This window comes from Catharus ustulatus, chromosome 13, assembly GCF_009819885.2.
Source record: "Catharus ustulatus isolate bCatUst1 chromosome 13, bCatUst1.pri.v2, whole genome shotgun sequence".
NCBI lineage: Eukaryota > Metazoa > Chordata > Aves > Passeriformes > Turdidae > Catharus > Catharus ustulatus.
Window position 1 is genome coordinate 1,506,074 of NC_046233.1, and position 71,316 is coordinate 1,577,389.

At 47.5% G+C, this 71,316-nt stretch overlaps 1 protein-coding gene and 1 long non-coding RNA gene across 2 annotated transcripts; one reads left to right on the plus strand and one right to left on the minus strand.

Annotated features, from left to right (window-relative positions):
- The first annotated feature begins 11,186 nt into the window (after positions 1-11,186).
- LOC117002516 lies at positions 11,187-15,612 on the plus strand. Its single transcript, XR_004419305.2, has 2 exons — positions 11,187-13,806; positions 13,840-15,612. It is a non-coding gene; the product is annotated as an uncharacterized LOC117002516 (long non-coding RNA).
- LRRN1 (leucine rich repeat neuronal 1) lies at positions 14,826-35,007 on the minus strand. The gene is given in 3 exon segments (XM_033071696.2): positions 14,826-16,682; positions 16,685-18,591; positions 34,905-35,007. Coding segments are annotated over 2 exon segments (2,151 nt in total). The 5' UTR covers positions 18,359-18,591; positions 34,905-35,007; the 3' UTR covers positions 14,826-16,205.
- Between the last annotated feature and the right edge of the window lie 36,309 nt (positions 35,008-71,316).

Sequence of the window (71,316 nt, forward strand, 5' to 3'; positions counted from 1 at the left end):
ATCCACATCCCTCTGCTCCAGAGAGAATTCTAGCATGGTTTTACCAGCACTCTTCTTGCTGTTTAGCATATCATTTTCTGTAGCTCAGAAAGGGAAGTCTGAAGGTGGCAGACAGAGAGGTTGAAGCATATGGTATCTAAATAAAATACTATTTAAGGGTGGTGTGAAAGAGAGGACAGACAGCTGTCCTGGCATTCCAGCTCTTTTCTGTGCTGCAAATGCTATGAAACCCTCTCCTTTGGAGGAATCTAAAATGCAGATTGATGACATAGGAATTCCTTTGTCTATTTTTAGATATAATTTATGCATGTGAATGCCTTATTGACTATAAAAATATGGATTGGTAGGATATTGTCATGTCTTACTGCTGATCTGCACTAGTACAAAAAAGGTGCATTAATGGAATGGAAGCACTGGAACTGAAAATATTTTTAGTCTGTTTATAATCACACATTAAAATTTGTCCATTTTTATTTCTAATCATTCTTAATAAACCTTGAAAAGTTCTCCACTGTAGCACTGGGGAAAATATGAAAAGGGGATCCACAGGCTCTTTCCTTACTAAGCTCTGTCAAGATATTTTTGCTGTAGGTGCCTCATTTGGCCTTCAGCCCCTGACATTTTGTAATTAATAAATAGCAAAGTAGTTACTGGTTATTATTTAATAGTTAAATTGAGTGGAGCCGTGAGAAGTCCCAGGCAGATCCCAGAGCTGGCCTGAGCTGAGCTGTGGTGCTGTTGCACAGACAAGTGCTCAGCTCTGTGTGATGGGAAATTATTCCAGGTGCCCCCAGGGAGCACCAAGGAGAGGATGAGCGGCTGCTCATGCAGATAATACCGAAATTATGGAAATATTAAAATGCATGTGATAAAATCTTGGTGCCTTCTCTGTGACATAAAAGCAGCCAGTACAATGCTGAGCCTGTTCAGCTTCTCCATAACTCATTTTAATTGTCACAAAGGAGAGGCAATAGTAGAACTTGGATTGCACTTGTGTTTGTTTAGAAATGGCACATTGTTCCATCCTTTCCTTCTAATATTTTGTCTGCTCATTCAAGAGCTCTTCTCTGATGTGGAGTAACCTGTTTCTCAGCTTCATTAACTGTATTCCACATAGAATCTTAAGAGAAAGAATTCTCTTTATTTCAGATTGTTCTGTGATTTCTTTATACTTGAAATTTGCTGTAACTTGTTACAATCTAAAATATTTCCAGATTGCTCCATGTAGGAGATGCTATTCCAATAACTATTTCCAACCTGTTTCAGCTGCTCTTTTATGAGGATGATGCTGAAGTTAAACTCCAGGCTGGACAGGGCTTGGAACAACCTGGAATAGTGGAGGGGTGGAACAAGAGGAGCTTCAGGGTCATTCCCAACCCAAACCAGTCTGGGATCCTGTGATTTCCAGAATAACTTTGCTTCATTCCATTGGTTTAACCCATTGCAAAACAGTCTCATCTCTGAATAAATCTCAATTAACTGGAAGCCTTATAGTATTTGATCAAGATCTCAATCTCTCTTAATTTGCAGGAATATTTTTGATGCAAATTTCTTTTTGGACTCATTTTTTGATTAAATATACATTTTTCCCTTCTTTTTGCTGCTCTGCTGTATTGTGGAGGAAGATTAAGCTTCCAGTCATCATCCTGACATTTGACCTTTACTTATCTCTTGCTAATTCTGTCAGCTTTAACAAAATTGTCTTATTTCCCCCCATGCTGATAGACAGTGGAGGTCCTCCAAATTATTTAAAAAAGGGTGGGGGATGAAGAGGAAAAACCAATGACCTTTAATTAACTTTCTCTAAATTTTCCATTGAAATGATTCATGTGTGTCACAGGATTTCACTGGCTAGAGGTGTGGGAACTGGCTGTGTTGAATGTATTTCTGCATCATCAAACAAAGCAAGTGAAACAGATAAAACAGAGCAGAGGTTTGGGGTGGGTGTCACAGTGCTATAATGAAAATACAGGTGGTATTTACTGGTTCACCTTCTGTGAGTATTGAGTATTATGAAATGCATTCATAACTTATTAAAAATATGCAAGGTTATTAAAAGATAAAAATGCTGCTGTTCCACCAGCAGAGGAACATTTTTATGGGAGATGGAAGAGCAACCAAGAGCTATAAGATGCATTTTACCAATGGAAATGGTTTTTGTGCTGAGATGGGAAGGGAGCAGCAGGGAATTGTGCAGGGCTGGTGTGCAGCTCTGCCTGGGAATATTGTGCACCATTAACTTGAGCAAAGGAACAGCTCCTGTAAAAACACTGGGTTTGCTAATGAAGTGCTTAGCACCCCAGAGTGGGGAGTCATCAGCTGCTCTGTTCCCCAAGGACACAGCTGTTGGGATGCTGGGCACCAGGGGCTGCTTGTTTGCAGGGTTAGGTTCATCCAATAGAAATAAAAAAGATTAAACCATCAGGAACAAGCTCTGAAGTTGAATAGAAAATGGAAGTCTGTGGTAAAGAGAAGGATTAAATGTGCACAGAGCCTTCCCTGGGTTTCACTGTGAGCATGGCCAGATGTTGTGGTGTTGGGGGCTTGGGCAGGAGCAGAGGCAGAGGTGCTGTACCAGGGCTAGGAGTGCTGTACCAGGGCTAGGAGTGCTGTACCTGGGCTGATAATGGACTTGGAGCGATCCTTGGAGCTCGTCTGCAAACCTGAGAGCACAGCCTGGTAAACACTGAACTGCTTCCTTTCACACTCCACTGCTCCCAGGCACCAACTGCTCATTTTCATCTGCCTTTCCTTTGTTCTGTGGTTGCTGTGGATTGGGAGTGACTTTGGTATCGACCACATCAGCTCGGGTGAATTTTTACTTTAAATTCCGACTAAAAGTCTAAGATGACTTCACTGTTTTTTAATGGGATTCTTGTCAATTATACTGAATTATTTATAGAACTGCTCAGACTAGCAGGAATTCCCTGTGGGAATTTCTAGTGTTTTCAGCAGATTTCCACTCTGCTGTTTTATTAAGGCACAGATCCAGTGGACAAACAAAAGGCTGTTGCTCCTTCATTAGGAAGTCCTTGCTTAATGAAGCTTTGCCTTCATTTCCCATGGCCTGTTTTGTGAGGCTCAAACTCCACAAGTCAGTGAGTGAACATCAAGTTCTGTCTTCTGTTCTCTTCTAGGCCTTTAACCACTGAACATCACCTGATCTGAGCATAATTCTCCCTTAATCTCATTTGGTCTGAAAACACATGTTCCAAAGTCCTGATCCCGTAATGTTGTGAGCTAAAGAAAAAGTGATAAATCTGTGATAAAAAATACCCAAATGGTGCAAAATCTTCCATGGCAGCACATCCCAGAGCTGTCCTCAGCACTCACTGGTGTCTCCCCACTCCCAGCTTTTCCTGACAATGACAGAATAAAATCACAAATTATTCAGGCTGACCAAGGAACCCAAGCTGTGCCCGGTCCCCACCTTGTCCCCAGCTCAGAGCCCTCAGTGCCACCTCCAGGAATTCCTTGGACACTCCAGGAGTGGGGATCCAACCCTCCCTGGGCAGTTCCAATCCCTGAGCACCCTTTCCATGGGGAAATTCCTGCTCTGCCCACCCTGAGCCTCCCCTGCCCACCCTGAACTCTCCCCTCTCCTCCTGTCCCTGTCCCCAAATCCCCCCAGCTGTCCCCTCCTGTCAGGGAGTTCTGCAGAGCCACAAGGGCCCCCCTGAGCCTCCTTTTCTCCAGACTGAGCCCCTTTCCAGCTCCCTCAGCTGCTCCTTATGGACTTAGGAGTGTTATTTCAGAACCATTTTCCATCTCTGTTCCTGAACTCGCACTTCTTGGCTGTGAGGAATAATAATAATATAAGGATGTGCAAATGGAGCGATGAAAGCGAACAGATGAAGTCAGTGACAGCACACGGTGCAAGGTTGTGTCTCTGAGGTGTGAGATAATGGGGAGAGATCTGAAATACGAAAGGATTTGGAGGCTGGAGGAGAGAGAAAACGTCAGCCCTTGTTAATGGGCAGACTCAGAGCACAGGGACAAAACCCATATTGGGAGGATCCATAAACTGGAGATGTTTTATTCTGGGTTCCAGCAGCCTCTCTGAACCAGTCCCAGCATCTCTCCAGAACCAAAGCAGAGGTTTTATTCGGGGCTGCAGGATCAAATATTTGAGCTAAGGGTGGTCTGACCTCAGGCAGGGCTCCTGCTCAGCCTGGCTGAAGGATAATTCTTGTGCACACCATTGGAGCTGACTTTGAGTGATTCTCAGGGACCTCTGAGCTTCATTTATCTCACACTGGGTTTTGAACTCTTATGACTCTTTATGCAACTTCTATAAATTACTAATGATATTTTGTTTAGCACAAGAATGTCAATGAACTAATTAATCAAAAGAATAATGTTTAGGAATAAGGTTTTTTCAGAAAGTATTGGCTGCAAGAAATGCCATGTCTCTGGCTGCATGGAATTGATGAATAGTCAGAATTTGTTATTAATTTGGATATTGCAGGAATGTGATACAAAAGTGAAGCTGTACATTGAAACAATGAAAACACAATGTTGTGTATTTGTGAATATACAGATTAAGCCCCCTGTTCTAAAGGGCTGTTTTTCTTATGCAGATGATCTTCTGCTGTGCTAGGTCTGGATGATTTTTCCAGTATTATTCCTGACTTTAAAATGTCTTGGCCAACAAACAGTGGGATTTGCACAGCTTTTCCTCTATGCATTATTGCTTCACTGGCCACACCTGACACACTGCATGCACAGCTCAGCAGCACTGAGCCCCTTCAATCAGCCTGAATTATCCCTGCAGTGTCCCAGGGCAGGCTGGATGGGGCTGGAGCAGCCTGGGATGGTGGGAGGTGTCCCTGCTGTGGCAGGGATGGGATTTAAGGTCCTCCAACCCAATCCTTGCCAGGGTTTATTGCAGAATTTTCTCTGTGCTGGGAGCAGAGGCAGGCAGAGCTCAGCCAGGGCTGGGTCCCTCTGTGTGCAGCACTGGGGTTTGTTTTGTCACAAATCCCTGGCACCTCTGCACTGCTCTGTGCTGCACCCAGGGACACCTGGAGCTGAACCACACACCTGGGCTGTTTGTGCCCTGTTTGTACCTGCTGTCTTGGTGGCACAGATGAAAGCTTTCATCTCCCCTCCTACAGAGCTGGGCTGACCCCAGTGCTGCAGGAAATGAGAGCAAGGGTAAAAATTCTCCCCTGGAGCTTTTACAGAAAGTGCTGGAAAAGTTTGCTTTCCTCCCCAGCTCTCCCCCCCTGCATGGGGACACACAGCAACTGTGCTTTGCTAATTAATGCCTTGCTTCTTTTATACTTTTTATCGAATTGATGCAGAAAATGGAGGTGGTTCACCATGAAAAAGCATCAAGTGTTTTTTGAGCTGCTCCTGACAGTGCCTGTTCTGGTTCTGATGACAGGTCCTTGTTCTCTGACACTCTTCCCAGGAGAGGATGCCAGGGGGTGGATAATTGGACATACTGGAACCACCTAGAAACTTTTATATCATTTTATATTGAAAAGATAATGACTATTTCTGTGTTGAAGTGACCCAAAACCTGTAGAGAGGCAATGTGCCAAAGCCTATGGAAGTTGGGTCCTGTCTGTTTCCTGACAGACATTTGTCAGAGGATTCCATATCAATTTGGGATAAATTTAAATGTTCTCCTAACTGCATACTAATTCTGGGTATTAGTGCCTGCGACAGCCTGGCTTGCATGCAGAATGAAAGCTTGTGCTTTATATCTGAACAGCAACGTTGTATTTCATCAAAAATGGAATTAAGAAATTAAAGATTTTTAAAAGTTGGGATCTGGAGCTGCTCAGGAGAGATCACTGCAAGCCTCACTCTCTGTGGGCACTGGGACATGGGACAGAGGAATGTCCTGGCTGTCACTGGGTTGTGTTGAACACTCAGCCCTTTTCTCCCAGCTGTGCTCATGTGAGACACAGAACTCCAGAATGTTTTGGGTTGGCAGGGTCCTCACAGCCCACCCTGCTCCATCCTGGCAGGGGCACCTTCCCCAGCCCAGGCTGCTCCTTCTCCTCTCTTGTGGCTGCAGGTACTGACCAGGAGTTGTTTCCATCTGTTATGTTTTCCTTGTACCATTGAGATTTTTAGCAGCCAAAAGCAGAATGATTTTTCTTTTGTCAATGGGAAATGAAGGGAAGAAGAAGGGGCTGCAGGAGAGGGGGATGCTGAGGAAATGGGAGTGGAGAAGATCCCAGTGGATAAAGTGCTTTGTTTTGTTTTGTCTGCAGATTTTTGGACAGGTGGAAGTGGAACCTTGCAGGGGCAGGGGGTTGGAGCTGGGTGTCCCTCAAGGTCCACTACACCCCAAACCCTGCTGTGATTCCATGGAATGCCACTGAGGCAGCAGCAGGTGCTCTGGCACTGCCCCAGCCCCAGGGATGCTTTTTCTGTCCCTCCACAGTGCCATTTCCTTGGCAGGAGCTGGTGCAGGAGGGGCTGTGACACCAGGGCAGCTCCACACAGCCCAGTCAGGTCACTGGGTGCCCTTGGATCACTCTGGCATTTTGGGAGGGAGCAGAGCTGGAGCTGCTGGCAGCCTGGGCTCCTGTCTGACTGTCATAAATCCCAGAATTCCAGCAGATTGTAAATCTGTTGGGGAGATTTTCCCCACAGATCCATCACAGTCACAATGTCCTGGCGTTGTACCTGCTGAAAAAATCTTGCAGGCATTTCTTGTGTCTAAATCCCAAGTTTTGGCTGTTTCCAGAGCAGTGTCCTGGTGGTTCCAGCAGGAATTTTTCTAAATTTTAAAAATTATCTCTTTTTTAATTTATGCATTTAGGAGGATGTAAATATTTTCTATTTATGTTGAGTTAAATGTTTTGCAGTGGTGTAACAAAGCTTTCTCACTCCAGCCAGGGGTTTGCTGCTCCTTGTCCCCAGGAGCTGTGAATTACTGATGGGATTTTCACTCAAGTGAGAGCTGTCCTGTGTCCCATGAGCCAGTGCTGGCTCTTTTTTATTCCCTATTTTTCTGTGTAATTGTAATGGATTTTTTTTCCCATAAAAGTCATTTAATACCTGGGGCACTGAAGCTTGATGATATTTACACATTCTAGCTCTCCTTAAAATGGCAGCTCCATATCCAAAGTTTAATTCTTGTTGTTAGATTGGATCTCAGGAAAGGTTTTTCCCCCAGAGGTGCTGGGCACGACCCCAGGGCTGCCAGAGCTCCTCCCAGCTGATGATTTTCCACGATCCAAACTTCCTCAAGTTTTCTCTTCAGTTCTGTCATAGTGTAAATGACACTAAAACAGAGGAGATTAAGAAATATGTACAAAGTCAAACCAGAATTATTGTACTGAGGGCACTTCTCCACCTGCCTCACACGACAGGAATATGTATATGTGATTTATTGCTCTTTGCCATGGAAGGACACCCTTTTCCTGGGCGGAATTACAATTGAAGCAGCAGGAATCTCATCAGTCACCCAGCCATGTTTCTGTGACACGAACAACTTGCAAGTCAAACACTGAAATCTTTATTTGAGCAGAATTGTCCTTTGTCAGAGTGCAAATTGTGTTTGAGTAAGGAGTTTAATTGCACAGGTGCTAATTCTAATGAGGAGCCACATTAGGGTGGAAGCTGTCACAGGAGGACTGGAATCTGCAGGAATTTATATTTTTGGTGGCTGTTTGGTTAATCTGTAGAAAACTCTTTGGGATTCTGCACATCCAGGTGTGCAGCCCACTCCACCAGGTTCATCACAGCAAATTCAGAATGAATGTAAGTCTGAACAGTGGATAGGAACATTCCAATTACAAAGGAGATTTATTCCTCATGGACATTAAATACAAACCACCGTGACTGGAGCTGCTTCACGTTCCTTGCCTCAAATCCCCAGCGTTCTGCAGCAGCTCCTCTCAGATCTGTGGTATTTTCAAGGTCTATCAACCTGTGAAATTATCCCTGGTTTTTCCTAAGATGCAGCTTTGTTCCTTAACTGCAGTTTGACTCCTCTCTGAGGTTTGTTCCCTGCTGAAGGGTTCCAACAAATCCACAGCTCCTCACCAGCAGGGCTTGGGATCATTCCTGACAGTGCTCCTGCTCCTGCCCCCAGCCATCACTCACTCACCTCCTCAAATAAAATGATAAGAAATCTGTTTAGCTCCGAGTAGGAGTAAATCAGGGACATTGATGTGCTGATTGAGAGGCTGGAGCTTTCCCAGACTTCATCTGCAGGATGAATTGGTGAGGATTTATTTGCCCTTTCATTCCTTGACAGCTTTGCTTTCACTCATGGCAGAGGTTGGAACAATCACACGGGCTATCAGAGGAGTATTAAGATTAATGATTTTATGTGTAAACTATTTCTCCCCACTCAGAACGTTAAGGGATAAGAAAATGAAGGAGCTCTTGTCTTTGAGATGAGATCTCCAAGGTCCTGTCTCTTCAGGAGAGGAATGGAGGTGGCTTCCCAGGACTGAGGGATCTGAAGCAGCTGCTGCTGGGACAGAGTTTGAAGGGTTGGGCTTTAGGAACCTCCCAAGGACATGACCTCAGGGGTCATGGCAAGGAACATGCAGCAAAAGGAACTTCTGACTGAAAAGTGTTGGAGAATATTTATTAACCTCTTAATTCCATTGATTCAGTGGCTTCTGCCACCCAGTGCTGATGATTTCTATGCTGACTTCCCTATAGAGAAAACTTGATATTAAATACTACAGTATCTTGCTTTGCATATGATTTGAATTACTAAATGGCTTTTAAATTATTTGCTGCAGGGCAAAACTAGTCCAAGTATCTATTTTATCTTTTATGTGTGCTGATGATTTGAGCTCGTGCTGGTGTTTGCTGACTGGATAAATGTGAGGGGAGAATCCAGGGAGAGGTTGTGAAGTTTTCTGTGTGTCAGGGGGAGAGAAAGGCTCCTTGCCTGTGCTGACACAGGTCCTGTTCTCTGGAATTTTTGTGCTGCTGTGCATCTTTGATAGGAACAGGTGTCCATCCTTCTTACCTCAGCACAGGGAGGAAGGGCAGAGCTGTGTGTACAATTCCTTTGCTCAGAGGATTGGATTTTTATTGTAATTGCATTTAAAAAGTAGCCTGTAGGTGCATGAATGGTGTTTAGATTTAGCTTTTTGTTTCCACTTGGTCAGCCAAAGGTCAGCAGTGATTTTGAGAGATCAAAAATTTGGCAGGGGTTCACGCCAGGAAAAATAAAGTAAATAAAGTTTGGTTAAAAAATGTGAAAATGGACAAATAAACAGGAAAGGCTCAAAAAGAAAGAACATGCCCTCATTACATGGTTTGTGACATCTCTTTTGATCCATTTTTTTGCTGCCTTTTTCCTGGTCTGTGTCTCTCAAGGCAGTTTCCTAAATAAACTCGGAGGCAGTTCAGGAAGGCTGTGGAAATGAGCTGGTACCTATAGCAGCAGTGCAGCTCTTATTGACTGGGGGAGATAAGGATCAGGGCCCTGTGTGACGTTCAATTCATACAATTACATGGAGGAGAATGAATCACTGGGGAAAGCAAACTAACTGAGAACTCTTTCAAGATGGGATTTTCAAACTGGGCCAAAAGGAAATTAGGTGTCCAGATTCCATTAAAATATAACTGAAGCTGGAGCATAACTCTCCCGGTCTCTTCTGATAAACAGCTCAGAAAAAGTTCACTGTGCTTGATAACCTTGAAGGTTTGCAGCTCCACTATCAGCATCAGCCCTGGCATGAAAGAAGGGGAAGCCACAGACTCCACTTCTCTGCCATGAGTCCCCAGGGATGTGACAGCAAAACTTCCCACTGGGGGAGGATAGGGAGCAGCTCAGTAACTGCTAAAGGCATCATTTCCCACAAACCTGCTTTAAGCTGCTGGCTGGGGACTTGCAAACTGCCTGAAATAGCTGCTGCCATTGCAGGATCTCGCTGGGAGTGCTGTTCAGTGGCGCACTTAAACATCTGCACCTTGCTTTGATTGCTCTCCCAGCCAGGCTCAGCCCCTCTGAGGAGCTGCAGGGCTGAGGTTTGTGTTTGTCCCCCCCAGAGGAGGGGCAGGGACAGCCAGGATCCCTGGGCTGTGCTCTCAGACCAGACCTGAGTGTGACACTGCAATGTTCCTGCTCTGATCTCCCCTTCTCTGAGTGTTTTGGTCTGCAGAATGTCAGGCTGTGCTGTTTGTGCAGATCATGGCACTGGGTTCAGCTCTATTTCCTACAAAAACTTGCAGAGGTTTTGCTAAATGTCTGGTGTGAGTCCAGCCAGGGAGATGATGTCAGTACCAGATTTATTAATGCCTTTTTTACAAACCCATGTGCAAATCAGCCTGTGTTTTGGTTCAGCAAAGGAGAGAGATGCAGTAAAATTGATTTTTATGGGATGATGGAATGGTTTGGGTTGGGAGGGACCTTAAAGCCCATCCAGTGCCACCCTATCCATGTCAGGGACACCTCCCTCTGTCTCAGGCTGCTCCACCCTGGCCTGGGGCACTGCCAGGGATCCAAGCTGTTCTGGGAAACTTGATTTTATTATCATCTACTGCATGCACATAATCCTGGGGAGACAGATCCAGGTGAGGCACAGTGGGAGCAGAGCTGTACCCCCACTTGCTCTTTGGTTTTCCTGCTGGGAAATTGCAGGTGAGTGGGTGCAGCTCTCCAGAAATGCATCCTGGGCTCCCACCAACAAGAGGCTAATCTGAAAAGTTTGGTCATTATGAAAAATAAGAATTACAGAATCCTGGAATATCCTGAGTTGGAAGGATGCCTCAAGTCCAACTGCAGGCCTGCTCCTTGGATATGTGGAGGGTCATGGCATCTGTGTTGGAATGGAAAACTGGGGGTAGAGAAATGAAATTGGGCAGCAAACCTCTTCACCTTAAGCATTTTCTCGTTCTCCCTTCCCTGCAGTGCTCTGGAGGCTGAATTTGGCTGAGTGTTCAGAGTTGTTTTCATGTGAGCACTGACCCCCACTGAGGGATGGGCTCCTGAATGGGACCTGGAGCTCCCCAGCAAGGACAGGCCCCCATTAGGAACAACTCCTGTTTAAAAAAACCTGCCTGGAACTTTTATTCCAGTTGTGAGTAGAAAGCTGGAGTTGAAGTTTTTAAAGTTTTTTTTTTTTTTTTTTTTAAACCTTTAATCACTGCAAATCAGTGACTCCACTGAGGATTATATGATTTAAATTCCAGTTCCCCTACTCCCAGAAGTGGGGATAAAAATTATAGTTTCAAGTGATTTTTGGAAAAAAAGAAATCATGGTTTAAAATCCCACATAAAATGTTTCCCAGCTGCTGAGAATTTAAGGATAGTTAATGCTTCCAGATGCACCCAAGAAAAATCTCATTTACCTGATTTTGAACCTGTCACACCAATGAAGTTAATGAGATATAAGCTCTTAAGTCGTTTAGTCACTTCTGAATATTTTACTTAATGATCAATTCCAGATTTTCCAAAGTATTTATTTTCACGTATTTCAAAAAAGTGTTATGATGCAAAATTTTATTTTGCTTCAACATTCCTTTGGTCTACTTGACATCACTCTATAGCAATACAAATTTAATGGGAAATCTCCTGTATCTCCCTGAAAAGGAAAATTAGTTTTTTGTTGCTTTCATACTGATAGGAAACGCAACAGAGGTTTGTCATGTGCTGAGGAATTAGGGCAGGTGGAGAACTGAGCAGAGGGAAGGGTTTGGAAAGTGGGAAGGGAGGGAGGGGAGGTGGCACCAGGTGTGATCTGACCTTCACTGACAGCAGCAACCCAGAGGGAAAAGTGGGAATAGGTGAAGGGAAAAGGGGTGCTGGAGCAGGCAGCAGGGAAGGGAAATACAAATGCACTCCTTCAGTGAGCTCTGCAGTCTCATGATGAGCCAGGCTGCTTGAGGGATGATGCAGAGCAAGGCTTGAGAGAGGATACAAGTTCAGATCCAAAGCATGATTGCAGGATGGCAGTTCAGGGACTAGCAGGAAACAATCCCTCCATGTGACAGCAAGGAAAGGAAGCTGGGCTGGGCTGGTGGGGGCTGTTCCTGCAGGGAAAAGCCCCTGTGAGGGAACAGCTCTGTGTGACAGCATTGGCAGCTCCAGCTCAGGCTCTCTGGCTTTTCCTGAACAGAGAAATCCCCTGGCAGCACATCCACCTGCCCTCAGGGGTGGGGTGGGTTCCAGGAGGGTGCAGCAGCAATTCCTGGCACCCACTGTGCTGGGAACAGGATCACAGAGCAGCACAGAGCCACTCCTGGTGCCTTGTGAGCTGTCCCTGCTCCAGTCCCACACTGCTGTGTGCTTTTCCTCTTGTGCACATCCTATGTTGATGCTTTGTAGGGTGGTGGGATGACACAGGTGTGCACATCCTCTGTGGTGCTTTGTAGGATACTGAGAGGGCCACAGGTGTGCCCAAGGAACTCCTCCTGTCCCCACTGCAGGGCACAGCTGTGGTAGGGATTTGCCAGAATAGCCCTCCACTTGTTCATCCCAATAATTTCAGTATTTTCACTGCAGTGGTTTGTCCTCAGACTTTATTTTCAAGGTTGCTAGCACAAAGCAAAAGGACTTGCCTGATTGACTTCCAATGCTTCTTTATCACTGATGTCCCAGATTGTCAGGGACAATGGGGCAAGTTTCTGCCCTTCTCTCTGGATTTCAGATTCCCTGACCTATTTCCAGTTTCACCCCTTTATGGAAGCAGTGCCCCAATCTGCTGCTCTTTTCACAGCCACCTTTGAGTGACTCAGGGCCTAGTCCTGGGCAGGTTGTGTGAAAGTACTGCTGAGTTTGTGCTCTCCATTCCAAGAACTTGTCCTGGGTCATTCTTGGGTTGGGGGTGAAAATACCCTCTCAATCCAATAAAAAATTATTTAGGTGAGCTGAAAAGTGGGTTTAGAGAAAATGCTGCATCCCACACTTGAATGGGTTATTTACTCTTCAGGGGACTCAAATATTTTACTACTGGGCAACCAAGGGGAAGTAAGAGTGCAGAAGTTTAGTTGGGTATGAAATGTCTGCTCTTACACAGCCTCTCTGAACTGCTAACCAAGTGAAAGCTAACAGTGGCCACTCTCAATCCCTGATTCTGAGCAAACAGGGGTGGTTTTTGTCTTCAGTGAAAACTAGATGAAAATACATTTTGAAGGCAATTAGAGTATTTTTATTTTTGCTCACAGTAAACTGCAAGCACAATAAAATTGCTAGCACAAGGTTGAAGGTTATTTACTACGATTATATGCCACATGTGATTAATCTCTTCCCCACTTTTTATTCTCTTATCAGCACGATTTTAAATATCCAGAATTCTGCAGGGTCAGATTAAAAGGCTGGAAATACTTAGCCCAGGTGGCTGTGTGTGCAGAATTCACTGCCTTAACAAGGTGCTTCTTGCTGCTCTGGGGTGACCTGCACCTCCCTCCAGGACTCCCAGCACAGCAGCTTCCCTGCAATCCTGCACATCAGCACATCCCCAAAAAGTGTGGCTGTTATCAGCCACTGTCCCCTGCAGCCCCCCCACAGCACTGCTCTAAAAAGATGACAAATGACAGAAAAGAGAGGAACCACAGAGCCTGTTATTCCCCAGTGCAAAGGAGCATGTTAAACATGGCTTTTGTTCCCAGCACCCCTGGCTGCTGTTGGGCTGCTGAGCTCACTGAGAAGCTGCCTTTGTCCTCCTCCATGGCCTTGTGTCCCTGTCACCTTGGTTTTCAGCAGTGCCTGTGCTGCTGCAGCTGCCCAGGTTTGCAAAGGCAGCCAGGTGAAAACAGATCCAGCCTCACACACAGAGCAGCTGGTGTGCTCTGAGTCCACAGAGTGGGCAACACAAGCTGGCTCAGAGGGCAAACAGAGCCCAAATTGTTTGGGATCAAGGATGGGAGGTGGGCACAGAGGGAGGAAGAGCAGGATGGGAGGTGGGCACAGAGGGAGGAAGAGTAGGATGGTTCTGGAGGGCAGCCCCAGGTCAGCTTTTGGTCACTAAGGAACCAACCCCTTGGAGCCAAAGTGCTTGGTCTTCAGTTTGGTGGGAGGTTCAGGTAGAGCTGTGAAAAGTGCTGCAGGAAACTGAGAAAGGAGCCTTGCTTTGCACCTTCTGCCACCTGTTCAATTAATTATTTTCCAAAGACAATTTTATGATGTCATGCAAGCTGGAAGCCAACATTCTGCAGCCAACCTTGTCCTCAGTGTCCTTTTCTCTGGCTGAAGCAGAGTGAATCTTTGCTGCAGAAGAGATCTTGGTTTAATTCATTGTGCCTGCAGCTTTAAGGTTAGAATACATTATAGACAAGATGATAATTATTGCTCTGAAGCTCTTCTGGAGAAGGCAGCGTGAGGAAATGTCCCATTAACATTAAAAACAAATCCAGGAGAAGGTGATGAAGAAATGCTTCCACTCTGTTACTTCTCCATGATCAAACAACACTTGCCTCACCCCAAAATCTAATGGTCTCATGATTAAAAATGTATGAGAGCTCCTGAACATAGGAAAGATTGTGTGTAGCAGCACAAATTCTTGACTGAAATGTGTAATTAATGCTTTCACTCAGCCTCATGTGCAGACACAAGACCAAGGGGGCAGGCTGGCCAAGGCATGGACTCAGGTTTTTGAAACAATGCTGGGAACTTTTCACTTTTACACAAGGAAAAACAAGTTTGAAGCTTATCCTTAAATTTTCAGGGGTCTTGGATATATTTGAGAAGCCAGTGAGTTAAAAACTTCACACAGCCCCAGGCACGTCTGTTATTTGAACAATTAACTTTACTTACAGAGAACTTATTGGGTGTGTGAAAATGTGTAAAAATTGCACACTGAAAGTGGTGGTGAAGTGTAGGAGATGCTGTGCTTGCTGCTGAGGGCTGCAGGGATCCAGAAAAGAGCAGGGACAACGCTTCTGCAGGGTCAGGTGTAAATGATGCCTTTATGTTGTACCCAGTGCACACAACCACTGCTGCTCTCTTACCACAGGAATTCAGGAAAATACTCAGAATCCAGACTAATTTCAAGCCTGTAAAAAATACAGTTCAGTATTGGAGCAAGTGCAACTGTCTTGGTAGTTTTAATCTTAATTTCTGCTTTTGGAGGAACATTATTCCAAATAATTGTTTTTTCAAGTATATTCCAAGATTTAACTGGTTTATTTCAGTTTGGTAGCACTGAGGTTTTTTTGTCCTAACTGATGGTAATGACAGCTAAATGTCAGCTTCATTTTTACCTTAGCTCAGAATATAAACAGAAAAGTATACAAAAAGGAAAATGTCCTGTTACACACTCTGTGAATTCTTCTTGCTGTGTACCCTAAGCCAAACAGTTTTGATTCTGCATGTGACTCTCAGTCCAAAAGCCATGCTGAGACATTTTTCTCAATAAATTATTTTCCATGTTTTGCCTCTGCTATTAACACAAATGCATAAAAAACCTGAACCTGGAACTTGCATTTCATCAAGAAAAAACCCCCACAATATTTTTATATAACATTTTGGATATATTTTATGTCAAAACATGATCACCAGTCAAACCAGTGACATCTAACCCCAATACATTATTGTGACTTCTAAAATAAAAAATCAGAACAAAACTAAATTTATTATAGCTCTGCCTTCATTAAACACCGGGTGTTGGTGATTTAAACACAACAAAACTCTAGTAACTCTTCAAAAGTGTCTACTAAATAGAATAAAAAGAATAAGAACAATTAACATTTAGTCTGTTACATTAAAAAATTGGATGTACATATTCCTATTGCCTGTTAGCTTTACCTAAGCCCTCAACTACTACAAAAATAATAATAATAATAAAAAAGAAAACTCATTGTTGAAAATCAAAAACATTCAAATCAGTTGATACAACATTACAGTACAGTCAACTAACATCTTTCAGGGTCTCCTTTTCTCAGGGTAGAGTCCTCAGCCCAGGGTCACACACCTAGATCACTGCAGGTCCAAAACTGAGGGAGAACGGCTCCCCCAGCCTCTCCTCTATTCACCACTGGAGTTAGGACACTCGTGAGTTTAGCACAATAACTAAAAAAAAAAAAAAGGCAAAAAAGGGGAAAAAAAACCAATAAAATAAACAGAGAAGTAGGAAGCTAGGTGAAGCTGCCATTTGTGTCAACCATTGCGATACGCTATACTAAAAAATCCTGAAATATCCACCTGTCCTCGCCGCTCTGCCACGGGCTAGCAAAGTCAAAAATACAAAAGTCTTCAACTCGTCGTTTTTGCAGAATAAAGCAAAAAAGTCTTTGTGCTCCTTACTACCAGAAGCAAAATATCCTCTGAGTTACCACATGTAATAGCTTCTGGATGTGTCGACTTGGGTGGGCTTGGTCTCTGCAGAGCCGTCCTTATCTTTTTCACTGTCACCTTCCCAGAGATTAATAAGAGGAGGGTAGAGCTCGTTCAGGGGGATTGAAGAGGTCTTTTGCATATATTTTTTCAATGAGTGGTGGTAGTTTTTTCTCTTAAACCTTTTTGCAATGTAAACAGAGATGGAGGCGAGGCTGATGACAGCAAACATGGATCCCATCACTGCCGCCAGGGCCGTGCTGGTCTCCTGGTCGGAAATATCCAGCGCAAACGCCGCGTTTTTGGTCGTGACGTTGACACAGGACCTCTGTGTCTGCTGGTGGATGTTGGACACTGTCAGACACACCTCATAATCTGTAGAGGGTTGTAAATGCGTGAGGTTGTACTCGTGGACGTCCACCGGGACCCTGGCGGTGTAGGTGATGTGAGGGTTGTCAATCTTCATGGTGGCCTGACTGACCATTTTAAATTGGACGTCATGACGTTGGAATTGACTTTCCAAGAGACCAGGATGGAGTGGGACTCGGCTTGTTTCACGTAGATCTTCAGCACCTGGGTGCCATCCAGGAGCGTGCCGTTCACCCGGATGGTGGCCACCCTCGTGTCAGCCCCTTCTATGTTTTGAGCCACACAGGTGTATCTGCCAGAGTCCTCAACCTGGATGTTGGAGATCTCCAAGGTGCCCTCGCTGCTCAGCTTGTATTTGTCAGAGAGGCTTTCCACAGTGACTTTATTGCCCAGAGGAGTGACCCAGTAGATTTCTGGCTCAGGTTCTGCCATGGCCCGGCAATCTAAAAACACCGTCATGCCGATGTCCAGGTTCAAGTGATTGGGAAAGGTCTCGTGAGAGATCATTGGAAGACACTGTTCATTTGAGTCCTGGATCAGCACTTCCTTCACCTGCTGCCCCCGGAACTCTGGGGGCATGGCACAGAACATGGAGAGGGGCTCCATGAAGCGGATGTTGGTTTTGTTGGAGTTGATCCAGTGGATGACGCAGTCGCACCTGAGCGGGTTGCTGTGGATGCTGATCTCACGCAGGTTTGGGAGGGACTCCACTGTCTTTTGGTAGACTGCATTCAAGGCATTGTTGTTGAGCATCAGGCTCTCCAGGGCGGGGACGTTGCGGAAGGCCAGGCGATGGATGTAAGACAGCTTTGGGTTGTTGGTGGCCTCCAGCTTTGTGAGCTCAGGCAGGTTGTCCAGCGCGTACCTATCGACAGACACCAGCTCTCCCATGTTGTTGATCCCCAGCTCTTTCAATCTGAGCATGTTTTTAAAATCCCCTTCTTGAATTTTATGAATCGGATTTTTGTTGAGATCCAGGAATTTTAAGTTGGGAACTTTCTCAAGTGCAAGCTGAGGAACTTTTACCAATTTGTTGTCATAAAAAGAAAGACTTTCAAGGCTATCCAAGCCTACCAAGGCATTGCCAGGAATGTCTGTGAGGTACATACCTGCCAAAACTAGACTCCTTAAGTTTGAGAGTGGTTTGAAATTCATATCAAGTATTCCAATCACTGGGTTTTCTCCAATCATCAGAATCTCTAAGTTGGGAGTCGAATCAAACCAACGGCTGTCAATAACCTTTAACTTGTTGGAGTTGAGGTGTAACCTCAGAAGATTTTTCAGGCCAGAGAAGGCGTTTGCAGAAATGCTGCTGATCTGGTTGTGGTTGATGTAGAGCTCCTGCAGATTGCAGAGGTCTTGCAGGCAGTAGTCAGTCATCTCCGTGATCTGGTTCTCCTCCAGGTGCAAAGTCGTGAGCTGGGTGAGATTGGAGAGCCCCACATCTCTGATACTCGTGAAGTTATTTTGTGAAAAATCCAACTCTGTCAAATTAAAGAGCTGCTGGAGTTCGTCTGTGGTCTTTGCAATGTTGTTGCTTTGCAACAGAAGGACTTGGGTGTCACTGGAGAGGTTGCTGGGGATTTTTGTTAGCCGGAGGTCGTTGCAGTCAACGGTGGTGGCTTCCCTGTAGGTTGACTGTGGTGTAAACCAGGGCCTGATCTCACAGACACAAAGCTGTGGACATTCGCTGCTCTGTATGGAAGACTCAGTTAATGAATTCATTAACAATTCTAGCACCAACTGGCACACAGTTAAAACAACTCTAACCTTTGCCATGCTGGCCAGCGAGGGGGTTCAGCTCCCCAGCCCCCTAAAATCCCCACGGAGGAAGAGGGTGATCCCCTATCAAGCAGAAAATGTAGAGCTTGACGTTTAAGGTGAAAGGCTTGGACATCCAGAAAGGTGGAAGATGATTTTCTGAGTTTACTGAAGTTAAGAGATGCTCTGAAGACCCACAGCTGCTCCTCAGTGTTTTAGAATCTTCTGTAAATCACTGTCTGGAGATGGTCCTGAAAGCAGATTAGAATATATGTTATACTCAGCTCATATACAGTTCATCCATTATTTAGTTTCTCCAACCTTTGAAAGAAAAGATCTGAAAATAATCATTATTTTAACAGTATTCTCTTACAAAAAATCCAATTCCAGTGTGGGTAAATTATGTACGGTTTAGAACTCCTCCTTTTTTGGGGTGACACGAGAAACCTGAGTGAAGGATCTAAGAAATGAACCTTTGGATGGAGACCTTTCAGTCTCCACCTGCAAGGAGCTGTTTGGATGGTTTGGGGATGCTGAGGGGGGAGGATGTGCTGGGACACAGCAGGGTCTGAGGTGACACACAGAGGGGTCTGAGTGACACAGAGGGGTCTAAGGTGACACAGTGGGGTCTGAGGTGACACAGTGGGGTCTGGAGTGACACAGGGGGGTAGTGAGGTGACACACTGGGGTCTTGAGGTGACACAGAGGGGTCTGGAGGTGACACAGCAGGGTCTGAGTGACACTAGTGGGGTTCTCTGGTGACACAGAGGGGTCTGAGGTGACACCAGTGGGGTCTGGAGGTGACACAGAGGGGTCTGAGGGTTGACACAGAGGGATTCTGAGGTGACACAGTGGGGGTCCTGAGGTGACTCAGTGGGGTCTGTGGTGACACAAGTGGTGGGTCTCTGGTGACCACAGTGGGGTCTGTAGTGACGACAGAGGGGTCTGGAGGTGACACAGCAATGGTCTGTGGTTGACACAGCAGGGTCTGAGGTGACACAGCAGGGGTCTGAGGTGACACAGTGCTGGTCCTCTGGTGACACAGGCAGGGTCTGGAGGTGACACCAGCCTGGGCTCTGAGGTGAAACAGTGGTGGGTCTCTGGTGACACAGCAGGGTCTGAGGTGACACAGCGGTGTCTGAGGTGACACAGTGGTGGTCTTCTGGTGACAACAGCAGGGTCTCAGGTTGACACAGAGGGGGTCTGAGGATGACACAATGGGGTTCCTCTGGTGACACAGCAGGGTCTCAGACCAGTGTCAGCAACCCCCACCAACCCTGTCCCCAGGCCGTGGGGAATTAAGGCTCAGCAAGCTGATGCTTTGGAAGTTGTGAAGCCAGACGCTTACGAACTTTGCCAAAATTTATCCCAGTTAATCAAATCAGTTCCAGATAACGGCTTAGATTTAATCCAGCTCAGCACCAAACAATAACAGTAAATTTGATTAAATGAATGTACTGCCCTTATTTCAGCTGTCTGTACTGCATTGTGATTGTATGGAGTGTTCACCACAATCCCAAATTGCTGTGTAAGCCCCACATTTGTATCTGCTTAGCCTGAAGTTGTTCATGCAAGAGTGCATTTTAAATTAACCAGCTGTGTCCAGGCACCTCAGAACATCTGGTGTATTGTGAGGCTCTGAACACATATTCCAGGAAAACCTTGTAATAAAATCTTTCTCCTTCTCCCTTCATTGGAAAATCGCTCTGGTGAGTGCAGCTGGGACTTCTCAAACAAAAGGTTTGGGTTTCTATGTCACTAAAATAATCAGGTTGTGCTGTATGGACTCCCCTGGTTCCCTGGAAGTGTCCAAGGCCAGGCTGGATGGGCTTGGAGCAGCCTGGGACAGTGGAAGGGGGCAGGGGTGGAACTGGATGGGCTGTGAGGTCCCTCCCAACCCAAACCACTCTGTGGCTCTGATACCTGAGAGAACACAGTGATGAAATCCCATCTTTTCCAATTAGAACATAGCAAAGCTTCAACCAAGTCAGAGCCCTCAAAAGATGGTGCTATATAAAATAATAAAACTAAATACAGCCTCTAAAATAGGTTTACAATACTCCTCTGGATAGTGGTGACAGGAATCCCATTTGTACAACACTTCTAAATCTGATCATATTAAATACTGAAATTACTGTGTTTTATTTTAGATTACAATATAGTGCTGTATGTAGAACAGACCTAACAGCATTTTTATAATTTATTTTTATATTGTTATTCTGTGGTTGTGCTTTGGAGGAAGGGAAGAGGAAAGGGACCCAGAAAACATTTGACCCTCTTGAGTCAGATTTTCTCTCTGGTAGCTGAGACTTGAATGAAAGCTGAGCAGACTCAGCTGGAGGGGGTAAAACAACATTCCCTCCCAAATAACCTCCACCTGATGGAAGAATTGACTAAGGCTGTATTAAAAAATAAATCTGAAATAGTAGGGAATGTATTAGCAGGGAGTGATGAGGGGCTGGCACAGCCTGAGCTCTGCTGACTCTGATGGATGCTTCCCTCCACGGCAACACATTTATATCTGACCCAAACCAGCCAATTCTAGGAATATTGATGGCATCTGAAGTTTAATTGATTTAATTGCAGATTTCCAAATGGCAGCATTCTGCAGTGAATAATGCAGGTGGTGCTTTCCCCCAGCCACAATCCCAGCAGGTCCAGGAGGTGCCCAGGGCTGTCCCCTCTCACAGGGACATGTCCCTGCTCCAGCTCTCACCTGGCCCAGGGGCACCAAGCAGGAACACTGCTCCCAACATCCCTGCCTGTGGAATTTCTCCTGCAGCTTCTCTGTGGATGAAGAGAAGGGACTTGGAGCTTTTCAAAGCTGAGGGCCCTAATGATGTCTTACTACTGCTTTAGTCCTGATGTGCTGTATGAATCATGTAGTGCTTTAAAAACCAATCTGCCTGAAAAACACTTCAAAGGTTCTTTTAAAATATGTAGGAGCATGTCTAGATGTTGCAAAAGAAAAAATCAAATTCGATCTTTTTTTGTTGAATATTTATATCCTCTTACTGTCACGTTACAGTTATTGTTCATCCTTGCTAAGAAGGCATTTGTGGGTTTATTGACCAGAGTTCTGGGTTTATGATCACTGTAAATATCAGATTTTACAAGTTCTTAGTGGCTCGTTCTCTTCTGTAGCTATTTTCTACTGCAAATGGATTTAATTTTTCTTTAACTGCAAATGTTCTTTAGAAACAACCTGCCCACTGCTTTCCTCAGCCTCTCCCATCCCAGGGCAGCTTGGATGGAGCTGGGAATGGAATTCCAGGCTAATCCAAGAGGGAATTCTGAGCAGCCCCACATGCCCCAGCAGGAGGGACAACCCAAGCCATGGGCTCTGGCTTTAGCTCCTTGTGGTGTGTAAAACCCACCCACAGCCCTGACCAGAGCTGCAGAGCCAGCAGAGCAGATCCAAAGCCATCCCTTCACCCCAGGATTCCCAGCTTTCCATCTTTCCTGGCAGGACTGATCCCAGACACCTCCTCAGTGTTTGGTGTCACAGACACTGAGGGTGTGAAGGAAAGCTTTTAGCATTCCCTGCCTTCCCTGTCATTTGTTGCATTCATATTTCTGCTGTTCCAACCCACAACAGCAGTTGTAACAGCTGGTAACTTGATATCAGCAGAAATAATGGCTAATTTTATGTGAGAGGTACGGAGGGAATTATTTTACTCCGAGCTAATTAAATGCATTTTCCATGGCACTGCTCAATACCCAGGGCAGTAAGAAACCACATTTCTGTCACCAGCAAAGCCACAGCAGCTGCTGGGGGCAGAAACAGGAGCATCATTCCTGTCTCCCATCCTGGAACTGCCATGGGCACATCTAACTCTTCCCCTTCCACCTAAGTTCTGAAAACTGGTTAGTACTGAGAATTTGTTTGGGTGGAATCATCAGAGTGGGTATCTGCTTGTGGAGTAGAAGATTTTTCATTTCAGCTTTCCTTGGAGAGAGGGGTGGGTGGGAAGAGCTGTGCCCTGGCCCTGCTGGTGTCTCTGAAAGAGTTTGGTTGGTTGGGTGATTGAAAAAAAAATTACATTTAAACCTCCAGTGTAGGGAGAAGAGAATATGAAGGGACAAGCATGAAATAAACTGCTCATTAGAAGTGTTCACAGTTAACCTGCCAACTAAAAAGAACAGACATTAAGAATTTTTGCTTGGTAATAGGAAAACAAAGCGTTGTCGCTTCCCTGACAACTGTATTAATGGTCACTATTAAAATTCGCTGAAAAGAGCAACAATCTTGTTTGCACATGGATATCTGGATGCATTTTGAAACAGTGATGCTGCCACAGCAAATCCTCCCTCTCCACAGTTACGTGGCTCATTCTTGCAGAATTTCTTTTACGTTGCAGTAGCATCAGCCCAGATTTTGGTCGGCAGCCACCTGCACTGAGTGTGCCCAGGTAAAAAGTTGGAAGGATCAGATAGACAAAGGAATCACCTCAGGCTAAGACAAGCAATTTATTCTGCAGTTGCTGTGAGCCAGGAGCCCACTCTGATTCCCCTCCCTCCCCTCTCTCTGCAGAAATGTTTTCCCAGGTTGAGCCTCAGCACCTGAGCTGTGTGTTGGAAAATTGTCTGTTGTGCTAATGTTCAGCTAATGACTCGTGCAGCTCCTGCCTTCCCATCACCATCCTGGAGAAAACCTTGCTATTCCTCAGGAAAACCTGTCCTGGATGCACCTGGGGCAGCCCAGCAGCCCTGCCCAGGGAGCAGGAGGAGAGCTGGGAGGGCTTCAGGTGGAACTGGGAAATGGAATTCAGAATGGGATCTGCACAGATCCAGGATCTGCTGGAACTGGGAAATGGAATTCAGAGTGGGATCTGCACAGATCCAGGCTCTGCTGGGACTGGGAAATGGAATTCAGAGTGGGATCTGCACAGATCCAGGCTCTGCTGGAACTGGGAAATGGAATTCAGAGTGGGATCTGCACAGATCCAGGCTCTGCTGGAAATGGGAAATGGAATTCAGAGTGGGATCTGCACAGATCCAGGCTCTGCTGGAAATGGGAAATGGAATTCAGAGTGGGATCTGCACAGATCCAAGCTCTGCTGGAACTGGGAAATGGAATTCAGACTGGGATCTGCACAGATCCAGGCTCTGCTGTGTCCCTCAGCAATGGCACCAGAGGAATAGGCAGGAGCTGATGCCCAGAAGGTTCCATCTGAACATGAGGCAGAACTCCCCTGTGCCCATGGCCTGAACAGATTGTCCAGAGAGGGGCTGGGGTCTCCTCCCTGGGCATGTTCCAGAGCCATGTGGACACACTGCTGAGCTCTGGGATGGCCCTGCTGGAGCAGGGAGGTGGCACCAGATGTGTCACCGTGTCCCTTCCAGCCTGAGCACAGCGTGACTCTGGAGGCTGGGCTGGGAAACATCTGGGCTGGGAAACATCTGGGCTGGGAAACATCTGGGCTGGAGCTCTGTGGATGCTGGAATGTCACTCAGGGAGCTCAGGCTGGGATCACTGCTGGTTAAGGGAAGGGCAAGGAAAGGGTTTTGTGTGGGTTTGTGTGTTTTTGGTGTGTGGGTTTGTTTGTGTGAGTTTGTGTGTATGTTCTTTGTATGTGGGTTTGTTTGTGTGTTTTGTGTGTGAGTTTGTGTGTTTTTGGTGTGTTTTGTGTGTGGGTTTGTATGTGTGTTTTTGGTGTGTGGGCTTGTTAGTGTGTTTTGTGTGTGTTTTTTGGTGTGTGGGTTTTTTTTGGTTGTGGGTTTGTTTGTGTGTGGGTTTGTGTGTTTTTGGTGTGTGTGTGTTTTGTGTGTGGGTTTGTTTGTGTGTTTTTTGTGTGTGAGTGTTTTGTGTGTGAGTGTTTTTTGTGTGGGTTTTGTGTAGGTTTGTGTGGTTTTTGTGTGTGTTTGTGTGTTTTGTGTGTGTTTTGTATGTGGGTTTGTTTGCGTGTGTTTTTGGGGTGTTTTGTGTGTGGGTTTGTGTGTTTTGTGTGTGGGTTTGTGTTTGTTTTGTGTGGTTTTTTTGTGTGTGTGTTTTTGGTGTGTGTGTTTTGTGTGTGTTTTTTGTGTGTGTGTTTTTGGTGTGTATGTTTGTGTGTGTTTTGTGTATGGGTTTGTGTGTGTGTTTTGTGTGTGTGTTTTGTGTGTGGGTTTTATGTAGGTTTGTGTGTTTTTTGTGTGTGTATTTGTGTGTTTCTGGTGTGTGTGTTTTGTGTGTGGGTTTGTGTGTTTTTTGTGTGTGAGTGTTTTGTGTGTGGGTTTTGTGTAGGTTTGTTTGTGTGTTTTTTGTGTGTGTGTATGGGTTTGTTTGTGTGTTTTGTGTGTTTTTTGTGTAGGTTTGTTTGTGTGTTTTTTGTGTGTTTTGTGTGTGCTACAGGTCAAACCTGCCCTGCCCTGCCCTGCCCCTCAGCAGAGCCTTTGCCCATCCCCATTGTCCATGGATAAAACAGGGACTGGGGCCGTGCTCAGCTGAGCCAGCACCTCTGCCTGGGCTTTAGGAGGGAGAGGCACTGAGACAGGAGCACCCTCCAAATCACAGCAGGCAGCTCAACACTAAACCCAGCCTAGAACCAGCTTACTAAAGCCAGGCTTGCTCCAGCCAAGAGCATCAGTGACCTTGTACATCAAGAGAAAGAAAACTTGGAGTTTAATAACCAGGACATTTCCAGCCAACCCACAGAATGGGCTCCTTTCCCAGGAATTAAATTTACAAGTGCAATCCTGTGTATTTAGAAAAATATTGAGGCATCATGCTTGATAATAAGCCTTTTAGAGTGAGGTTTTTAAAGTCTCCAGTGTCATCAGGAAATAAGCTATTCATAGGTCTGAATTGTGGAAAATACAGAAAATCAAGCTGAAAATAATGACAGTTGAAAAGAGCTTGAAAAAATCTGAACGTGGGAGCTGGGTATTAAAAGGAAATACAGAAACAAGGGTCTGTAAGACATGTAATAATGGCATAAAGCCTCAAAACACATCCTCAGGGATTTATAATATTTAAGGCTTGGAGTTTATTTTCCCTGCAAATAATGCCTACTTTTTCTTCTCATCTGTACGCACATTCCATCAAAATAAAGTCTGTGTTTAATTTTGGGGAAAGCTCTGGTGAGAGGGTGATTTGCTGTATCTGGAGACAACCTTAGCATGCTTTATCTGTGTTCTTTTGAAAAATACTACTCTTATCTCCACCAAAGAACTGCAAAGAGCATCCTATTCATAACATCTGTGCTGCAGAAACAGCATATTACAGCCTGGAAATTTGTAATTTATTTGGGCTTATTCTTAAGACTCACATCTGATACTGTATTTTTCATTAAAATACTGAAGTAAATTTGAAGGAGAGGGAAAGATGCTTTTCATTCATGGACTGCTCTGGAGTGCAAGGGGCTGGATCCCCTGCAGGGAGCAGCCACTGGGTATTGATGGCCCATCAAATCCACCACAGAGCTGCACAGAATTGCTTCTGGCAACTGGTGGGCAACCTCTCACAGATTGCCATTAACCAGGAATATTAGAAACATCAGCAATAACAGGGGCTTGCCAAACAGTGGGTTGTCAAATTATAGAGGCTGTTTGCTTTAGGAAAGGAAAAACCTCATAAACCACTTCATAGCCTTGACACCTGAGAGGTGAGATGTGTTGGTGCAGCAGGAATATTCTTGTGCTAGGAACACAGATTATTATCAGCTCTCTTACTATGTTTCTCTCCAGGAATGAGTTTCACCTGAGTTTCAATATGGGCTGCTCTGTTGTGCAGGACTTGTTTCCATGTCCTGCTCCAAGGGTTCAGTGTGAAGGCAAAGCTTGGATTGCATTTGATGGAGAAGAATCCCATCTGTGCCCACTGTTCTCGTTCCACACCATCACCAGATAAATTACTTGATTAGATCAGCATTTCTGAGAGTCCTTTCCCCCTGCCAAGTTAAGATCCAGCTCCCTGAGACCTTGCAGCTCTTCCCTTCTGCCTGACCTGCAGGTGCTGGAGGGCAAAGCTCTGGCTGTGCTTTCCTTTCCCCCTGCCCAGCCCCAGCCCATCCCCAGCCCTCTCTATTTTAAATGCAAGGGGGAATTGAAACCCAATTGGTTTTAGTAGAGTATCTAAAATTTCCAGAGCATAACTAATTTGGGAAGACCTCTTCCAACCATTTTTCGCATGTCATGTATCTGCTGGCTGATGAATGAAAGAGAACCAAAGGTAGAAAAATTCTGCCAATTCTGCTTTGGCTTCTTACCACATTTAAAGAGTAGAAATGGATTTGAGTCATGGCATATTTGGGATCTCAGGACCACATGGATGGATCTGAGCATCTTGTAACCCATTAAATCCCTCCCAAGGATTTAATATAGAGAAGCACAGAGTATCTCTGCTTTTTACTACCTATCAAAATCAGCACAATTCAAAGAAAAAAAAGGAATGAGGACAAAGGGCATGCAGAGATTGTGTTGGATTTTGGAGTAGAATTCCCTAATTCCCTTTTTGTGTTTTGACCTCTTAAGAGTCAAGAGCTTGGTCAGTGGAAGCAAAGTGTTAATAATAACAAAGCAATGAGCACTCAAGGAATATTTTTAACCTGGAGAAACAGGGATGCCAGAACTCCAGAGGATTTTCCTGAAGTAACAGAAAATCCTTTTCCTCCCTTTTTGCTGACTGGCTCCTGGCAGTGTGATTATTTTGCTTCCTACACAGTTCTAGATCAAACCCCAGCTCTGAGTCACTCAGGATCCCCCACAGTTGGGAAAGACCCCGGTGTGTACGTGGTTGTTACTACCACAGAGCATGCCAAAAACCCTGTGCTGGAAACCTGATAAATCCCAAGCAGAGTGAGTCAGGAGCTCTGGAGGTATTTATAAATCAACACAATGGTGCTGGCTGTAGGGAATGCATACAGCTTGTTATTGAAAATTATATGTGCATGGAGCTTCAATTGCTTATCTTCAATCAAGAGAAAAAGTTCTTTTTCTGGTCCTTGTTACATTCTGATTTGGTAATTCTGTTTCCTGTGGCTGTAGTACGTGTTAGCTTTGCACTTATTAGTGATTAAGTTTTAAACTGTATTTTACTATTAGCCTAGATCCATATCTACACAGTTTGTACATGTAATGTGCTGACACACACTTCAGCCCTTAGAATAAAACAGACTTCTATTGATTTTTTTTCTGAGTTTTATGCTTACAAAATCCAATTCTCTGTTTCTGAGCTATATATATTTAAATGTTAATAGACCCATATATTGAGTTGGCTGATATGGGAAGATCTGATAGGAAAGACTGTGAGCATACCACTAACAAAATAAATGGATTCAGCATGGGAGGTGCTGAGATCTAACAGAAAGGCTGTTAGCACCAAGACACAGATCTGGAACTCAACCAAGCCAGGAAGGGACAGAACCAAAGTGGCCACAGATTTGGGTTTGGAACTGCTCTGAACCTGAGGAAAAGGCTCTTTGCTCCCCAGTTCCACTGCTCTATCCCCTGACCCCCTCCCTTTCCAGGAGCCCTTCTGCACTTCTGCTCCATGAAATATGTGTTCCCCACCACTGCTCCATTCCAAAATCTTTTAGGCAGCACTGCCACGTGATGAGGACAGGAAAGCTCAGTCAGCTGAGTGTGGAAACCCCAGAGCCTGGATTTCACCATTTCTCTTGATCTCAGATATCACCTGAATTCTGATGCTTTGCTCCATGCAGAAAACAGTCTTGCTTTGAGATGTTGATGAGATTCAGAAAGAGAGAAAATGCATCCTGTGGAATGTACTGTGAGCTTAAGAACAGGCCCATGAACTGTTCCTTCAGCTTTAGTCCTCAGGATTTCCATGGATTGTTTCTTTCATCCATGCTTGCAAAACACAGAGCTACTAAAAATTCTGCCTATTGCAGAAGGGAAGCTTTTTCTTCTCAAAATTTTAAGTTATTGATGCCTTATAGACAAAATCTTTACCTAATTACAATGATTTCTTTGGGCACAATAATGTTTAATTTGTATAAACCAGACTTGTTGCACTTAAAGGAGGCAGAAAGAGAAAGGCAAAGAGATTTGTGAATGAACTTAGAAAAAACACTGACCTGCTTTTACTTGGTGCCTTTTACTACAATGAACCCATTTTAAAGACCTGTTTCCAAGCAGCAATTTAAAAACTTCATTTTTGCAGCTGCTTGTTCACCTATGGCTAAGATAAGTTATTTTTCAATGCATTTCCAAGTCACTGGTGGCTCTCTGGAACTATCAATATTTACTCTATTTCTGTTAGAGTGATGGATCATTTGTAATTTAAAAATTTAACAAGGCCAATCAGCAGCTCATCTGCATCCCAGTAATTGTATGCAGCACATTAGCAAGGTATGAATTTATTAGATAGTTTTGGACTTGTTTAATCAAATAAATGATATGATGCATGAAGTAACAGAAAGCGAAGGATTCATTATATAAATGATAAACATTTTCAAATTATGAAAAGACAATCCAAGCTTTGATTGATATTCTATTAAAACAAGGTAAAATGTTATCCTACCAAACTTTGGATGAGCTCTGGGATTCTCTCTGAATAACTTTTAGGTGTTTTGTAGAAGTTCTTTAGGATGTGATGTGAAGGAGGAACCCAGGGAACATCTCCCATGAACTTAAAGAGCCCCATGGCTTCCCCAGACCATGAGTGTTCTCTTTAGAGCAGGATAAAATAAGGAGCAGTGACCTCAGGTGAAATTCTCCAGGGGCAGCTCTGGGTTATCTGCATTGCCACAGAGGGAACTTCTTTCTGCAGCTTGGCAAAGTGTTTGTTGGGCATGGGGGGATCTGGTTTTGGTCTCAGGCTCACCTTGTAAGGTGTGTGGCACTGCACTGTGTGTGGGAGCAGAGCTTGGTGTTTCTGGCAGGTGATCACAAATCCATGCACCAGGAGGGTCAGGGTACCAAATCCCTGCAAATCCCCAGGATCCCAAATCCCTGCAACACCCCCAGGTTCCCCAACCCCTGCATCAGGAGAGTCAGGGTACCAAACACATCCCTGCAGCACCCCAGGATCCCAAATCTCTGCAAACCCCCAGGATCCCCAATCCCTGCACCAGGAGGGCTGGGGTACCAAATACATCCCTGCAACATCCAGGATCCCAAATCCCTGCATCAGGAGGGTCAGGGTACCAAACACATCCCTGCAAACCCCCAGGATCCCCAACCCCTGCATCACCCCCAGCATCCCAACTCCTTGCAAACCCCCAGGATCCTCAATCCCTGCAAACCCCCAGGATCCCAAATCCCTGCAAACCCCCAGGATCCCAAATCCCTGCAAACCCCCAGGACCCCAAATCCCTGCAAACCCCCAGGATCCCCAACCCCTGCACCAGGAGGGTCAGGGTACCAAACACATCCCTGCAAACCCCCAGGCTCAGCAGAGCTGCTCTGCCACCCCACACCTTCCTGTGACACCCTCTGCTTGTCACCAGTCACCCCCCTGGGGTGAAGGCAGCGACTCCCAGCTGATCTCAGGGGTGGGATGTGCCCCTGCAGAGCCAGGAGTCCTTTGGGACTCCCCCCAGGGAACTGGGCTGCACTGGGACAGCAATAGGGAACGAGCTGGGGGTGTGAGAAGGGACCCCCAAACCCAACACCCAACAGCTGCCTGGGGTTGTGCTCCCCTCCAGAACAGCCCAGCCACAGCAGCAGGGTTAGGGCTGCACCCTGCCAGGCACCTTCAGGGGGGCTTGGCTTCCCTTGGTTCTCCTGCTCTAATCCAAGCTGACAGATGCCCAAATTGCTGGAATCACCAGAGTTAGTTAAATTAAATACCTGGAAATGAGATGCTGACTGACAACCTCTGAGATTTCTAACTACAATCCCCAAGTAAGGTTTGGTTCTGTGTTCAGCTGCTTTGGGTTGGGAATTATTCAGGGAAAATATTGCCCTGTGTGACCACTGAGGACTAAAGGGCAGCACCACAGGAGAGAAAATTATGTAGTAAGGCTGCTGTACCCAATAAAATAAGGGAAAGAGCTGTTTCTCCGTGGCACTTTTATAACTTCAGTGCATTCCCACTCCAGCACCCTGTTAAATATTTCAGACTCGTTACTTAAACTTGCTTTGCCTTATTTTTCTGTTAGCTAAAAAGGGAAGAAAAAGGCAATACTCCACTGCTAATACTCGATCTTTAGAAATTGTGCTCCAGGTAAAAACCAGGTCCTGTTCTTTTAATAATTCAGCCAGATGAAACATCAAGGAAACACTGGCTTGTAACACCAAATTAAGGTCTTATGAAATAGAAAGTGAAATTATAAATATATTTTGCAGGAGAAGTTAAGAGCAGAGGCTAATTCTTTTCTCACTGATACCACAGACTTGTCCTGCCTTCACCAGGGGGAGAATTAGGCCAATCCAAAATAGGCCAATCCAGTATTTTTCTTCAGTGCCATATGTAGAAAAAAGCACAGACGACATCTGAAGAGCAAAACAGAATTTGAATAAATTTGCAGGGTTTGAAGCAGCAAAGAATTAGAGTGGGGTTCAGAAGAACTTTCAGCTGGGGAGCTCTCAGCCCTCCATGGAGGCACGTTCAGCTCTGACCTTCTGGAGTCCATTTAGTGAAGGATTTAATTACTCAGCTGCAGGAAAGGAACGAGACTGGCAGAGTCTATGAGTAACTCAAGCACATCTGCAGTGACTGTTTCTTATCAAAGTGCTCCTGTGAGTTCCCTGTGCAGAACTTAGACAAATCTTAGAGAAGCACCATTATTTAATTACTTATTACAAACCAACACAACCAGCTCCTAAGCCAGCTTTGTGATTTTCTTTGCTCTTGCCCATCTTTCTTCCCACATGTTAACTGCAAAGACAAAACAGAGTATGGGGATATTTGCAGTGGGTTTCCTTGGATTTCTGTTCTGGCATGGGGCTCTGGCTGCTTCCCACCTCTCCACTCTCCCAGGAGCCCCCCAGGCACTGCCAACCCTCCTATCACAGTCAGCAGGAAAACCAGCCCAGCTCCAAAGTCCCCCTTTGTGCACAACTCACCAATTATTTTTGGGACAGATGTGTTTAAGGCCTGACCCCGTTAATGACTTAACTGCTCTGGAGCACAGCCTGGAATTGTCCATCCTGGGAGCATCAGGGGTCTCCAGGCTGGCAGCTCCAGCTGGAAGGGGATGCAGGAATCAGCCGTGGGGAGGCTCCCTGTCCATGAGCCTTACACAAACACAGAGGAGCAGGGCTGGATTTATGTGCTTCCAAAAACTTTACATAGATTTTCTTCAGTTCTGTGTCTACAAAATGTCTGCCAGGAAAAAAAATCTGGAGCTTGGCAGGATGAAGCCTCACACGTGTATTGTTCGTGTAACTATGGTAACCTACAAATGCCACCAGTGTTTCCATTTCATACACAAATGAGGGGACAGCTGTGGGGACCACATGTCTGCCAATGGAATAATATATGTGAACTAGGATGGCTTGGTCAGAAAATTGCAACTCATCTATATTAATCAGGGCTTCAAAGAACAGGCACCTCCGTGGCGACAAAGTGCACAGGAAGACACAGGGGATTTTTATTTTGGAAAATTTTGGCTCCTCTGTAAATATTTGCAGCATCTTGCTACTTTGCTGGTTGAAAAATAAACTAATATAAATACTGTTCAACCAGAGCTGTTCTATAAACATCACTTAACTATTTTCCTTGGGTTTTGTTTGTTTGGTTTTTTTTTCCTGATGTCTGATCCTGACACAAAGCCAGACCTGGGACCAGGCAAGTCACTCACCTGGGGGAGGAGCAGCTCCAAAAGAGCCAGAAATAATGTAGCTCAGAGCTTTGTGAACAATGCCCCTATTTTTACTCATTGATATGATTAACAAAAATAAGCACTTCCAAAAACTCATACAAGAAACGAAAAAAAAAAATTTAAAATATTGTTTAAATGTGGACAAGTCTCTCTCATCCCTAACAACAACAACAAGAAATCTGCAGACCCAACAATACAACCAAATCCCCTTTCCAGTGCACATGAAGCCACGCAGGCTGCAGCCTGACCGCTGTTATGATTCATGCAAGGTGTCTGAAGTGTCCCCACACAAAAAGCTGGGGCTGTGCCGCCCTCCTTGGCAGCAGCAGCAGCAGCAGCAATCCAGCACCGCGATGAGCAAAACTTTTCCCTGCCTTCTGCAGTGCCACGCTGCTGTATCCGAGTGAAACAAAGGCTGCAGCGTCCCCTCCTCCCCAGCATCCATCCCTCCAGCACCCGAACCAGGGGGATTTAGGGATGATGGTGATGGTGATGAGAGCTTTAACCACTGCTTGCTGAAATTATCCCACGGGCTGGAAGCAAATACACACAGAGAATCATGGAATTGCAGACTGGTTTGGGTAGGGAGGGACCTTCAGAGCATCCAGAGCCACCCCTGCCATGGCAGGGACACTTCCCACTGTCCCAGGCTGTTCCAAGCTTGTCCAACCTGGCCTTGGGCACTGCCAGGGATGGTACCTGTGCCAGGGCTCTGGTCCCTGTGAGGTCAGACTGAAGAGAAGTTTCTTTTTTCAGCCTGAATTTGGATGGGCTCAGCATTATCTATGGCAGTAAAAAAAGGTCCTTCACAATTCACACAAAAAGTTGTTATCCTTCTATAATGGCCCAACTTAATGCAAAATCCAATTTCCTTCAGTGATCAGCACTAGTGTTATCATGTCTGTTCTAGGTAAATGGAAAAGGCTTTATGGCCATCACAGTAACTGGTCTAATAAAGTCCAAAATGCCTACTGGGAGAGATAATTTTATATGGACTACATCAAATGTAGCACAGATAACTTTTAACTGCCGAGGTAAAAGTTGAGCTGGAGCTCTTGTCCCAGAGCAGTGGCACAACACAGGCAGGGCAGAGGGACAGGGACACCGGGGGCTGAGCAGGCAGAACCAGAACCCTCCTGGCTCTCTCACTACTCCCATCCGGGAAGCTTTGTGCTTCCCTCCCAGTGTCCGTGCTCTAAATTAATTTAATTCTGACTTGCAAGACTTGGGGATGCAGTTTGGTCAGACCCTGATGCTGGGTGTGCCTTTGGTCATTCAGAGCTCTGTGATGTCCCTGTGGGTACATCTGAGCTATTGGCCAGAGCAGGTTTATGAAATACTGGGTTCCTTTTAAGTCCGTAAGGAAAAGATTTAAAGGTTTCCAAACTAGTTTTTATTGAAGGCACTCATTACTCGGGAGCTATTGCACAGCTCCAGGACAAGAACAGAAGTGCCCTGTGTGTGATCTCTCACCTCTGCACAACATCACTGCCTGCTTTGAGTTTATTACTTTCCTCTCCATCGCCTGGTGGGAAACGCGCACCGGGCCGGCACTGGGGGAGAGAATAACTTGGGGGAGAAGGAAAATCGCAGGCCAACATCTGTTGTGCGGCCCGGCAGGGCTGAGCCGGCGGCACAATGCGCCTCGCTCCTGTCCCTCCTCTCCCCGGGAACGCGCTCAAAGGGCCCCTTTGACAGCGGCGACAAAGGGGCGGCAGCGGGGCCGGTCCCTTTGTGCGCCCGGGGCCGCACACCGGGGCAGGGACCCCCGTGCCGGGTAAAGGGGCTGCCGCTGCCCCGCGCCTCTCCCCGCACCTTTCGGGCAGCGGACTTGCCAAAGAGCCCGGGCCGAGCGCGGGGGCGTGAGCGGGGCCCGGCGGAGCATCCATCCCGCAGTGCCCGGCGGAGCATCCATCCCGCAGTGCCCGGTGCGATCCCCCCGTGGGTCCCGCAGTGCCCGGAGCGATCCCCCCGCTCTGTCCCGGTCCCGCAGTGCCCGGAGCGATCCCCCCGCTCTGTGCCGGTCCCGGTCCCGCAGTGCCCGGTGCGATCCCCCCGTGCTGTGCCCGGGCCGGTCCCGCAGTGCCCGGTGCGATGCCCCCGTGCTGTGCCGGTCCCGGTCCCGCAGTGCCCCGTTCGATCCCCCCGCTCTGTGCCGGTCCCGGTCCCGCAGTGCTCGGTGCGATCCCCCCGTGGGTCCCGCAGTGCCCGGTGCGATCCCCCCGCTCTGTGCCGGTGCCGGTCCCGCAGTGCCCGGTGCGATCCCCCCGCTCTGTGCCGGTCCCGGTCCCGCAGTGCCCGGCGCGGAGCGGCCGCAGCGCCCCGCGCACAAAGCCGCGGCCCCGCTCACACTGCGCCTTTATGCCGCTTTCTGAAGGGCCATTGTCACACTGAAGGCTCCTTGTCTCCTCGCATTCCTCCGGGTGAATGGATGAGGCAGGACATCTGCCGGGATCCGCTCCCATTCGCATGCAAATGGGGGACGCGGGCAGCGCTGCCGCACCGCCGGCCCCGCGATCCCCCCCGAATCCGCGATTCACCGCAAACCGGCCCGGGGAGCGGCGGAGCACCCGGCACACGGAGGAGGAGCAGGAGAGCGATGCTGCAGCCCAAAGCCCGCAGCCCCGGGGCGGTCCCGGCGCGGTGCGGAGCCACCGAAACCCCGCAGCCCGCGGGGACTCCGCCGGGGGCACCGGGGGCGCGTCCGCCACCGCAAACTTTGCCGTGTCCGCGGGCCGCACCGCACATCCCCGCACCGCGGCGCGCATCCCCGCAGCCCGGAGCGGAGCCCTCGCACCCGCGGCGCTCCCGCAGCCTCCACTCCCTCCCCCGAGCCCGGCGGACGCACTCACCGCCGGCCGGGCGATGCCGCGGGTGTCCCCCGGGGCTGCACATCCGCTGCTGCCGCCGCGGTCCCACCGCGCCGGGATGCCGTGATGCGGGGAACGAGGGATGGATGGAGGGAGGGAGGGAGGGATGGATGGATGGATGGATGGATGGACAGAAGGACGGAGCGGTCGCTCCGTGCCTGCTGCCCGCCCCCAGGACAGCGGGAGCGGCGGCGCGCTGCCGCTGCCCGTGCCGGTGCCGCCCGCTCTGAGCCGCCGCCGGCGCGCACCTGGGAAGGCGCCGCGGGTCAGCTGACGGGCCGCGCTCCCATTGGCTGCACCGCCGGAGGGGCGGGGCGAAACATGGCCACGCCCTCCGGCCCCGCCCCCCGCGCGGCCCCGCCCCCCGGCCCGGTGCGCGCCCGGGGCTGCTGCGAGCATCGCTCGGGTCAGGGTGAGCATCCCTGCCTTCATTCGGGTCAGGGTGAGCATCCCTGCCATCCTTCGGGTCAGGGTGAGCATCGCTCGGGTCAGGGTGAGCATCCCTGCCTTCATTCGGGTCAGGGTGAGCATCCCTGCCATCCTTCGGGTCAGGGTGAGCATCGCTCGGGTCAGGGTGAGCATCCCTGCCTTCATTCGGGTCAGGGTGAGCATCGCTCGGGTCAGGGTGAGCATCCCTGCCTTCATTCGGGTCAGGGTGAGCATCCCTGCCTGCATTCGGGTCAGGGTGAGCATCCCTGCCTTCATTCGGGTCAGGGTGAGCATCCCTGCCATCCCTGGGGTCAGGGTGAGCATCCCTGCCATCCTTGGCGTCAGGGTGAGCATCCCTGCCATCGCTCGGGTCAGGGTGAGCATCCCTGCCTGCATTCGGGTCAGGGTGAGCATCCCTCCCTGCATTCGGGTCAGGGTGAGCATCCCTGCCATCTTTGGGTTCAGGGTGAGCATCCCTCTCTTCATTCGGGTCAGGGTGAGCATCCCTGCCTTCATTCGGGTCAGGGTGAGCATCCCTCCCTTCATTCGGGTCAGGGTGAGCATCCCTGCCTGCATTCGGGTCAGGGTGAGCATCCCTGCCTTCATTCGGGTCAGGGTGAGCATCCCTGCCTGCATTCGGGTCGGGGTGAGCATCCCTGCCTTCATTCGGGTCAGGGTGAGCATCCCTGCCATCCCTGGGGTCAGGGTGAGCATCCCTGCCTGCATTCGGGTCAGGGTGAGCATCCCTGCCTTCATTCGGGTCAGGGTGAGCATCCCTTCCTTCATTCGGGTCAGGGTGAGCATCCCTGCCTTCATTCGGGTCAGGGTGAGCATCGCTCGGGTCAGGGTGAGCATCCCTGCCATCCTTCAGATCAGGGTGAGCATCCGTTTGGGTCAGGGTGAGCATCCCTTCCTTCCTTCTTTCGGGTCAGGGTGAGCATCCTTTCCATCCTTCAGGTCAGGGTGAACATCCCTGCCATCCTTGGGGTCAGTGTGAGCATCCCTTCCTTCATTCGGGTCAGGGTGAGCATCCCTTCGGGTCAGGGCGAACATCCCTTCCTTCTTTCAGATCCAGGGTTAACATCCTTTTCTCCCATCATTCGGGTCCAGGGTGATCATCCTTTCCTTCCATTGGATCCAGAATGAATATCCCTTTGGATCCAGGGTGAACATCCTTTCCTTCCTTCCTTTGGATCCAGAGCAAACATCCTTTCCTTCCTTTGGAATCCAGGGTTAACATCCCTTTCATCCCTTGGATGCAGTGTGAACATCCTTTCCTTCCTTCAGATCTAGGGCGAACATCCCTTCCATCCTTTGGATCCAGGACTAACAATCCTTCCTTCCACCGTTCGGAACCAAGGTTAACATCCCTTCCTGCCGTCCTTTGGCTCGAGGGTTACAGCACCTTCCACTGTCCAGCTTTAGGGTTAGCAGCCCTTCCATCCCTAGGATTTAGGGTTACAGCACCTTCCATCCCTAGGATTTAGGGTTACAGCACCTTCCATCCCTAGGATTTAGGGTTACAGCACCTTCCATCCCTAGGATTTAGGGTTAACAGCCCTTCCATCCCTAGGATTTAGGGTTAACAGCCCTTCCATCCCTAGGATTTAGGGTTAACAGCCCTTCCATCCCTAGGATTTAGGGTTACAGCACCTTCCATCCCTAGGATTTAGGGTTACAGCACCTTCCATCCCTAGGCTTTGGGGTTACAGCACCTTCCATCCCTAGGCTTTGGGGTTACAGCACCTTCCATTGTCCAGTTTTAGGGTTAACAACCAACCCTTCCATCCCTTGGCTTTGGGGTTAGCAGCCCTCCCATCCCTAGGCTTTAGGGTTAACAATCAACCCTTCCGTCCCTAGGATTTAGGGTTAACAGCCCTTCCATCCCTAGATTTAGGGTTTCAGCCCTTCCATCCCTAGATTTAGGGTTACAGCCCTTCCATCCCTAGATTTAGGGTTACAGCCCTTCCATCCCTAGATTTAGGGTTACAGCCCTTCCATCCCTAGATTTAGGGTTACAGCCCTTCCATCCCTAGATTTAGGGTTTCAGCCCTTCCATCCCTAGATTTAGGGTTTCAGCCCTTCCTCCGTTCGGCTTGGTCGGTAAGAGCCCCCTCCAGTGGCACACAGATCCCTGGCACACTCTGCAGGGCACTGGGGCTGCCATCAGCAATGTCACCTTCACGATACATAACCTGTGTCTAAGACAGAGCATGGGCCTGCTGAGTAACTTCCCACCTGCCCTTTCAATCCTGCTTCTAAATTTTTTCAAACTGCATTCAAAGTGACACAAAGATACAGTGAGTCAAACACTTGGGTTTCTGTGCTCTGCAGAGCCAAACCTTGAGCCAAGGGATGGGGACTCACACCCCAGAGCTGCTGGCACTGCCCAGGCTCCCCAGGGCATGGGCACAGCCCCGAGGCTGCCTGAGCTCCAGGAGAGTTTGGAAAACCCTCCCAGGGATGCCCAGGGTGGGGTTGTTGGGGGTCTGTGCAGGGCAGGAGCTGCACTGGATGATCCTGGTGGGTCCCGTCCCACTCAGGATATTCCATGATTCTGTGAACCATAGGAGTAATCTGAGCCGAAATTTGAGGATTTAAAGCTGTATCAGCCCTCTGATATGTTCTCTTTCCATGTTTCTCTGTTCTCTCCTGGCTTTGTGTCTTGTCTCTATTTCCACTTACCTTAGTTTGAATTTTTTGGCGTACACATTTCCCCACATTTTCTTCTCCTGACCTTGGTCTTCACCCACTTCCCTGGCCGAGTTCCCAGGGTGCCCTGGCTGAATCCTCACATCAGATCTTTAGTCTGTGCTAGACAAGGACTTTGTGGCTAAAGCTGTGGCAGTGATATAAAAATCAGCTTTTCTTCATACCATAAAATCTTTATTTCCTGATTTTTTATTATTTACTTAACCCATAGAAAAGAAACCTCTGGCAGGATGGTATTGTGCTGCCTCATCCCTGTGCCCTTTATTAAGATCATGGAAATTCTGTGTTCTTTAACAGACACCTGTGATACTTTTATTGACAGACACCCCAAAAGCACACAAGATATTCTTCACTCTCCTGCACAAAGCGTTGCAATCCCGTGGGCAGAGTGTGCTGAGCACAACCTGGGTGAAAAAGGCCCTGCTGTCCCTGACAGGCAGAGCTCAGCACTTCCTCAGGCATGTCCTGAAGTGCTACTTTCTCAGGAAATTATTTTAAAGATTGCCTTAACGCTTTTTAATGTGCGTTAACAATAAGTTAAATACGTAGCAAATACGGTTTGCAGTTAATGCTGCAGATTTCCTCCTGAGGCAATGAATTTTTTTCTGAGAGCCCAGAAGGTCACTCGGGTAACAGTAAAAGTGAAGTTTTTCATACATAAGGAAATTGAATTTTCAGAAGGAACTCATCAATGTTGTCCAAAAAGACACTTCTCCTTTCGCAGGGGCTGTTCTCATCCGTCCGGATGTTCCTTTCCCATCAATCACTGGCTCCTGATGAGGAAATAATGCAACAGCAGATGTGTCTTGGAAAACCCAGTGTTTTGAACAGCTTCAGGTCTTTGTTTCAGGGCAGGGAATTTATTTTCACTTTCTTAGCAGAGTAGCTCCATCCTTGAAAGGCATAAACCTGATGGACCTGAAAACTCCCTGCAAACAAAAAAGGAGGAGAAATACAGCAAGCATTAAAATTTTACAGTCTTAAGCTGGTGTCTTCATTTCTAGGCAGTTTTCACAACATCAAAACACCAGGAATGATAATAATGTTGAGATGGAAGTTAAAACATCTTTCATTCCTACAGGCTGCAAGTGTTTTAGTGCAGGGAGGAGCCAGGTGAGTCGATGGCTCAGCCAGGGTTTCTCCCCCAGCTGTGAGGTACCAGCAGCTCAGGAGATGCTGCAGGATTTCCTGGTTAGGGGAAGGAGCAGAAGGGCAGTGGATTTTCCTCTCTGTGTCATCTTCCACAACCTCTGCCAAGGCTTTCCCATCAGGCAGAACTGTCCAAAACATTCCCGCTCAAGCAGCCTTAAAAGAGAAGGTCTCAGGAAAACAGATTTCTGTTTGGGCTTTTTGATTGCCTCTTTGTTCTCATCTTCTCTCCTCCTGTGCCCTCTGGCCTCATCCCCTTATTCCTCCATTGTCTTTAATTCAGCTGCTTTCCTGGCTCATCTCTGTCCCAGAGTGCTGTGACAGGAGTGTGACACTTGCTGCTGTTCCCATGCCCACTCCTGTTCCTGCCCTGGACCCGTTTGCAGCTCTGGAACAGAGACCTGGCTTGGATCTGTGCAGTGCCTGGCATTGTGGGGAGCAGGCCTTTAAACCTTTAAGAGGGTCTAAGTAACTTAAATAATAAAACAATAGAGCTGTGGGTGACCTGTCACACACGTCCCTGCCTTTTCTCCCTGCAGCAGACATCCTGCCATTAAGCTGCTTAACATCCCGAGTGTGTGCATAATCCATTTCCCTGAACTGTGCCACGGGATCCCAGTGTGCCATTCTGTCCAGAAATCAAACTGGGAAATGCTAGCAATGACAGCTAGAAGGGGCACCACTGGAAATAAAAGAGACTTGCTGCTGGACAGGTAAAAATCCTGCTCTGTCCACACAGCAATCATCTCCCTGATGGCTGGGACATGAGAATAAGTCTGTGGACTCAGTTTGGAATAGTCAGAGTTTTTGGAGAAGTATGACTCTGGCTGAAGGCAGATGTGTGAGTTAAACAGGGAAGGAGGAATTGCAGTTTGTGTGTGGTGCCAGCAGTTTTTGGTGTGGCTGACACTTTCTGACAGCCAGGTGAGCCCTGGCGTTTCTCCTCACTCAGGTTTTGGCTGTGGCTGATTTTCAGAATTGCCTGAACGTGCTGGATTTATTCAGAGGTACCAGCACAGCACAAATTACCCACGAGTAACTGTGGAAGGCAATGACCAATTACCTCAATAAGGGGCTATTTGCATAATGCATTCCCAATTATGCACGCGGGTGTGATAATGGCATGCACAACTGCTGTGAGTGATTGCAGCTGCAGCAGCAGGGCTGTGCTCGTGTGCATGGACTGCACAAACATCTGGGGGTGAGCAGCACTCACACCAGCACCACAGGGCTGCTCCAGAGCCGGGGATGTCAGGCTGTGTTTGTGCTGGGGAGATCCTGCCCCAGGATCATCCCTGGAATTGCATGTGTGCTCCATGAGAGATGAGCCAGCTCCTCAGCAGCAAAGGCTGCTGTGGGTCACCTCCTGTTTGTGACAATAAGGAGGCAGATGGGAACATCTGGATGGATTTATGTAGGGAATTCTGTAGCAAGGAGCTGAAATGACACCCAGCAGTGTTTCCAAAGCAGGTCAGTCATTTCACACGCTATTCCATCTCACGGCTCTTATGTATTATTAATTGGGAAGCTTTTCCTTGTGGCTGATGTGTCTTTCCCCAAATGATGTGTTGTGTGAATGTTTCATTAGGAAGGGCTCTAATCTCATTCCATCACTTTGCAAGGAACCCCCAAATCTCCTTAGAAAGCCAAAGCTCCTCAAAGACAATTGAGGAGCCTCATTGGCGTTTATTGCAAGAGGAAATGTGAAAACACACGGAGCATGAAGCTCCTGCTCACTCCACCCCTGTCATGGGCTGAGGGATGAACGACCCTTTTCTCACCCTTAGCTGTCCACTGAATTTTGACCATGTCAGAGAATTCACTATTTCTTTTTAAGCATTTTTTTTTCCTCTGTCTGCTTTGTTAAAACCTTCTTAGTGTGAAATTAACTTGGGAATTCCTGGACCTGATGAGGAATTGAGCTGACATCTGTAGCTCTACAGATCTGCTCTGTAGAGAGAAATCCCTAATTAGGTGTTCCTTGGCAAACTAAGATCTTTTTAGCTCAGTAGTTCTGTGCATTAACATTGGATTTTGCATCTCAATGATTGTGGTTTGAGGATTGTTTCCTGATTCAGTGTGAAATAAATGAAATTCCTCTGCAGCATGTAAACTTACATATTTAATATCTTGAATGCATGTTTGCTGCATAGTTTAAAGAAAACAAACACACCAACCCCATCCTTTATTTCCTTCCATCCACCCCTGAGACAAAGGAAAGAGCAGCGTGAAGGGCAAAGGTTTGTGCTCAGGAAAATGCAGCATGAAGGTGAAGCAGGTGGAGCAGCTGCTTTGTCCTTCCCACACGTGGGCAAGGATCAGAGGCTGCTGAAAATCCATTTTACTCAAGGAACCAGTGATGTGCAACAAAAATCTTGTGCTCACGGTCAATGGCTACAATGGGAATTTGGAGACTTATGTGTATTAATGAATATATTGTGTGTGTGTGTGTGTGTGTGTGTGTGTGTGTGTTGGGGGCTGGGCAGGACTCTTAGCAGGTACTGTGGTAAGTCTGGTTTAACAGAAATAACTTCTCTGTGTGTATGGGTGGGTGACAGGGAGCCCTGGCTAGGATGGGCACAGAAGGAGCTGGAGATTTCCCTCTGGAGCTACAGCTCAGCAGGTGTTGATTCAGCTGTTGGATCTGTCACACACATGGGCACAGCCTGGGCTGAGCTGTGAAGCTGCTTCTCCTCTGGAAATGAGGGTTCCCAGGTTTGAATTTCCCTCTGTTGCCTGGTGTGGGTGGAATCTCTGAGTGCCCACAGTGCCCATGGCCTTTCTCCCTGGAGGAAGCACAGCCACTGCTCTGAGAGCTGCATTTCCCATGGCAGAGCCTGAACTGTAGCTCTATTAATACAAAGATAAACAGAATTTAAATTCAGTTTGACCTTCTGTGGCAGCTGTGACAAAGCATGGCATGTTTGAAGTCTGGATACAATTATTTGGAATTGCTAAACACCACACTTCAATCGTGACCTTTAGCTGGCACTGGGGCCAGAGGAGAGCCCTGATTTTAACTTCTGAACTGCAAATCACCCCGTTGGAAAGAGACTTCAGAGGCCATTATAATCACAGAGAATGTTTGGAAGTGTGTGGAAGCTATAAGCAAAATATTTATTTTACACACTTGTCTGCATTTAAGCCATAAATCTGTCTACTATGAGAGTGTTTTACTGGTATAGAGAAGACAAGTAAGCTGAGATCATAGCAGACATGTCCTATAAGGCTTTACTGAAAATCATTGCTTTTTAATCCCTTTATCCCTGTTATTTCCTACCACTGTGAAAATCCAGCAGCAGGGAAAGCTGGCACAGTGTAGGACAGATGCATAATATGTAATGCTAAGCAGGGAAAAATCCCTCTGTTTGTCTAATGCTCCAAACACATTAGAAATGTCAATGTTCGTGCTGGGTGTCCTACATAAACACAAATAAATCATCAATACTCAGCTGAGTATTGCAAACCTTGTTGGATGTGGGGTCTTGATACCAAGGAATAATCTCCTAATTAGTCAGAGGAAAATCTCCCTGCTCATGGCAGGGGGCTGGAATGGGATGATCTGAAAGGTCCAACCCAAACCATTCTCCCTGATAACTAAAATCACCCAGAAAAGTGGACTTGCATTGTTTCTGTGAAGAGCAGGTACCTCATAAGTGGTGGCATAAAACTGAACTGTGACTTCAGGTGTACAACACCTGCTGTCACACCTTTGATTCTTTATTTTCCCTGCATTGTTTTTTTCCTGCATAAACACTGAAAAGCTGCTTAGGCAGTGGGATGGAGCCAGAACGTCCCGAGGGCATCTGGAAATGTTCAGGTGCACGATTGCTTCCGTGATCTCCACATCAAAGCCTCCTCCTGGCTGGAGCACAAATTGAATCAGCTGAGCTGCATCCTCTCTGTGTGGAGGAGGGGGAGCCCTGGGAGCTGGGCAGGGCACTGGGGGAGAGTTTGTACAGGGGGGAGGATGGATGGGGTGGGAGGGCTCCAGGAGGCTCCTGGTGTTTGGGGAAAATCACCCTCTGTAGGAACTGTCTTCTCCTTACGTGTGCATTTTGAGAGGGAATGTTTGAAGATGCTCTCAGCAGTGCAGTGATGTGTGTGAGATTTGTGTGAGCAGCAGCAGCAAGGGTTTCATCCCAAAGGGAATGCCAGAGATTCCAGCTCATCCTGCCTGTCTGGGACAGAGCCTCAGCCAGCACCAGCTGCTCTCCATTGCCTTGGGTGCATTAGGGGCACCCCAAGCTTTTGGGTTATCCAGTGTGGAATTAGAAAGATCAGAAATTGTGTTTCTCTCTTGTAGCCCAGAGCAGCTGTGGCTGTCCCATCCCTGGAACTGCCCAAGGCCAGGCTGGATGGGGCTTGGATCAGCCTGGGATGGTGGAAGGTGTTCTTGCCATGGCAGGATGAGCTTTAAGGTCCTTCCAACCCAACCAGTCTGGGATTTGATCATTCTGTGATTCTCCTGCTCTCCCAGGGAGGAGGTTGGATTGATGGGCTGTTCTGCCATGCTGAGCATAACTCAGTGCCTGTTGGAATCAGAGGTTTTATTGTCCAGGCAGGAGAAGTGCAGAGGGTCTGAGCTGTGCTCATGTGGCACCTGGAGGGACAGGCTGGTCCTTGCACACCCAGCCCTGCATTCCCTGCATCCATCCCCCTGCTCCCCACACTCCTCTCTCACCAGCCAAGGTTATTAAACTGCTATTTATACAGTTCAGGCTGCAAATTGGAGCTAATTAACATGTGCACAGCCTCTTCCCCCCGTTATTGACCATGGAGGACAAAGCCTTTGAGCTGCCTCTTCCTCTCCCACCCTCTAACACTCCCTGTGATCTCCTGGCAGCTCTGCCAGAGCAGCTCCCAGGCTGGAGCACAGCTCTTCCAAAAGGGCAGCTGGAGGGACACAACCCCAACTGCATAAATTAGAATTTATCTGATCTTTTAATCTAGGGCAAGAGAACATATGGAGCGTTGTGGCAGAGTCAATTTAAGATTTTGACAACAAAAATATGGGTTCTTTCAGCCATAATAATTTAAAACAATGGTTCATTTTTGTGCTGCTCCTGACATACAGTAGAGACTGTGAGAGACTGACAGGTTCTGGGGCTGTTCTCATCCCACTTTAAAAACATGGGCCTTAGGAAATGACTTTGTACCCAACCAACAAGCAGATTTCCAATTATTTTACTAAATAAATACAAGTACTCTGTAAAAGCAGCTGCAGCTCTTAGAGGGTATTTTTCCATGAGGTGAAGTCAATCAAAGGGAATGTGCTGCTTTCAGATAATGTTCAGGAATGAATGCACAGAGCAGAGCTGTGATGCTGAATCCTGGAGCCCTTGGAGCCTCCTCTGCCCCTGGCTCCCACAGCTTCTGCAGCCCCTCCAGCTCCTGCAGGGCTCCAGGATCTTCTGAAGTGTTTATTTTTTATCCAGAGGGATAGAGGCACTTCAGTGTCCATCAGCGATGTTGTTTCAGCATCCCACCATCCCCATTCCTGGCAGAGGATGGTGTTGGACCCTGGAATGGTTTGGGTTGGGATGGTTAAAAACCATCTCATCCCTCCCCTGCATGGCAGGGACACCTTCCCCTGTCCCAGGGGGCTCCAAGCCCTGTCCAGCCTGGCCTTGGCACTGCCAGGGATGGAGCAGCTTCTCTGGGCAGGTCTATGGAGAACCAACCCCTCCAGAGCAGAAAATAGATTTTGCCAACTGCAGAAGTTTGTGGCAGGGTTGAGAGCTGAACCCAAAGGTTTTGAGTCAGCAATCCAAGGCTGATTGATCACCCAGCCCTGGGAGATACCAAAATACATGGAAAGGTTTTTCTGTGTGTAGGGTGCATCAGAACACATGGAAAGGATTTTGAGTGTAGGATGGAACCATGGCCATGTGCTGTTGGTGCAGAGCTGCCTCCCCCTGGCCTGGCTGCCTGTGGCTTCCCCATGGAAACTCCAGAGCTGGCCAAGGACCCTCTGTCTGTGTGTGCTGGGCCGTGGGGGACTGTCCCCCACCCCAGCAGGGTCACTGAGCACCCACACATCAGGTGCTCCTCAAAACCCTACACCAAACCCTCTACTCTGGAAATCCCTGCAGGAAGCCAGCAGGAGCCCTGGTTGGACATGAGGAATGCCAGAGCCCAGGCCAAGGTGGAACCCAGCAGAATGGTAAAATATCAGTGACTTTCCTGTGTATTTTAAAGCATTTACTAGAATTTAACAGAGCATTATCCCTCGCTGAGGAATGATAAGATAGCTGCAAGAGCAGCTCCTGTACACCCTGCTCCTATAAAATCACTTTCATATATATTACATTTTAAAGGCCTTTTAGACTTATGGATTTATTTAAAAAAAAAAAAAAAAAGGTTTATTCTTGATGTCTTGAGGACATTATTGCAGTAACCTCACTGCTGGACCACAGCTTTGGCACAACACACCCATCCATAATGAGGGACTGCCTGTTCTAGGGAGGTTTTATTACAAAAGAAAGTGCACAAGTATATTAAGAAGAAAGGGGGAAAACAGAGAAGTCTATTTTTTTTTGGCAAAGCCTTGTATTATAGATCTCATTTCTCTGGTTGCAGCTGCCTTTAGGCACCCATTTCAGCGAGCTGCTCTGTTCTGCTCAGCTGTAGATGCTTCCCAAATTTCCTCTTTGGTGAAACAGGCATTTGTGCAGGTTCCCCATAAAAATGACTGATTTGGGTTTTACCAGGAGCTCTGGCTCTTCTCCACTATGAGAAAGACTTGCATTTATAGAGAGGTTTATCAAGATGGGAATAGTGAAACAAACATTTTAAATGTCCAGCAGAATCCTCTGTCTCCCCTCAAACAAGCCTCCCTGGGCAGGAATTTCAGCCATTCTGGAATGAAAACCTCCTGAAAGGAATCTGGGGCTGCCCAGCTTTCAGCCCTGCTTCTGGGGGAAGGTAAGAGAGCTCTGTTTTCATTTACTATTTATGAGATGTGCGTTCCTATTGCCAAGTGACCACAGGATTCGGTGCTTTTAAGAATCTGCAAATGAGATGAAGCTCATTATTCTTTAATGTGAAAGGGATTATTGCAATGGGAGTGCAGGGATGTGTAACCTCAGAGATGGCTCTTGCTGGGGGATAGATTTGGAGGCTTTTGCTTCAGGAAGCCAATAAAGAACACAGACTATTTCCCAGCCATTCTGCTCAGCATCTAAAAGCAGTATTTATTAGGAATAACACTAAAGGGGATGTTTTTTTTAATTGCAGACTGGGAGTTGCAGGAAATTTCCCTCTCTGTGTGTGCCTTTTACTGTGCAGTGTTGAGAGAAATGCAGGGGCACGTTTCCAAAATAAATCTTTTTATTCATAAGCAAAAAATTCCTCATTATCCATTCCTGCCCCTACAAATCAGAGCTGATCTCAGGGTCCTGAGGGACAGCAAAGGCTGGAGGCACAAATGCAGCTTTTCCCTCGGATTTCTGGGTGCCAGGGGTGCCCTGAGCCCCTGCCCCAGCAGGTCACACACGAGATTTATGCACACCCTGAGTCTGTGTGAGACACAGCTGTCAACAGGTGGCAAAGGCACTGCAGCTGCAGGAGAGGTTTAAACCTGATTTTACAGCTCAAGCTATGACAGAAAAGCAAATGTAAGGGAAATATCAGAACTGTGCTGCAGGTGGGGAGGATCAAGGCACAATGAGCAGCTGCTCAGCAGTTTTTGGAGGCCTGGCAGTCCCAGCCCTGTCCCCCAGCAGCCTGGGATGTGCAAGGAGCAGGCACAGGGCAGTGCCCTCTGCACAGCCAGGCAGCAATTAGAGAATATCCCTGGGGATTTGCTGACCAGCTGCCAGGGAACACACACTTGCAGTCCTGAGGTGCTTTTTAAGACCCCAGACTAATTTCCTTCCCCGTGTTCCTGCTCTCCTGAGCTCATGCTCCACAAACGCAGTAATTGCAGGCATTTGTTTTGAACCACACAAGCCTGAGCTCCAGAGCAAGTTTTATTTACTGCAATTATATCTGGCAGGTAATTTCTAGTAAACCCAGGGAAATGATTAACCTCCCACTAAATTAATGAACAGAAAAATAGGGCAAATTGATCAAATGAGCTGTTTCCTACATAATAAAAAAAATATTACAAATATAACATCCTGGCACAGAAATAGCTCTGATGAAACCATAAAGACAAGCAGGAACCTGCTAGAGGCATCTGTGCAGAGTTTTAAGAAGGGGATTCATTTCTAGTTATGTCCTAACCATGAATTATTATTATTTTACCCATTGCTGGTGGTGGAGCTGCCTCAGCTGTGCCCATGCCTTGTGTCACAGATGAGTGACTTATGTTGCCTGAAGGGTCACAGGCAAAGGTATTAGCACAAGAGGATTTAATTTAAATTTGTCAGAGTGTGATTGAGCAAAGTTTGATGGCAAGTTTTACTCTATTCCTTACTGCATGGATGAATTCTGCAAAGGAAAATGGAGTTAGAATTGATTTAAAGTGATTTACCCAGAGACTAAAGAGCCAAAAGGGTCAGGAAGAGCCTCCTGTTGAGTCATGACATGCAGAGTGGAAATTGTCTCATTTGAGTTTGGATAAGAGGCAAAGACAGCCTGGGACATGAGAGCACCCATTTGGGCAGGTTGCAGCATGCTGGAAGCAGAACTGGCTGCTTTTGATTTCCACAGCAATTCCTGTCTGCATCCCCTCCCCAGGGAGTGCTCAGAAACCATCCCAGGGCAGGGGCTGAAGGAGCTGCCCCAGGGCTGGGGCCCTTGTACAGCAGAGCACAGAATTGCCATTTTCCAGCTCAGAGCACTGCTGGGTGTCACCCTGTGTCACTCTGAGCTTTGTTCCCCATCTCATCTGGGGCTGAGGGCAGATTTATCCCAGCCTGGCTCGGGAAGCAAATGGGAAATGAGGAAGAGTTGCTCATCACTCCTGGAAAAGGATCCTCTCAGAATCACCCCTGGTGCTCCCCAGACTCCAGACAGACAATCATGGCACTGCAAGGCCCAGATTTCCCTCCTTTGGTGTGATGGTAACCAGGGGTGACAGGCTGTGAGCTGGGGATGATCCATCCTGTGGCACCCCTGTCCCCCTCCCCTGCACTGCCAGGCTGGGCACAGTGTGACCCCAGCTGCTTTCTGCTTGCCTTGAGATGGGGACAATCAGCACATGTGTCATTTGGGGAGGGCTCTGCCCCTTCCCCAGGGCTGCTGGGTTTGCTCTGCCCACCCAGCCTCAGCCTTGCTGGGTACAAAGTGGGTACATGATGGTTTTGCTGGCACAGGGTGCAGGTTTCAGGGCTTCTTTCTCCTCCTTGTCCCCTCCCAGGCACAATTTCCTCTCTGATCCTGACTGATGGTTGATCCCTGTGAGTTTCCCAAACGAGAGCGGCAATTACTCACAGATTAGAGCCCATCCCACAGGACACCAGTGTCCCATCCCTCAGGACACACCCATGTCCCATCCCTCAGGACACACCCATGTCCCATCCCTCAGTACACTTGTGTCCCATCCCTCAGGACACCCTTCTCTGGTGGCTCTGGGAATGTAACCCAGCCCTGTTCTGTGTTTGATTGCCAGGGGACACCCCTGGCACCACACTGGGCTGTCAGGAGCTGAGGTGCTCCTTCCTTGGGCACTGGAATAAATTGGGTTGGAAGCTGCACTACAGAGGTTCAGGTTGGATACCAGGAAAAAATTGTTGACTGGAAGAGTGGCTGAGCACTGGGATGGGCTGCCCAGGGCAGGGCTGGAGTCACCTCACTGGCAGTGTTCAAAAAGGAGATGCAGCACTTTGAGATGTGGTGTGAAGGTTAGATTGAAGGTCTTTTTTCATCCTTAATGACTCTTGGGTGATAAACACCACACAGAAGGAAGCTTCCAGAACCTCCCCCTTAACTCTGTCTTTTATGACTTTCAGTACATTCCCTATTTCTCAGTATTTCCACATCAGAGTTGTATTATTTGTATCTCTTCCCTCTCTTCCAGGCTCCATCCTTTTGAATGCTTGACCAAATTCACGATGAAATAAATTCTGTGTACATTGCTGAAGTTTATTCTGCTGCTGAAACATTGCACAGAAATCTTTTGTCTGTCCTGAAACTTCAGACAAATCTTTGCTTCTTTTAAAATAACCTTTGAAATGTTTTTCATCCAAACGAGTGAAATAGCAAGAATAATAGATGTTGTAGGATTTGTAGCCACTATAGTTTCCTGCTTCTCCAAATGCTTTTGGAAATGCTGATTGATTTGTAACAAAGCTTGAAATGTCACCAGGAGGAATGAATGAAAAATACACTGCTCTAATGTATGTTGAAGTTGAAATTGGCTCAAAGTTTTAACCTTTAGAGGTGCTTTTTTCCTTTTCTTCCCTTTTTTAACTTTTCACAGCAGTCAAGGAGTTGGAAAGATAACCAGGAACAAAATGCACAGAGAGGAAATGAATAAATTATGCTCTTATTTTTGGCACATTTACAAGAGAGACATTTTAAAACTCCACTTCAGTGACAAAAGAAAGGATTGCTCTACTTAAAATAAAGGCTGTTCCCTCTGGTGCAGAGGGATGCTGTGCTGGGGAGGTCTGATGGATCCCTCAGAGGGGGAAAAAGCCCAGGCTGTGCCCAAAAGAGGCCAGAGGCTGCAGAGAGGGGCTGGGATGGGATCATTGCTGGGCTGGGGATGTGCTGGGACACGTCCTGGCAGTGTTTCCTCCCCAGCTGGGTTTGTTGGTTCAACTGGCAGGGTCTGAGAGCTGGGCTGTGTTTGGGCACCAATAACAACAAGGCTTTGCCTGCTCTAGAATTTGCAGTAATTGGAACTGCAGAATGAGGCAAACATGGTTGGAACCCATCCAGTTTGAGATCCAGCACGGTGACCCTTCAGGGACACTGAGGCTGCTCCAGGGCCACCAGCTCCTCTGTGTTTTGTCCCAGTTCTCACTGGTTGTGCATTTGTCACTCAGGTTACAAATGTCTGGTGCTTCCTAGGGTGTGCTGCTTGTCTTTTTCTTGATGGATTTACTCTCTGGAGTACAAAACATAATAAGAATTATTATGGGACCTGTCTCACTGCAGTCAGTCTGGAAGATGTGCAGCAGCTGGAGCTGCAGGATGTGACTCCTTGGGCCTCCCTCTCCCCTTCTTCCACTGGTATTTGGGCAGGTTTAAAGCAGTGAGTGGGACCTGAGTGCATTTTGTGTTCACTGAGAACCAGAGGTGCCAACAGGACCTGGGGGGTTCCAGCTCAGTGCAGAACTGCTGACAAATCTGGTGGTCCCAGGATTTTGTGGATGGAAACCAAGGCTCTTTTCTTCTTCCAGCTCCCTCTCCCTCTGAACCAAGAGCTGTTTTCTGTGGTGATGCTGTGAGATGAGAGGCAAGAGCAGGAGTAAAAGCTGCAGGTTCTCGAGTTCCAGCTCATTCCAGAGTCCTGGAGCTTGCTGCCCCCCTGGAGGAGGAGTGACCCCACCTGGTACCGTGGTGTGGCAGCGTTGGAGGAAGGTCAGGAGGGAGCTGCCTTGCAAATGAATGAAATGAATCCTGGAGCAGTAATTACAGGGCTCTCTCACCTTGTTCCTAGACAATTTTTTATTTTTTTTTAGCAGAAAAAGGCTCGAGATGAATCCACCTATCTCATTTCAGCCTCATGATGTGTTTGTTCAACATAAAAAATCGATGTTGAACTAAAATTTTGTGGGGAAGGAGAAGGTCCATGGGGATTACATTCCTGTTCAGTGCAATTTCATGTTTTACTGCTGCATAGCCTGGCTGGTTAATAAGGTCTCCTTGAATGGGAGTCTGCATTATTGCTGTGCTGGTATGTGAAAATCAATCCTTGTAAATTTATTTGTGGCCACGTGCTCTCTGTGCTATCGTTGTAATTGGGGCTGTTGTTGATTGACAGCAGCCAATAACCAAAAGCACTTTTGCAATTCTGATCCCCATCAAACACCAAGGGCAGGGAGTGTCCTTGTGCCTCACACTCTTCCCTGGAGCCTGGATCATTCCACAGATTAAAACCTGTCTGGAATCAAGGGGAAGCAGCTGGGATGGCAATGGAAGGGCTGAGTCTGGCTGAGACATCAGGATAAAACCCAAATCCATCCCTTTGGGTCATTGAAATCCTTTCTCCCTGGATCTAACATCAGCCCATTGAAGCACCTGGCAGGAATTCTTCCTCTGACTTTGTGTTGGGATAATGGAGAGTTAAATGAGGGTTTTGTACTTGGCTGGGGAAGGGTGATAAGGAGAGGAAAATTTGCATCCTTTGCAGCACATCCATTCCCTGGATTCCTGTCTGAGCTTTTTATCTGATCTGGAGAAGGAGAAGATGACTCCAGAGAAATCAGTGTGATAATCTTCTGGGAAGTGTGATGAGGCAGAAGCAGCCTGCTGGAAGGGGATCAGTCCTGCCCTCCCAGCCGTGCTGGCTGAGGGATTTTGCGTCAGCCAGGGCAGCTCCTCCATCAGCACAGGCTGGCTCCAGGAGGGCTCCATCCTCCTTGGTTCAAACCCTGAGTCGAGTCACTTATGGCACCTCATTACCTGTTAACTCCCAGCGTCTGATTGGAAAGGTTTCATTACTGAATGAGAGCTGGGGCACCAAAACTAATGGCATTTACAGGAATTAGCTCTGGATATCAAAATGTAAGTCTGAGATAAAGCCTCCACCTTTCTTCTTGTAAGAAACACCTGCTGTAGGTTTGACCTATAGGAACTCAGTTCAGTACGTGGTGCTGATGAAAAACAAATTTGCCTTTACCTGCATACATTAAATTTCTCCTCCCTTGGCTGATAATCCTCTGCATGTTGGCATCCTGACTGCTCTAAAGATTTTTTGAATTAATGTTGAAATTATTCATTTGGGTGGTAGGAGCATCTGTTCCAGTGTTATATCCGTGTCTGGTATTTCTTCATTATATATGGGATGATGCACTAGAAAGGCACTTGAGATGCAGCTTGTAAAAATACCACAGAGGCAGGGAAGGCATTTACTGAAGAGTGCTCTGTGAATTCATTTCATTTAGGAACAATCACACAGGTGGGTGATGTTTCGTCTTGGGGCCACAGGGATTAATTTGGGAATGTCTGCAGAGGGAGCAGCTGCTGGTGGCTGGTGCTGACCAGGCTGGGAGCCAGGGAATGGCTGTGCTCAGTGGGATTGGGGCTCAGAATGGGGACCTGGGGGACCACAGAGCCTGGGGAGCCCAGGGAGGAAGGGCTTGGGGCAGTGTGTGAGGCAGGGGCTCGCTGGGCAGGGGACAGGGATGGACCCTGAGCTGTGGGATCCCTGGCAGGGCTGTGGGACACCACAAGCACCAGAGCCACCTGTGCTGGCAGGATCTGCAGCCTGGGGAGCTGGCTGTGGGCTCAGTGATGAGGGCTGATGTCCCTGGGCTGTGTCAGTGCCCTGGGGTGGCTCCAGGGACAATTTGACCACCACAGCTCCAGGTTCAGGAGTTGTTTCCAGGGCTGACCACAAAACCCTTCAGCTCAGATTAAACCCCATCTCTGCCCAGACAAAAGGCTTATCCTGCCTGTTGTGAGCTGTAAATCACCTCGGCTCTGGGGTCAGCTTTCAGGTTAGGGTTCAGATCAGCATCCTCAGGAACCCATTTTACTCTTGATCCTCTCAATCCCTGCTGGGGATAAAAGTCTTATCTTCAGTTATCAAATGACAGCAATGGCTCCCTTGGCTGTGTTCAAGCCCAGGTTTGTGCAGATATTAGATGAATTTTCAGAGGAACAAAGTGCTCAAGAACTTGATTCATGGATGGATTTTGGCCTGTGTTTTATAGGTCTTCAAGGAACCACCAAAAAAACCATTTTTTCTTGCTCTGTGTTTTGAAGTTTAACCCTGTGGTACAGGAACTGTTGGCAGAAACTCAACTCTGAAGGAAATATGAACCATTTGTCAAGGAAAGGAGCAGCACATATTTTAGCCCTCCAGCCCTGCAGGCTTCCAGCTATTACCCAATAAAACAAGCTCATCCACTCCTTCTTCTTGAAACCCCAAACCTAATTTTAAGTCTGTTTTCTCTCTGGATATCACCCTGTAACTTTTCTCCTCCTGGAAGTCCTGGCAAGCCCAGGAGGGCTGGCTGGGTGATAACCCTGCCCCTCCTGCCCCAAATCCCAGCAGGAACATCCCCACAGCTCCTCATCCTCACTCCAGCCTTGGTTTGAGGAGAGGCACTCAGGGCTGGGAGCTGGGGAAGAGGAGAACAAAGGAGGAGGAAATGGAAGAAGTCTGGAAGGGATTTTGGGGGAGGGTTTCTCGTCTTTCTCAACCTCTACATCTCCTGCAGGATGCAAAAAGCACAGCTGAGAACCACTGATCTCCACAGCCTGAGGTTTTCTTGGCTTGAAATCCTGATCTGGGCCAAATTCCAAGCATTTGCTCATTTAGATGAGTAAATCTAAGGGAAATTAAAGATGAAGATGTATTATCAGTCTTAACTTCTGTGTAATACTGGTGCATGCCTATGATTTTGTCATTACATCAGTTCTTGAGATGTAGAAATTGCTTGCAGTAATTTAATTCTCGCTCTATTTTATTGCATTCTTGTGTTGCTTCCTTGACCCTGGGTCTCTTTGCTGAGTTATAATACGTTTTTACAATTTTCCCTTGAATGTCTGTGTCTTCAGGAATATCAAACATGGCATTTCCACTCCTTTCAGGTGGAACCAGCCATGAAAAGCCAGGCAGGGACAGTGCCTGGAGTGAGGACAGGCAGGGTGGCTGTGGGGGTCACACTTTGAAAGCATCTTTTATAGTAAATGGGATTTTTTTACCCTGCAATCTCTGATTTTCATTCATTTGTTTTATCCCAAGCCAGTCTGGGTTGATTCAAAGCAAAATCCTCTCACTTTGGTTTTTTTTTTTGGGAGGGGGGGATGTGAATTGATGTTTTAATGATCTTGAGAGTTGGTTTCTGTGTCAGGAAGTGGCAGAGTCCCCATTCAAAAAATAAAAGCATTTAAAGGTGTTGAAAAGCTGCGTGGATGTGGCACTTGGGGACAGGGAGAGGGGTGGCCTTGGCTGTGCTGGGGATGGTTGGGCTCACTGGGGAGGGATTTCTGAACATAAATGATTCTGTGGTTCCCTGTAATGGGTCTGGTTCTCATGATATCCTTAAAAAACCCCTCCTGTTGCCACTGCCAAAGGCAGGACAGGCTGCTGGGCTAATCCAGAAGAACTTTTCATACATTCTCATTTCAGCATCTAAAGCTTGCATTCCAATAACTCTTCAGGCAGTGCTTTGGCCTCCTCCCCAACAGGCTGCCCCAACCTTTGCTCAAGGTTGTTTTTTCACCAAGTGATGCACTTAATTAAAATCTACACTCCACTGGCAGTGGTGGAGCAGAGCTGAGTTCACATCCTGAGTTCTGCTCCAAAGGAAAACATTGTGGGAAATTGTGTATTTTATATCTCTGGCCTTTATGTGGTGGGTAATAACCGTGGTTGTTGGAGAGCAGCACAATATCGCTGATACTCTGTCCTTTAAACAAAAGGATTTAAAGATTATCAGGCCATTAGGAGCCCCCTGATTTTCAGAGAACAAATAAAGGCTCAGAGCTCCTGCTGTGCAGTTCACAATGGGATATTTGACACTTCAGAGTTCTCCAGGTTCTGTACCGTGTCCCTGGGCACCTCTCCATCAGGGTGAGAGCATCGTGGATGTGCACATCACCCAGAGCTCCCTGCAGTCCCCAGGGACACTCTGCCACACCTGCACCATCCCCAGCCAGGGATGGGGCTGCTGAGAGGGGACAGCTGTGGGACATGCACTGCAGTGTGTGACTTCATGGCATGAAAACCCAGCTCGTGCTCCTCAGCCCAGGCAGAGTTTGTGCTCCTGGAGAGCCACCCCCAGCCCCAGAGCCCCCTCAGCCACCCAGGGTTGCTGTGCTCAGGACAGGGGACATGTCCCCATGGTGCTCAGTGACAGCTCTTTGTCCATCTTTGTCCCCAGCACTGTGCAGGGAGTGCCACAGAAAGATCCTGGATTTGGGTCTGGGCTGTGTCTGATCCTGTGTGAGCTGCTCTGCAGGGCCAGCATCCCTCAGCTGAGCTGTGGCATCCCCTTCCTGCCCTGCCCCTCCTTGGGATGCAGCTCTGGAGCAGCAGGGACAGCAGAGACTGCCTGGAGTGCAGCACATCCCTGGGAGACAGTGCAGGGCCCTCAGGGCTTTCCAAGGCTGTGTGTCTGTGAAAATCCACTTATCCTGACTGTTCCCAGCTGATCTTTAGATTATCACAAGCCCGGGTGTGTTAAATGCACTTTGTAAATCTGCTCCTGCTGGCACCTGCATGGATGCTCTCTGTGAGGCTCCTCCCAGGGGCTCTGACTTCAGCCTGGGGTTTTGTAGCCCAAAAAATCCGAGGGCTGGGTGGATTCTTGATTTCTCTCACTTGGCTGGGATTAAACAAAGGTTGAGAGCTGCCCAGGCTGAGCCCATTCAGGGCAGACACCCTCCTGGGGACACAACCCCAGAAATGATTCCTTCATCCTCAGCTTCAGCTGGGAGTTGGAGGGGTTTGGTTTTAATATTTGCTGTCTCTGGCAAGGCTGATGGATTTGAGAGGCACCCTGGAGCCCTTGGTCCTCCCTGTGGGGTGCTGGGTGCTGCCCCTGCAGGAGCAGGGAGCTGCTGCTGCACCTCAGGTGAGCCTTGGAGCAGGGAAGGTCACTGTGATTGCACTGTGATCTTGCTGATAATAGGTAAAACAAGTTTGTCTTTTTGCTGGCAGTGAGGGGGATGCCTGGAAAGACATTAAAAATAGCTACAGGGAATCTGCTGTGCTCCTTGAATTGTTGTGCTATTAATAATATGCTGCAGGCATCCATGGAGCTCCCACCCCTCCCTCCAGTGGATGTCAAGGACCATAGATAACCCAGTGTTATCAAACTTGTGCTGCCATGCAGAACTTTATAGGGACCTGTGCATTTATATGCTGGAAGTAAGGACATTATTAGCAAGGATTTCATGCAAATGAAGGGTTATTGTGCTGTAACACTGTCAGATCATTACAATTTTCTGGTTTAATAACTCCTTGAAGGGACTTTAAGATCCCAAGTGGAATTTTAGATGAAAGCCCTGTGTTGCAGGCACCTCTTCTCTGCTCTGTGTGTCCCCCCTGCCTGACCTGGCTGTCTCTAAATGTGAAACCTCTGAGCACCCCACCCATGCTCTGTGTGTACAGAATCATTTTGGTTAAGTAGAAGAAGCGATATTCTATTCATTTAAATATTGTGACATCTGATACAGCTGCAGTGCTCTGATATTAATGGCCCACTTGAGGCCAATCCTTCTTCTCAAAGGGCTTTTGGGTCACAAATTCATCATGCAGGCGTCAGGCAAAGACTTATCATTCACTTTTTTTTTTTTTCTGTGAAGGACAGATATTGATATTCTCCCAAGATGTGGAAATAGATCCCTTTATCAGCAGTGGAGATGCAGGCTGGGAGCAGAGGAATCTCCTCTGTAGTGGTTCAGGCAGCTCTGCTCTTCCCAGGCAGGGAATGCTCAGATATTGGAGTTTCAGCCCAAAAAGCTGCATTTCTGTTGAGTTTTTTTGTCCAGCACAGATGCAGTTTGGTCTGGCCAATGTGAGTTCCCATGTTTGAAATCCCTTGGGTGTTACTGGAGACAGGGACAGATTTGGGTGGCCCCAGGCTTGCTGCAGGGGCCAGAGGGGCAGAGCAAGGGCTGCTCCTGGGCTGGGCTGGGCTTGCAGCTCTTCTCCAGTCCCCCAGTGAGACCCTGAGCTAGCTGCTGAGGCTCCTTGTGCTTCCCTTTCCAGCTTTCCTTCCATGTGCAAGCCTCTCATCCAGCCAGCAGTGCAGTGGCACAGAAACCCTTTAAATTCACCTGTGTGGCACATCAGGCACACCCTGTGCACCAGGCAGGGATGTCCCACAGGTATCACCTCCCCAGGACCTGCTGGATGTCACTGAAAACCCACACTGAAATGTTCCTGCTCAGCTGGTGCAGCTAAACCACAGGGAAGGTGAAAAACTTCCAGGCTGGCAGCTCCTCAGAGGCTCATTGCTCTTCTTTGGGAGGAATTCCAGAGGGACTGGAGCCCTGGAGCCTGCAGCCAGGCTGATGGAAAATACAAGGGATCATTAAAAACCCAGGTCTGTGTGGTTTTTGGGAGGTGCAAGAATGTTCTCCTGTGGTAGTGCTCCAGGTCTGCTTTGGGAAGTATCTAGTAAATGCCAGGAAAATGAATGAGCTGCTTTTGGCTGCTGGGGCTCCAGTGATGGGTGACTTGGAGCAGCAATGAGCAGGTCCTGGTGCTGCCAGCTGAGGTCTGAGCATGATTACATGGGGCAGAATTGATTGATTTTCCTTGTCTAAATTATTCACAAGCTTAGTCATTGCTTTTGGAGCTGATCATTTCACTGGGGCCCAGGACCTGCCATATCATGGCTTGTAAGAAGTTTAAGCATTAGTGAAGTCTTGGGCAATAAATCACCTTGGTGCTGTGCTGCTCCTGGAATGTCCCAGGAGCTCAGAGTGGCAGAAACAGGAGCTCAGGGGATTGGAACAGCTCCCCAGGGAAGCTGTGCCTGCCCCATCCCTGCAAGCGTCAGCTCCTTTCCCACTTTTCCCTCCCCAAAGCCACAGGAAGTCCCATGAAATGATTTGAAATGTCTGAGACAGCAGAGCCTGGACTGGTCTCTAGGTGTTACATTAATTTTAGTACATATAGAAGTGTAATTCTGGTGACTGCAGCGTGCACTGAGCACTGTGAAACACATGCCTGCTGTGCTGGGCTTTGGAACATCTGGGGGCAAATTTGATTTAGTTCTGAGTCTTGGTTTCATGATCTCATCCAGGCTTTGGCCAGGGAAGGGTGAGGTGTTCATCTCAACTCCAGGCACGCCTGAGTGTCACCACAGCAGCTTCCCCTGACTGAGCTGAGCAGATCAGGGCTGCTCTCTGCACTTACCACAAGGCCCCTTTAAATGAATCTAAACTGCTTGGCAGCGAAAAGGACATTTAAAGATGCAGAGAACAGTGTATAAGTGGGATCCCTAATTTAGCAGGGCACTGGGGGTGTGTGAATGTGCCCAGCCCTGCGTGCTCTCCTGCCTGCTCAGCACTGGGATGCTCCTGTGTCATCCTGGGGAGACGTGGGGTTCCCACTCACACAGCACACCCAGCACCTCCCCGTGGGCAGCAGAGAATCCTGCTGATGTGCAGGGCTTGAGGGCAAGGAGCAGCCACCAAACACAGCTCCAGCCTGAGCTGTGTGCTGCTGGGTGCTGCCTGTGCTCAGCTGAGCTGCCTTCCGGAGGTGGGTACCTCCAGAAATAGTGCAAGCAAGAAGTGCTGCTCTCAAGAAATGGGGTTTCCCTCTGACAGCTGCTCTGGGAGCGGTGCCTCAGGCTGATGGGAGCAGGGAGGGGGCTGTTCTGCCCTTCTTCCCTCTGAAGTTGTTGCAGTGTGTCAAAAAGTGCTATTTTTTCCCCCCGGCATACGGAGCGGAGCGTGCCTGCCTCCCAACGTGACCTATATAAAGACAGAGTCAAAGCTATTATTGTTCCATGCTGAATGTTCTGTGTTTCTAGGCTTAGTCAGAAAAAAATCCCAACCCTAATCCAGTTTTTTAATGGACAATGAGCACGGAGAGCAGGATGCAGCCCCCTCAGCTCTCCTGTCTCTGCCAGGATGCAGCTCTGGGTGATGCCCTGTGAATTCCTTTCCATGCCATGCCAAGGCTCAGAACTGGGCTGATTTTTTTCCTCACAGCAAAAAAATAATAATTTTCAAAAAGAGAAAGCTCTGGGGAGACCTTAGAGCCCTTCCAGTCTCCTTCCAGGACAGCTGGAGAGGGACTTTGGATAAGAGATGGAGGGACAGACACAGGGAATGGCTTCAGGTTTAGGTGAGACATTAGAGAAAAATTCCTCCCTGGGAGGGTGGGCAGCCCTGGCTGTGGCTGCCCCTGGATCTCTGAAGTGCCCAAGGCCAGGCTGGACATTGGGGTTGGAGCAGCCTGGGGCAGTGGGGAGTGTCCCTGCCATGGCAGGGGTGGAATAAAACGAGCTTCAAGTCCCTCCCATCCCAAACCATTCCATGATTTCCCCATGCTCTGTTCTGCCTGCTCTTCAGGTTTATTCCAGGATGGGGTCACCTGGAAAGCAGCTTTTTGACCTTGAGTCTGTCCCACTGCCACTTGTCCCTTTGGGCACCAGGGACCTCCTAATTTGCAGCTCAGAGCTTTGAAATTGCAATGTATTTATTAGCACAGAGGATTTCTCCTGGCAGTTTAATGATGCTGATTCAGCTCTCTGATCAGAGGAAAACTGTTTGCTCTCCATCCAGAACAGAGCTACTCATCTGGATGTGAGGAATTTTCTGATGGACAAAAACTTTCTGGTCAGGAGCTGATTCCCAGAGAGGTTTTCCAGCACTGCCAAACCCCAGAGAAATGGGCTAAAAGGGTAAAGGGTATTTCTAGTGATTTATTTCTGTATGTTCAAAGGGAAGGAACATCAGGAAAGGTGTGAAAGTGAGCCCATTTCCTTAGCACCCGTGGAATTGCTCTTTAATATTGGAGTTTATTGTGTAATCACTAGAGGGGAATGGGGACCCTGCAGCAAAACTCCCTCACAAGGCTTTGCTGTAAATCTCTTGTCCTCTCCCAGCTTGGGATGTATTTGGAGCCCCTTAAACAAGTTACAGATTTACCTTAATTTCTGGTTGCTCATTCTGTTTTATTATAAAAACACTTTTAATGTGTATGTATAATTAAAGAGCACTTAGTAACCTCCATTCTGGCCATGGTTCCAAATGAATCAAATTTCCCTTGCACTGAGTAATCCAATCCTTCCTTTCCCATTCCTGATTCTCCTGTGATGTTATCATTTAACCACAGGGTTCACACCAAACTTGTCCCAGTTCCTCTGCCTTAACTCCTTCCCTTCCTTCGTGGTCCTTGTGACAGTTTTGGAATTTGGCCTGGCACAACATTTTCATCCAGAGCCTTGACATTCCTTCAGCTCTTCCTGTTGTCTCTACAGAATTAAAGAAGTTGAAATCTGCCAAGATGGACACTGAATCAACCCAGAGAGATAAAGATGTCTCCTCGTATTTATTTCTCCTGCAAGATATATTCTTTATAAATCCTTCATGGCACATTAAATATTGACTCTCCCTTGTCTCAGTGAACAAAATAATTGTGCATCCCCGAATTTCTCCTTCGAAAGCACACGATGGATGGCTGTGGCACTTTACTCAATATTTAATTAATTCCAGTTTAAAAAAAAAAAACCAGAGAAAAAGTGGCTGTGATATATGAGGAAGCAGGAAGTCCAGACGTAGCAGTTTCCTGCAGGATGCTCTGTGGAGCGTGGCTAACTCAGCTATTAGGGAACAGAGTTTGGGAATGCATCAATATTTAGGAACTGGGAGGGAAGGATTTGATTTTTAACAAATCCTCCCTACAATGCAAATGTGGTGTTTAGCTGAACAAGCCTTGCTCGGATGGAAAGTTCTCCTTAGCCTGGGATGATCCATGGCTGCCTCTGGGAATTCCCTGGGAATTCCAGCCTCTCTCAGCCTGCTGTTTGCTGAGCCTGCTTCCAGCCCTTGGGAAAGGTGATTTTTCTGGTGTCTGAAGGGAAATTGGGAAGCATAGCTCATGCTGGAGCTCCAAGTCACCTTAAATTTTCCTGGTTTTTTGTTTTTTTTTTTTGGAGTGCTGGTAGAAGAATGGCTGGTCTGGAGAAAGTGTAGAATTCCAGCAAATCCAATAAAGTGCAGCATAAAGAGAGAAAAGTTCCCAGGAGCTGCACTCCTGCTGGGAGGTTTGGCACTGCTGCCTCCCTCTCCTTTGTGCCCTGGGTGTGTGCCAGGGCTCCTGAGGAGTTCTGGATCTGCCTTCTTGCCAGGATTTCATGGGGAAGAGAAGCCCAGAGCCCCATCCTTGGAGCAGAGCTGGGAATATTTGTCCTGGTTTGGAGGACAGGTGTCTGCTAAGAAAGGAAAATGTAAACCCCCTCCCTCCAAATTATTATAATTTTGAAATCATACAGCTCTCAGGCAAAGATATGGGAATTAGGAATAACAGTTCTTTACTAGGGAAATTAAAATAGAAATACAGAACTACAAAGAACAAACCCCAAACCCTGACACAGTCAGAGTACAGCCTGACACCCGTCAGGCAGGGTGTTGGCAGCAGTCCCATCCCATGGTGGCTGCATCCTCCTGCAGTGACAGATGTGGCTCAGCTGGAGCAGTGCTCCTGTACAAGGTGCAGTTTCCCTCCGGAGCTCCAGTGGTGATGTGGAGAAATCCGGTTTTCCTCTGGAGTCCAGTGGAGAAAGGGGCTCCCTTAGTGTCCCAAAACCTCTGTTTTTATCTTGGTAAGAAATGTTGGGCTCTTCCCCCTGGCTGGAGCAACTCCCAACGGGATGCAGTAATTTTATCAGTGCCACAGTGGGACTCAATGGCCATGAGCAGAAAATGACTGGCTGGAGGAAGGGTGGGTTGTGAAAAGATAAAGAACACTGCCCCAGCTGGTTTATAAACCATGGCCATGAACAGGAGATATCCCATGAGATAAAGAACACTGCCCCAGCTGGTTTATAAACCATGGCCATGAACAGGAGATATCCCATGAGATAAAGAACACTGCCCTGCCTGGTTTCAATGGATGCCCATTAGCAGAATATCTCCCACGGAGATCAGGATCACTGTCCCACCCTCAGCAGATGGTGATAGAACAGATTCCTTTTATCACATCCTATACTGTAACCCAAGACACCTCTGGAGATGATTTTCCCCAGGGAAAATCTCCAGGGAACGGAGCTGGGATGCTGGAATGGTCTCTGGGGTCTGTCCAGTGTGAGGGTTTTTGGGGTCCCTTCCAACCCAAACCACTCTGGGTTCCATGAGGAAAAAAAGCCAAGCCAGGTGATTCCTACAGAGCCACAAACCAGCAGCAAGGGGTGAAATTCAGAGTTTTCAGTGGCTGCTCCAGGAATTCCAGGCTCATGTGAGGGTATGGAGAGACAAAGGGCAGCTGGGAAACGCTTGGGATAAATCCCTGGAATTCCAGCTGAGCTCTCATCTCACACAAATAAGGCCAGGCTTTGTGTGGTAGATTGAACACAGGATTGGCTAAAACTGACATTTCACTTCCTTTTCAATCACAACACATTGCTGGGAGTGTTTAAACAGTGCAATATGGAATAATGTACAATACTGAATGAAAGTGGGTGGTTTCTCTTATTCTTTTCAAGTGAAAGTAATGAATTAAAATAGAATTAATAAAAAGAAGGAAGAAATATTCCCAGTGCTGCATGCTTTGAAAAGCATATCTTGAGACTTAACAAAACACAGGATTAACTTCAGTATCAGTATTTTAGAATTTAATAAAAATTTGTTTCAGGAAAAGGTGGGGATCAGCCTCTGGGGCATAACCAGGTAGGGCTTTGAAACTTTTCTTAGGCTGCAAAAAGCTGCAAAAAAAGTGTTTTTCACAGAATAGAATTGGAAAAAACCTTTAGAGCCCATTCAGTTCCACCCCCTGCCATGGGCAGGGACATCTTCCACTGTCCCAGGCTGCTCCAGCCTGGCTTTAAACCTTCCAGAGATGGAAATATTTTAGGATAATTCTGTGATTAAACCCAGCAGGGTGTCCCTGTGGCACCTCCACCATCCCAGTGCAGTTTATGGAGAGCAGGGATGCTGTTCCTAATAAATAATCCCACTTCCCTGATGTGTTAAATTGTTAAATGAGTGAACCCAACTTCCTGCAAAGTGTGTTTTCAACCACATTTTATTCCTGCAATAGTGGCATATGCTGAAATCTGTGGGGAAGAACTCAATAAAATGCTGCCAGCCTGGGAGTTTATTATTTATGGCATTTTTGAAGGTTTTCATCTTTCTGGAGCCTGGAAGCAGATGGGCTTCTAACATTTGATTTCCCTGGATCCTAATTAAAGCTGGAAATGTTGATGTTAAGAAATTAAGTGACCATTACTTAATTTTTCTCCCACTAAGATTTTTTTTTTAAATCTTTTCACTCTCCCCCAGACTGTGCTGGCTTGTTTGAATTCCCAATATCTCGATCATGCTTTCTACATCTTTTTCCTCTTTTCTGCTGCCTTGTAACTGCTCAGGTCCTGTGAGCTGCTCCCAGTGCCCTTTGGTAGCAGCTCTCCAAACAAGAGCTCGTGTCAAACTCATGGAGATCTACATCTTGGGCACTGGGAATGCAGCTGAAATACTTCAAGTGAAGAAATTGAAATAAAAAACCTCCTCTTCCCAGTGCTTAGCCTGGCTGTTTACCTTTGGCTGCCCAGTGCAGCTCTGGGCATTGTTTGTACAGTGGAAAATTGGAGGCTCAGGATAAATATTTAGAAGTTTCTGGATGTGCAGACAGTTTTCAGCTGGGGAAAAATGGGGATCCTTTGGGCTGTGCAGGCTGAGGCTCTGGGATGTGTCTCTGGTGTTGCATCCCTTTGAGATCTGGGTGCTGATGTTCCCATCCCAGTCCTGCAAAAACACAGGCCCTGCAGGGAGGGGAAGGAAAGCAGCAAATAAAATTTAATTAAAATTGTTTAATCTGCTAAGAATGAGCCCAATCTGGGCAGTTTGCAAACAGCCAGAGGAGCGTGGAGCGAGGAGTGGCTTCTCCCCTGGACTCCAGCTGATTTTCCTGATCCCCACAGGGCTGTGGGATTTTCCTGATCCCCCCAGGGCTGTGGGATTTTCCTGGCTGCCCCAGGTGCTCCCAGGTGAGCTTCCCAGCAGGATCCCCCTGCAGAGATGCCACCAGTGGCTGAGCCCTGGAGATCCCGAGCCCAGATTAACCCAGGAGCAGCAGATTAACTCCAAATCTGCCCTTCCTGTGATCTCCCAGCATAATTTAAAACCCCCAATTTGTGTCCTCCAGGCTGACCTCTGAGCCTGCCTTACCTCAGCTGAACTCCCAGCATCTGACTGTGTTTACCCGGTTTTTCCTGACTGAATTCTCACCATATGGCGTTTCCAGCCTCGAGAAACTGCTCACAGGTGCAGGGAGCGCACTCTGAGCCTTTCCCCACCATTCCTGTGCCCCAGTGAATATTTTTATTGACTATTTTTATTTTTTTCTCCGCAGCTCTCGGCTGTTTGCTGACTTCCACTCTTTTTTTTTTGTAGCTGCACATCAGGGGCTCTCCTTGCTAACACAGAAAATCGAATAATGGCTCAGGTCAGAAATATTCCATTTTATGACCTTTGCAAATCCTCTTGGCTTGTGGGTTTTATGGGATAAGTTAATGCTTTACTGAGAAATGGTCTCAAAGCAGGGCCATTGAATAGTGCTTGTTTTTGACCTGTGCCATCCAGCTTTTCCTGCACATGTGTCAGGGTTTCACCAGCTCTGCAGTGACACATTTCCATGGGTTTGGGTCTGGCAGGAAGCAGCTGAAGGACTCTGAGGCATGAGGCTGATTCTGTGCTCTGTGTTCTGCCACAGCTGCAGCATCTGGCATCACCTGGAGCAGGGTCCAGCCCAGCCCAGGGTGGGCAGAGCGAGTCTGGGGTCAGGGGGTGCTCTGGGGTCTCAAGTCTGGATTCCCCTTGCTCTCCAGAGATGTTTGCACTGAATTGGAAAGCCAGGTTGGACTGGTTTGCATCCCAATGTCCCACCTGTGAGCAGCCATTCCCCCTTGTTCTGATTCCATCCTTGATCCCCAGTCCCTGTGCAGCTCTCCTGGAGCTCTCCCTGGATCCTTCTCCTGTCCAGGAGAACAATCCCAGCCCTCAGTGACCCCTGCTCCCCAGACAGGAGTGAGACAGCTCTGAGCTCCTTAAGGAGGATGAGCTGTGTGAGGATGAGGATGAGCTGTGTGAGGATGAGGATCGGCTGCTCCCTGGAAATGAGCACAGGGCAATGGGAATGATGATACCCAGGCCTGGAGTGCTTAATGTGCCTTCATCCAGCTGCCCACTGTGGATTATTGAGAGTTGTCACAGGAATCTGAAGTGTAATTCCAGGGATTGTTAATGGATCCACATCTGGCAGAGGTGCTGGAGCCTTCCCACAGGGAGCATTTCAAACTGGACTCTGCCCACAAGGAATTCTTTCATTTCCAAAGGGGCAGAGGCAGCTGCAGGTCAGGGCTCTGCCAAGGCTGGACAGCAAGGAGAGAGGCAGAAGGATTCAGAAATAAATATGTTATTGCTACTATTGCATTGCAATAGCATTTTTAATTACTAATAATTTCAGGGATAGGCTTTTAAATAAAAGCTTTGTTTTTTTAGACAGTGGTGATCTGGTGATTGCTGAGGAGCAAAGCAGCAGTAGGGAAGAGAGCAGAGAACTCCTCCTGTGCACTGGGAGCACGAGCTCTGTCATCTTCATGTTCAGCATCTGTGCCTGTCTCTGTGCCAGTTCCTGATCACTTCTCATCTTCCATTCCCACTGGATTTATTCTTGCAGCACTTTTCCTCTTCCCTTCCTTTCTGCCAAGCTGAACATAAATGCTACTATACTCTTGAATTGGAGCTTTGGAAAGCAGGAATTTTGGTAAATGTGGAGTTAAAGCAGAATTAATTCCTTTTCCCTTAAATGTTATGTTAGCATTTCATTTATTTATATATAATAGCAAATGGAGTCATAGTAGAGATTTATGGGTTTCCTGGGGAGATTGTTTTGGTACAGTTTATTGACATAAACTGGAATCATTAGAGATGCCTCTTTTAACTTCTCTACTGGAACTAAAATTAAATGATCAATGCATTGGCCAATTAAGAGAAGACATTTGCAACTTCAGTTTTCTTTTTCAGCGTAGGTGGAAGTCACAGGGCAGTGATGGTCGTTAAATATTATGAGAAATTTTTAATTCTGGTGATGAAGTTGTGAAATGAATCCCCCCAAAGGGAGGTTGCTGAGGGCTGAGTGGGGATGTTCTCCCTGGGCCATGGAGCACCAGCCAGGGAAAAGCTGCTCTAACAGGGGCTGATTTGGACTTTTATTCAGCAATTCAGTTGAAAGGGGCTATTATGTGTTATCACTTGGGCCTGAAATGAGTGCCAGCTCAACGAGCAGGGAGTGAATTAAATTGGATTGCAATAATGCACATAAAAAGCCCCCATAAAACCAAAAGTTAAATGCCCTTTTATTGGGGTGCGGGCTATTAGGTTTGTGGAGAAAATTGTAAAATCCTGCAGAAAAGCAGGTGCAGCTTCCCCCAGGCAGGCTGTGGGTGCCCAGCCCTGGCAGCACCAGTCCCAGAGGATTGTTGGCTCTGGCTCCCCCACATCCTGGGTTTGGCCCAGTGTCCTGGTTTGGAGGACAGGTGTCTGCTAAGAAAGGCAGGAGCTTCTCTTTGAAATGGAGAATGTAAACCCCCTCCCTCCAAATTATTATAATTTTGAAATCAAGGGGCTCTCAGGCAAAGATATGGGAATTAGGAGTAACAGTTCTTTACTAGGGAAATTAAAATAGAAATACAGCACTACAAAGAACAAACCCCAAACCCTGACACAGTCAGAGTACAGCCTGACACCCGTCAGGCAGGGTGTTGGCAGCAGTCCCATCCCATGGTGGCTGCATCCTCCTGCAGTGACAGATGTGGCTCAGCTGGAGCAGTGCTCCTGTACAAGGTGCAGTTTCCCTCCGGAGCTCCAGTGGGGATGTGGAGAAATCCGGTTTTCCTCTGGAGTCCAGTGGAGAAAGGGGCTCCCTTAGTGTCCCAAAACCTCTGTTTTTATCTTGGTAAGAAATGTTGGGCTCTTCCCCCTGGCTGGAGCAACTCCCAATGGGATGCAGTAATTTTATCAGTCCCACAGTGGGACTCAATGGCCATGAGCAGAAAATGACTGGCTGGAGGAAGGATGGGTTGTGAAAAGATAAAGAACACTGCCCTGCCTGGTTTATAAAACATGGCCATTAACAGGAGATATCTCCTTTGGAAATAAAGAACAATGCCCTGCCTGGTTTCAATGGATGCCCATTAGCAGAATATCTCCCAAGGAGATCAGGATCACTGCCCCACCCTCAACAGATGGTGATAGAACAGATACCTTTTATCACACCCTGTATTGTAACCCAAGACACCCAGGAAGGTGCTCTGAGCAGAAGGATTGGATGGTTTGTGTTGGGCTGTGCCACGTCTGGCTGGGAGCACAGAGTCCCAGACTGGTTTGGGATGGAAGGGATATTAAAGCTTGTCCAGTGCCACCCTGCCAAGGACAGGGACACCTCCCACTATCCCACGCTTCTCCAAGCCCCAATCTGAGCAGGAGGGGTGGGATTTGAAGCAGTGCCACAGAGGTTTTCTGCTCAGATAAAACCGTGAAACGTTGGATTCCTTGGAGGGCTCTCCATCTTGGACTGGCAGATTCCTTGGGGGGCTCTCCCAGTTCGTTGCTGGAGAAAACAACATAAAAACTTCATTTTACAAGAATGAAGTTACTGAACTAAGTCAAATAACTGTCAGGGAAACAAGGAAATCACAGCTTGTTTGTAAATTGTTTGTAATTAGATTGTGAGCATAGAAAGAGGCTCAGTTTCTGGAGTGAATTATTCACAATGAGTTATTTACTCAGCCCTTTTTAGGATCAAATTTACAGCAGTTTCTTTTTTTCCCTGTGTTGCTCTGTTCCTTCAGATAGCTGCTTCCTCTGTGGTTTTTATATTAAAATTTCTAAGTACAATAAACAGTGTTTCTTATTGCAAACATCTATCTAGAAGGCAAAAAATAAAATAAAAAAAAGAGTTTAAAAAGAAAAGGAAAATGCACTATGTGTAGATTTATATTTATTAGGTTAAAACTTGCAGACACGAACTGAAACAGGGTCTCATTTATCACCAGCCTTGGTTGCATCTTTAAATAACCTCCTTTTATCAAAATATGTTCACAATATAATTCATGGAAGTAGCAATTTGGCAGATTGAACTGTATTTTTTTGAATTGAATCTCTGTTCTCTCTGATTTAATATTTAATAACGAAAGCATATCTGCTCATGAACTAGATAGAAATGACAACTTCTCTATGTGGGCTGATTAGGGGGAGAAAATTCTGCAGGCAAGGAATATCTCTGTTTTCAAAGGATGCTCTTAAGCTATTCAATTCTTATTCCTCTTTGAAATGTTCATAATAGGTTGAACAACCCTGAATTAACAAATGTAAATGAGTGTTTTAAATCTTAGTTCTTAAACACTTACCTAGATAATTTCAGAGAAGGGAGTTCTGACTTCTTCTAGAGAAATCCACAACTTCAGGATCATTTTAGCACTGCAGGAAATGTACAAAATCTTTTGTTTGGGATAAAATATTGTAGAATCATGGAATGGTTTGGGTTGGAAATGACCTTAAGGATAATTTGATTCCATCCCATCCATCCAGGGACATCTCCAACTGTCCCAGGTGCTCCAGCCCCAGTGTCCAACCTGGCCTTGGACATTCCAGGATCCAGGGGCAGCCCCAGCTGTGCCAGGGCTGCCCACCCTCCCAGGGGAGGATTCCTTCCCAATATCCAGCCTAATCCTGTCCTCAGTTTAAAATGGAGCGAACAAGCAAGGAAGAAGATTGATTGCCCTGTTCCTGGCCTGGCTATGAAAGCACTGCCTGATATTTATGTGCTTTAAAAGGAATATTCTGGTTTTGTGATCCTGCAAATGTTGGGATGAGGGATCAGCCCATGTCCTCTCGGCAGGGGCAGGGTGGCAGTGGCCAGGAGCTGCCTGTGCCTGTGGAGCTGCTTTTCTCTGTCAGAAAATCTGATGTGGCTTCAGCCTTCTTGCAGCTCGGGTTTCTGCAGGATTCCAGCTCCCAGAGCTTGGTTCCTGGGAGAAGGGAATGAGACACTGGGATGGCTGGGACACCCTTCCCTACCTGTGTCCCCCCAGCTCAAACTGGGAGATTAAATGAAATTAAATTCTTGCTGATATAATGGCACAGCATTTAAACCACAGCAGTGACCATGGCAGTGTTAGAGAGCAAAGAGCCCTTTGGCTTTTCCATTGAGCTGACAAAAAAAATAACAGAATAACAAATTGCAATTTGCTTAATGCAGTTTCCCCCTGCCCAAGGCTGGCACTTCCTGGGACCAGGTTCTGCTCCCAAACTTGCTCTGCCCTCCTCTTGTTACAGCCTTGGCAGCAGCTTTGGCATCACTGTTTGGATGCAATTAGAATAAAACAGTTTGGAATTGTCACAGTGGGAACCCAAACCCTTCCCTCAAGGGGAGCCTCTCCCTTCCCAAGCTGTTCCTGTTGCTCTCTTCACCATCCTGGATGCAAAGTGTCCACTGCAGCCTGCTGGAGCAGCTCTGGAATTTTGCTGGGGCTTCTGTTCCCTGCAATTGTGATTATTCCAGTCTTCCTCCAGCATTTAATTGATCACTGCATCTTGCAGCATCTTCTCCCAGGCCTGAAGGGCACCGTGGCATCATCTTCCCCTCTCCAGATCTGCACCACACCCTCGCAGGGCTTCAGCAGCGACAGAGCTGGGAGCTGAAAAATGCACAGAGCAATTACCTGGCAATTTGTAATCTGTTAATTAAATGTAGTGATCACTTGGCAGCGGTGCAATCTGCACTAGAGCCCGTGCAGGGTGCTGGGCAGGGATTGATGGCACTGGGGAGGGATCCATGGGGACATTCCTGCTGCAGGGAGCTCCTGGGATGGGAATTTGCTGCCAGGAGCAATGCTGGGGTTTGGGTTGGTGGGAAATTGGGAGATTCCCCCTGTGCTGGGCACTGAGGCCACACCTTTGATCCTGGGATGGGGTTTGGGCTTTTCATGGGAAGGACATGGAGGGGCTGGAGCGTGTCCTGGGAAGGGAATGGAGAAAAGGGGCTCAGCCTGGAGAAAAGGGGGCTCAGCCTGGAGAAAAAGGGTTCAACCTGGAGAAAAGGGGCTCAGCCTGGAGAAAAGGGGTTCAACCTGGAGAAAAGGGGTCAGCCTGGAGAAAAGGGGGCTCAGTCTGGAGAAAAGGGGTTCAGGCTGGAGAAAAGGGGCTCAGCCTGGAGAAAAGGGGTCAGCCTGGAGGAAAGGGGGCTCAGTCTGGAGAAAAGGGGCTCAGCCTGGAGAAAAGGGGCTCAGCCTGGAGAAAAGGGGTTCAACCTGGAGAAAAGGGGCTCAGCCTGGAGAAAAGGGGGCTCAGTCTGGAGAAAAGGGGCTCAGCCTGGAGAAAATGGGCTCAGCCTGGAGAAAAGGGGCTCAGCCTGGAGAAAAGGGGCTCAGCCTGGAGAAAAAGGGGCTCAGCCTGGAGAAAAGGGGCTCAGTCTGGAGAAAAGGGGCTCAGCCTGGAGAAAATGGGCTCAGCCTGGAGAAAAGGGGCTCAGCCTGGAGAAAAGGGGCTCAGCCTGGAGAAAAGGGGGCTCAGCCTGGGGAAAAGGGGGCTCAGCCTGGAGAAAAGGGGCTCAGCCTGGAGAAAATGGGCTCAGCTTGCAGAAAAGGGGGCTCAGCCTGGAGAAAAAGGGGTCAGCCTGGAGAAAAGGGGATCAGAGGGACCCTTGTGGCTCTGCACAACCCCCTGCCAGGAGGGGACAGCCAGGGGGGTCAGGGAACAGGGACAGGACAAGGAATGGCCTCAAACTGTGCTGGGGAGGTTCAGGGTGGATATTGGGATATTGGATACTGGAAGGGACTGGCCAGGACAGGGGTGGAATCCCCAAATCCCCATCCCTGGGGGGATTTAAAAGTCATGTGGGTGTGGCTTTTGGGCACACATACAAACCTATATATAAATATATATATCCAGACAGATACAGATGGCCACATTTATAGATCAGTTCTACATCCCTGGAATGAGCAGGGTGGTCTCAGTGCAGACCACCACCGTGGCTCTGGCAGCTGACACCATCCCACAGCCTATTTTTGCATCCTCAGACATGTGCTGTCTGTTAAAAAAAAACAGAGAAAATAACAAATAGCTCTTCCCAGTAATCCTGGGGCAGGTGAAACATCCAATCCCCAGCCCAAATGGGCAATGGAGATGGATGGGGATGGAAAGCTTAAAATAAAACTGTTGCTGGGGAGAAGTGAAAGCTTTGGGTTGGGAAGTGTAACAAGACTTGTAATATGTAATGAAAATCAAATTTAGCAAGGCTAGCACTCATTTCATGGGGTTTGGGTTTTTTTTTTTTCCAAACTCCCAGAAC